The 63238-nt window shown below is 36.6% G+C and overlaps 2 protein-coding genes across 2 annotated transcripts; both read left to right on the forward strand.

Moving 5' to 3' along the window:
* The first annotated feature begins 8055 nt into the window (after positions 1 to 8055).
* On the forward strand, positions 8056 to 8991 carry LOC109675487 (olfactory receptor 1078-like). The gene has a single exon (XM_020152179.2). It carries the CDS (start codon positions 8056 to 8058, stop codon positions 8989 to 8991), a length of 936 nt encoding a protein of 311 aa, XP_020007768.2.
* A 24012-nt stretch (positions 8992 to 33003) lies between these two features.
* LOC141416115 (olfactory receptor 7A17-like) lies at positions 33004 to 33960 on the forward strand. The gene has a single exon (XM_074053253.1). The coding sequence runs from the start codon at positions 33004 to 33006 to the stop codon at positions 33958 to 33960; it is 957 nt and encodes a 318-aa protein (XP_073909354.1).
* The last annotated feature ends 29278 nt before the right edge of the window (positions 33961 to 63238 follow it).

Genomic DNA, 63238 nt, shown 5'->3' on the forward strand with positions numbered 1-63238 from the left:
GTTTTGGCTACTATAGCTCTGTAGCATAGTTTGAGCTCAGGTACTGTGATACCTCCAGCATTTCTCGCTCTTTTTGGTCAGGATTGGATAGGACATTCAAGGACTTTTATGCTCTGAAATGAATTATGTTTTTTCTTATTTCTGTGAAGAATGTCATTGGGATTTTGATTAGCATAGCATTGATTTTGCTGATATGGCTATTTTTATTGTGCTGGGTGGGGGTGCATTGTGGCATTTACAAAAATTCTTACAATATATCATTTCTTACAAAATATCATTTGAATTCACCCCTCCACCATTCTCCTTTATACCCCCTCCCTCATTCCTGGAATAGTTTCAAAGTTATTTTTTCCATTTACATACTTGTGTACACAGTATTTGCACTATATTAATCCTCTCATGCTTTTTTCCGATCTCTTCCCCTCTCCCACCCACTGGTACCAGTCCCCTCCAGGCAGGACCTGTTCCTCCCTCCTGTTCTCTGATTTTGTAGTGATCTGACTCTTTTTCCTAAGCAATAGAAGATCTATTCAGAATTTCCTTGCCTATGTCAATAATATCTTTAAGTATTTCTCCTGTGTTTTCTACTCATAGTTTCAAAGTCTCAGGTCTTCAATTAAGGTCTTTGATCCATTTGAATTGATTTTCATATAGGATGAGAGATAAGGATCTAGCTTTATTCTTTAGCATGTGGATTCACAGTTTTCCTGGAAACTCTAGTTAAAAAGGCTGTCTTTTTCTGCATTGTATGATTTGGGTGCCTTTGTCCAGAATCAGATAGCAACATCTGGTTGTTCTTATTTCTTGATCTTCTATTTTATTTCATTGTAGACTAAGATTTCTTAAAGCTCATATAATGTTTCAATTTGATTTTCTTTGTGCGCTGGTAAAATTAAGTGTTTTGTCATATTTATGTTTATGATTAATTCTGCTTCAATCTTGGCTCATGCTTTTGTTATTTATCTTAAGTATTTGCTATTATAATTGCTCAAAATATTCATTATTTTTAGGTTTTACTGTATAATAACTTGCACAATAAACAAACACATATAATATATATTCACATGGCTTTTACTTTAGTTGTGAAGTTTTAGACATACACATTTTATTTTTGTTTATTCTGATATTTTCAACAGTGTATATTAAATTTCATCAGCACAGTACCTGTACTTACTTATGCAGTAATGTGTGACATTGCAATATATGGACATTATGTTTGAGGATCAAATAAAGGTGGTTAGCATTTCAAACTCCATACACATCAAAACTTCTGATCAACATGTAGTATTTGTGCATATTTATGTGGCACAGTGTGAGATTGCATGCATCAACATGTACTTTTCAAATCAGATGAGTACACAATTATATCTCCTTATCATTGCTTTGAGTTTGGGAACTTTGAGCTCCTCTTGTGGAAGTTTGTTAACAAACAAGTTAGAGAAAACACAAAGCCACACACAACCTCAACTGTGCAGCATTTAAAAATCTCTTTCTGACCATAATTCTTCTGTCTTTTGCCTCCATATTTAGAACATCCTTATGAGTCCAGGCCACTCTTAGGAAGTAGATGTCTTTGGAGGCCCCTTTTCTTTTGTTTTGTTAAGAAGGGGTACATTGGGGGTACATTGTGGCATTTGCAAAATTCTTACAATATATCATACTTCAATTTACCTCCTCCCCCCAATTCTCCTTCATTCTCCTTCCTTTCATTTCTGGAATAGTTTCAACAGGTACCATTTTTCCATTTACATACATGTGTACTCAGTATTTGCACTATATGCACCCTCTCATGCCCTCTCTCCACATCTTCTCCCCTGCCACTGGTACCAATCCCCCTGTCCTATCCTCCTATCCCCTGATTTTGTAAAAGGAATAAAATGACATTTTTGTTGTTTAAGAGAGCTGCACGGGGAGTGTGTCCTTGTGACCATGCATATATGTGTTATAACCTGAATTGGCTCATCCCTCTATTTTTCTCCTTTCTACCTTAGTCCCTTTCTTATGGTGATTTCAACAGGTTTAAAAATTCTACATTCATTCTTGTATAGAAAGTACATCAACTAAATTCATCTCGATAAATTTCTTCTTTTACCCCCTTTTCTTGTATATGACCTCCCCTTAGTGTGATGTTTCTTACAATATTGCTGTATTTGTATTAGGACTATATTCCACATATGAGAGCATACATGCAACTTTTGACCTTCTAAACCTGGCTAATTTCACTTAAGATGATGTTCTCCATTTCCATCCATTTACCTGCACATGACAAAATTTCAGTCTTCTTTGTGGTTGAATAAAATTGTATTGTATACAAATACCATATTTTCTTAATCCATTCATCAGTAGTGGGCCCCTTTCTTCTTATACAAAGTCTTCTTAAGAATTATATTAAATTCTTAATATGATAGGTAAGACACCTGAAAAATTAGCTAGCATTTGTTGCCCTTAACGCAGAGAAACTAAAGCAGATACCTTAAAAGCAACTGAGGCCAATAGGAAAAGGGGACCAGGAACTACAGAAAAGGTGAGATCAAAAAGAATTAACCTAGAAGGTAACACACACGCACAGGAAATTAATGTGAGTCAACTCCCTGTATAGCTATCCTTATCTTAAACACTTGTTCCTTCCTATTATTTCTTATACTCTCTCTTCAACAAAATTAGAGATAAGGACAAAATAGTTTCTGCTGGGTATTGAGGGGGTGGGGGGAAGAGGGAGGGGGCAGTGTGGGTGGTAAGGGAGAGGGTGGGGGCAGGGGGGAGAAATGACCCAAGCCTTGTATGCACATATGAATAATAAAACAATAAAAAAAATTAAAAAAAAGAATTATATTAAATTCTTAATATGAGTTGGTGCCACTCAAGGGCCTTAAATCAAAAAGTTGAATGTAAAACTTATGCAGCATTGAGAGTGAATGAATACACCATTTGCTGAAAATTACATGCAAAGATGATTCTGGGTAGAGAAGAGTTTAACTATGCATGTTTTTTTGCAGTGCTGATGATGGAACACTGAGCCTGTGCATGGTAAGGATATGATTCTCTGCTGAGCTACATACTCAGTTCTTACACCTGATTCCAGCACAGAACTGCAGTCTTTTACTTGGTGTGTGATCTATTGACCTCAACTTGTAGTGTCAACAGTACCATGAATGCTGCTAAAATGCAGACTCTCTGGGGTCATAAGATCTGCTACATCAGAATTTGCATCTGAAGTTGAATCCCTGATTATTCTTATGCATAATGGAGGCATTCTAGAATTACTTTTTTCACATTCTTCCTGCTGACATTTGGGAACCAGAAAATTACTTGTGTTGGGAACTGTCATGTGCATTGAAGATATTTAGCAGCAACCCTTCACATTGATAAATATCCCAGGGGAAAATTCTCTAGTTGAGAATGACTGGTCCAGAGTGTGAGTAATGGAAGCCTCATGCCAGAATTCACACCAATACTCCATCCTTTACCTGACGTATGGCATTTGTTATCTCTATTTCTGCAAGGAGAATGGGTTCATAACAGTGCTATTACCTGATAGAACAGACTTTACCAAAAAATCAAATCACGCAATTCCTATAAGGTGCTAAGCTCAGATTGTGGTGCATAAAAAGATGTAAGTGCATCTCTTCTTATTAGTTTACATTTCAAAATGAAGGAATGGATGAGAGGTCTTAATTTGTGCTATAACTATAATTTTTAATAAATCATGAAGCCAAGAATTATAGTACCCAAGGTTTTATGTCAAAGGAAAACAATGCTTTTACAAAAGGATGAAACATTTCTGGAGGTATCAGGTCCTAAATACCCATTACAGACCATGGCTTTGAAGATCCGTGAGATCCAATCAAGGTAGGTTCATCTGAGTCAGACTTTAGGCAAAACTTTAACTCTAAGCAAGAATAAGATATTAGGAGGTCAGACCTCTGGAAGTCACATGAGTTCATGGAGAAGGAGGAATAAAATCTATATTACTCTCTAGTTTAAGCTGGTCTCTTGGGAACAGAAACTAAACAGGAAAAAGTTCTTTTGTTTCCATGCCAGTGTCCCACAAGGAATTCATGTGGTTAGAGGATGATGTAAGAAGAGAGCAACGTGTTTAATGAGCAGATATAGAAGCTAAAACGATTTCTTCTTAGGACCGTCAGGGTGTGCAAGCTTGGGTTGAACAGGACATGGTGGAGTACTTATGGTCTTAAGTTTGCCTAGGGGACCAGTATTTGAGTCATTCCTGTTGTCCTTCTCAGTACAGAGCTTCCATCTCCATCACCAACCATCCAGGGAGGAGATTTCATGTCCATACTGCAACCTTTGTTCTAGGTGGGTCTGAGAGCTCTGTAGACACTTTGGGAGAGGATCAAAGAGAATGCTTACCTGAGGTCACTTGAGAGCCAATCCCCTCTAGCGCAGAGCAGTATTGCTAGGGTGCTTGCTTTCCTGATTATTTATTCATAATACTACAATTGTTCTTAATGGTGCATTTATTTCTTTACCTATTTATTCCTAACACTAAGATGGGAAATGAATATTGATTGGGTCAATGCAGGGTTCATAGTTGACAATGAAATGATAACAACAAAAGCCCAAAGAAATCCAAAGGTGTTTTCAATGATGAGAGCAGATGAATGGGGCATTAGTTATAGAGATACAGGGAGGGTAATGAGGGCTTTTTATGTTTAAAGAATGTTTCTCTATGGATGAGTATCCAGAGAAAGAAATTTTTGCAAATTTCATCTTGCAGCAGAATCTCATGAGATGTATAGCTTTCAACTGTCATCCTTCACTGTACTTATTTGCATAAAATATTTAACAAATAAAAAGAATTATGTATAACAGTCTTACTTTGTAATTATTTTAATTCCCATGATGTTGGATATATTTCTGGGATTTTCAGTCACTTACTTTCTCTATTACAAAGTGACTGTGAAGTCTTTCCCTTATGTACTGAGGTGGTAACATTTTCATTCATGATATCCAGAATGTCAATAGTTAGAGACTGAGAAATCTTGAGTTTTGGAGAATCTCATACTTTCAATACTTATGGTGGTATCCGGATTGGTTTCCTGGTGCATGACACCAAATTATGTTTCTGCCAGCAAAATTTTCTATTTAAAAATTCCAATCATGAAAAAAAAATTCCAATCATGGTCAATATGACAGCTCTGTAAGTTGTTTTCTAAGGCTAGAGGGCGTGAAAAAAATCTTTCTTGCTATTTTCTTAACATATTACTGACTTTGAATAAATATTCATACTTTTCATACTATTTTGATTTCCCTATTACTCTTATCTTCCCATTTTCTAATGCTGTCAGCATTTCAACTGATTATTATGATTTCTTTTTGACATTTGCAATGATATTTTTGACCATAATCCATTTAAAATTTTATGTAGTTACATAGTTTTGCCCATTGTAGTTTTTATATATAATTTATAGCTTTTTGTCTACAATTATTTTGTACTTTCCTCTCTAACTCATGGTGAGATAAGTGAGATAGGAGAACAACATCATTTTCTTCCAGGAAGATAGGCATTTATGTTGACTTTCAATCCACAATTATATTGTCTCCAACTAAAGGGAAATGTAAGCTTGTACTGTATCACATGTCACCATCTACCAGGACTTAACTCCTGATTCAATCGGCAAAAGAAAACAAAGCACTTATTACAAGGTGAAATATTATAGGACTATTATATATTGAATTCTAAAAGAGACACAGTCTGTCAATTTAATTATTAATTCATGTTGATATCTTTCACTTAGTTTTATAGCTTGTTTCAACTAAGTTTTTTTTTGTGGTGCAAGGGATGGAATCTAGAGCCTTGCTATTGCTAGGGAAGTGCTGTGTCTCTGAGCTACATAACCTGCCCTTGTTTCATTTAGGTTTTGATGCTCCATTCAATTTTAAACAGAATTACTGCGAAAAAGCTTTACTGAACATGGTTTGATTATTTCTGCATTGTTTTTATTATGTAACTATTCCATTCTCTTAAATTTTCTTCCATGTAGTTGTATATATATTTATATAACTTTGTTAAAAATCCAAAGGTCAACAGAGCAGGTGAGGTCTCTGCTCATTTAGATCTTGTATCACTGTGTCCAATGAAATAAATGCATGTTGGGTACAGTACCCCTAAGCATATAAAATGAAGTAAAAAGATAGAGTTGTTAAGAATGTTGATGATTTTATAGAAAATCCTATGGGGAGGTCTTTGTATGCTTTGTAGGATTTGTTAATAAACAGATTTAAAATCAAAGCCTAAAAGAAAAGAGAAAAGATGCTACATGAGAAGAGTGACAAATGGGGCTGTCTCAGACACCACTGAGCACATCAAAACCAAAGGCACAGGCACAGTAAAAACAAATTCTATTTCATATAAACACAGGCTCAGCTTTTGTTGTACTTTGTATAAATCTTTTTGTGAATTGTTATTTATTCACCTTGGTCATTTTTGTCTAGGGGACATTTTCCTATAAGGTGTTGAAACCATAAAGATATCAGTACTATTCAGTTGAGATGCATCTATTTTTGCTCTTTTCTTATTTTGCAGAGATTCAGGAGCTAGAACTTTGGCTGGAATGCTGCAAGAATCAAGGGAGCTCTTCTTCCTCTTAGCCTCTCAGGAGCCACCTGAGTTTTTTACCTCATTTTCTCCTTGTCTCCATTTCATTCCTGGCTATTTCTCACTTTGTTTTTAGCTACTAAGTATGTGTGTGTTTCTTTCAATGAGGAGCAGAAGCTAGCAAAATTTAACCCCATCTATTTGTCCAGGGAAGGCTTATAAAATGGAAATTCTGAGGACCATTTCTTTGACAAGGTTAGGACACTGTTCTGGCTAGCTTGTACTGTATACAAAAGCAGTTTATTCTGTGTGACTAGATAGTAAGAAGGGCATGGTGGAAACAATACCTCTGATGGCCATGGTGGTAGTGAGGTATGTCCCATTAGGTATAAGAGCAGTCCTCAGAGCAAGGACACCTGGACTTTTCTATTCCAAGGTGACCCTTACAATATGTAGGGATAAATGAACCATTAGTCATAGTGAATAACACCCCCTTTTCAATTTATAGTATGCCTTTGTAACAACATTGGCAATGCCCAAGTAGTACATAATATGAATGAGGCTCTACTGGTGTCTTGCAGTTTCCCTGCCAACAGGGAGCCCACCTTATACCTCAGCATCCTCTGACCCCATCTCTCATTCCTTTTCCTTCTGTCTTTCTCATTGACTTCCTCACACTGACTCCATCATGGCCTTCAATTTAGCATCTACCCCTTGGACTTTGCACTGACTGTTCCCTCTACCAGATTACCAACTGGCTTCCCTGCTGTCTTTGGAAGTCTTTGTTCATATGTAACCTTCTCTGCTAAACTTGCTTGGACCCCCATAAAAACTAGCATCCTTTGCTGGCCATATAGGTTAGTGGTCGAGACAGTGTTTAGCATGCATAAGGCCCTAGGTTCAACCCTTAGCAACACACACAAACAAGCTTCTCCTTTCTACGTGCTCAATTACATGTGATTTCCTTTTCCTCATAGTATCTTGCCATGTTATGTATGGTTATTTCTTCTTAGAATAGCTTTACTGAAGAATAATTAATATTCAAAGAAAGTATTTAATGTGTACAATCTGGTAAGTTCACGCATTTGCAAATATATGATACTATCCCCAGCAAAAGGTAAGAGACATATGATTTCCTTATCTGCACATATTCTTTGTCTATCTCTGGGATGTGAGAACATTTAATTTTCACCAACCTGCAATCATTGGGTGGACATGGCTTGGAACATGGTTGGCACTCAACAAATATTACTTAACTCTAAGAAATATTTTCTTATTAAAATGTAGAATATATGACATTGTGGGAAAAGGTTTGGACTGGGGCAGAAATTCCTCATCAGTAACAGCACTAGGAAGACCAAATCTAAGAACAAAAGGTGAAAGTTCATTTATTTGCTGAAAAATATATATTAGAATATTGAAGCTCTGTTAAGAATGTCCATTTGTGTTAGTAGTATTCATATGCTTTTCTGTTTCCTGGTAGTGACATCCAACATATGGACTCAGGCAACAATACAAGAATTTCAGAATTTCTTCTTCTGGGATTTTCAGAGGACCCTGAATTGCAACCTGTTATATGTTGGCTTTTCCTCTCTATGTACCTGGTCACTGTGCTTGGGAACCTGCTCATCATCCTGGCCATCATCTCAGACTCCCACCTGCACACGCCCATGTACTTCTTTCTCTCCAACCTGTCTTTTGTGGACATCTGCTTCACCTCTACCACTGTCCCCAAGATGCTGGTGAATATCCAGACACACAGCAAGGCCATTAGCTACACAGGCTGCATCACCCAGATGTACTTTTTCTTGATATTTGTAGAGTTGGACAACTTCCTCCTGGCTGTGATGGCCTATGACCGATGTGTGGCCATCTGTCACCCTCTGCACTACATGGTTATTATGAACCCTCGGTTCTGTGGGTTGCTGGTTCTGGTGTCTTGGGTCATGAGTGTACTGCATGCATTGTTGCAAAGCTTATTGGTGCTGCGCCTGTCCTTCTGTTCACATGTAGAAATTCCTCACTTTTTCTGTGAACTTAATCAGATGGTTCAACTCACCTGCTCAGATAACCTTCTTAATGACTTTGTGATGTATTTTGCACTTGTGTTGTTGGCTACTGTGCCTCTTGCTGGCATCCTTTACTCTTACTCCAGGGTAGTTTCCTCCATACGCAAAATCTTATCAGTCCAAGGGAAATACAAAGTGTTTTCTACCTGTGCATCTCACCTTTCAGTTGTCTCATTATTTTATTGCACAGGCCTCGGTGTCTACCTTAGTTCTGCTGCAACCCACAGCTCCCACTCCACTGCAACAGCCTCGGTGATGTACACAGTGGCCACCCCAATGCTGAATCCCTTCATCTACAGTCTGAGGAATAAAGATGTCAAGAGAGCACTGAAAAAGACTCTTGGGATGGAAAGTATGAAATGAACCATTGCTCTGGGGTTGAAGAAGTGCCCATGAATACAAAGGGCAAAGCTTCAGAAGCAGAAATTGTGATCGTTTTATGAGATGATGAAAGTAGGACTTGTTCCTTTATTTATTTCTTGAAGTTTCCTTTGCTATGATTCTAGCCTCTCTATATAAGATGTCACTTTATTAAATTTTCTTCTCTCAGAAGAGGGCGGAACAAGTTCTGCTGGGAAGTGGAGGGTTGAGAGGGGTGGGGGATGGGGGTGGAGGGGAGATGGCACAATGTATACACATGTAAGTGAATGTAAAAACGATAAAATGAGAAAGAAAAAAATTTTTCTTCTCTCTGATCTCCAACAATTTTCCCATTGTTGTCCTGATCTTCCAAAGTTATTTCAAAGACTGGAGCAAAAATATTTATAAATTCTCATTTGGGACAGAAATACTTACTTTATAGTAATTCTTGTTACGTGACATATGTTGAGTAATATTTGTTTTGTTTCACTGAAAAATTAAGCATGCGTTTTATTATGCCTATGAGAAAAGTTCACAATTGGTAACTAAGTTCATTTATATAATTTTTAGTACAGGAAAATCTGATACCACAGTTTTTTCTTTGGGATGTATTGTTCTTTGTTTATCACCACCTTGACTACCCTTCATAATAATGAAAACTTTAGCACAGTAGTGTATTTTACAACTGATCAGAGTTTTTCAGAATTCATTAATTTAATTTTTTGATTTGACACATAATGTCTGTATCTGTTTATGGGCAACACCTTGGTGTTCTTTTAAAGATTTTTATTACTATATAATAGTTGCACAGGGGTTTTTGTTGTGACATTTCCACATATGCATACAATGTGTCCTGGTTAGCTTCATCCCTATCATTATTCTCCCTCATCCCCCTTTCCTCATGATGCTTTGATCATGGATGATCAGCTAAGAGTCGTTAATATATCTATCACCTTGAAGTTATATCATTTCTTTATAGTCAGTGCATTCAAAATCTTTTCTTCTAATCATTTTGGGATATATTATACATTATTTTAAAATATATTCACCTTACTGTACCTGAGAACCAAAGAGCCTATTCCACCTATCTCACTGAAATATCATTCTCATCTTTATTATCCTGCTCCTATATTGCCCATAGTGTCCACCACAGTCACATTACAAACAGGTCCCCAGGGGTAACTACTCCCCTGTTTTTCTCAGGGATATATTTTATACTCTATACAACATTTTGAAGTGATGACAATATATAAAATGTGAATGGGATACAGCTTCATAGTGGTCAGGAGCTGGGAGGATATGGAAGGAAACCCTGGAGATGTTGGATTGAAGGAACTGTTCTCTATTTTGGCTGTTATGAGTGTTAAAATCCTGGTTGTGATAGTCTACTGTGTTCTAATCTACAACTATCACTAAATAAAAATTGAATTAAAATTGTAGCATTTTTATTTAAAAATGCTACAAGAGCATGCAATTATTTTCTTTATGATTTGAAATCTGACACTTTTCCATTCTCTCCTCAAGTTTGTATTTCCTCCCTATTTTCCCCCACAAATTATATATTATCATACTATATTGTATGCTTAAAATCACCTGTACATACTCACTTACACTGAAAACATATACACAAAGGTGACCTATCATTCTTATAAAATGGTTCATTTTTATGTCATTCTAGACAATATGGGGCCAGTTAAATATACAAAATGCTGTGATGAAGCTTGTTTTTCATAGCAGTGAGAAAATACTGGGTAATGAAATAAACCAAGTTAGGACAACTGAGGAAATATTGACTTCTGGTGTTTTATTGTTATTACTGTGTCTGCTCACAAAAATTCCATGTAGAAATGTCACCTCTACAGTCAATGAACACCCACAATCTCTCCCTTCATCCTGTGACCCACACACTCACTCTTCATGTCTCAACTCAGATGATTCTTTTTTGGAAGTTATTTCCTCTTTTACCAATAGCACCTCATTTCCTCAGTTGTACTCTTTTATAGCACCAGAGACTTTTTTTTTCTGTGATGTTTACATAGCACTTTGTCCATTTATTTACTATTTCTCTACTCATTTAGGTAGAGACAGAGTCTCACTATGTAGCCCAGAGCAACTATGAACCCATGGTTCTTGTGCCTTAGACTCCTGAGTGTTGGAATTAAAAGCATGAACCACTATGCTCTACTTTTTCATTTATTTCTATTTTTGGTAGTACTGGGGTGTGAGCCCACAGCCTTGGGCTTGCTAGGCAGGTGCTATATCACTTGATCTATGCAATCAGCCCTTTTTGCTTCAGTTATTATTTAGTTTTGAATAGGGTCTCGCTTTCATGCCCTGGTCAGCCTGGACTGCAATAGTCCTTTTATGCTTCCCCTGGAGCTGGGATGATGGGTGCCTGCCAGTAACTGTCCTCTTGAGCTGGCTTCAAACCATGATCCTCCTGATTTATACCTCTTAGTAATTAGGATTACAGGCGTCAGCTACTGTGCCAGGCGTCATTTATTTTTAGTAACAGCAATCCATACAACCAGCAAATAATTTTTTCTTTGCATATTTAGCCAAGTAGTTTTCTGACACCAATTTGATATTTCAAACAATCATCTGCCTGACTCTTGGACTTCCTTAGGTCTAGTAACGCACAAAACATATCATTTAACTTGTATGTCTCTTTACAACCAGATGGGTTGATAATGTTCAGATCTTCCTTCTGGATGAAACTGAATGGGTGAGTGGGGGTGAGCTAACTCTGTACCTATGATTACCCTGTCCATATAAACACATCTAGAAGCGCACCAGGTTTAGAGAACACTCAGTTCAATGCAACCATTTACAAACTAGAGTGGAAAACTATTCTGTAATGTTGTTTTACTCTGAGGATTTGTATTGAGTGAAGATGTTGAAAACTTTGGCTTGAGTTAGGGATTTATGATTCTCATGAACATTGCACAAAAGGTGCAAGCCATCAGAGGTGGTGGGGAAGGGATGATCCTGTTGGGATACAAAACAGCAGAGAACATTGGTTCTCAAACTTGTGTGTGCAATAGGGTCCAGAGAGGACTTTTTAGAGCACAGAGTGCTGGCTCATTTCTCAGGGTATCTGATTCAGTAGGTTCATGTGGGCCAGGACTATGCACCAGGTGTTATTGGTGTTGCTCTTCCAGGGAGCATATTGGAGAACCACTGACGTACAGACAACTTTTCTAGATAGTGATGGTAACCACAACCTATCAGCAAAGAGATATTCATTGTACAGGGGGGATTCATTGTGACAATTTCAAATAGGCTTATATTGTACGTTGGTTAGATCACCCCCACTGTCTTTGTCCATATTTTGATTCCAGCATAGAACTGTACAAAGAACATTTATTTCCATATCCTTCCTTTCCTTATTCATTTTGAGATGAATAATATCTTATTATTTTATTGAACTCATTTGTAATAATTATGCTTCACTGATATATCTATTTAGAATTGTTTTCACAATGTTTTGAAAAACACAATTTTATGGCATTGTAATAAAGTTTGACCAATTCTGTTCTCTTTACCTGGTGTTACAAAATGTTATCTTTCACAATTGACTGCTATGAAAAATATGGCTAAATTATCTTCCTAACATTATTGGATTTTGCCTCAGTAGCAGAGCATACCACTGATTTTGTTTGGGTTGTCAGTACATCCAGACAAACACTTCAACTAAGGGGATAATGTGTAGTAATTTCCCATGGTGGCTGTAACCAAGTATCACTAATAATAGGCTTAAAGTAACATAAATTTATTATATTTTAGTTCTTAGATCTACAAATTAAATATATGTATCCATTGGGTTAAAAGTGAGATGTCCAAGAATAATGGAGGGAATAAGTCAAATTGGAGCACATTGTATGCATATATGGACATATCACAATGAGCCCCTTGTAAAACTATTATATGCTAATTAAAACATTTAAAAATGAGGTGTTCACAGGCTAATGTCTTTTAGGTGGTTTGATGGAAGTGCCAGTTTCTGGAGGCTGCCCACATGCCGTGGATTGTGGGTTCTTCTGTCATTTTCAAAGCCAACAATGGCAGATTGAGCCTCATGCTGACTTTTCTGCTTTTCTTATCCACATTCCAAGAATTTTGTGATTTCTCTGGCCCCACTCAACAAATCTAGGCCATCTAGGTTATCTAATTAGAAATCTTCATCCCAATTACTATTTTGTTGCTCTTTTGCCATATAGCCTCACATAGTCACTGGCTGTAGGATCAGGATGTAAATATCTTTGGGATGCCATTGTTCTGCTTACCATGACACAATTTTTGTAGAAGAAGTATAAGCTGTAAGCTATTGGGTGTGGTTTCTTGGAAACGTGTATTTTCTTGTTTGAAAAATCGACTCGAATATTGTTGAGTAAAATAAGATGCAAAAATAAATGTTGTACTATTCTAGTCATATAAAGTTGGAAAAGGCAAATGATTCTGTGCACCATGAGAATTCAAGATGGTGGTGATGATTGGAACTGGGCACCAAGGTAGCTTTTATGTAGCTTTACATGTTCTGTTTTTTAGTCTGGGTTCTGGTTACTTGGAGTTTGTGAAAATTCACTGAGTCTTTGAAAATGTACTTTCCTATGCATTTGTTACAGATCATTAAAAAGTTTTTTTTTGTGCACAGTCCCATCTAACATCTTCTCCCCAAGATACTTGAGGAAGAAGTCACAAATGCAGAACCCCTGGGCCCATCCTAGACCTACAAAATTAGCATCTGCACTTGGACAGATCCCCATGGGAATCCACACATTGAAAATGTAGAAGTCTTGGTTAGAACAGTATTTAACAATATCCCATTGTTGACATTTGTGATGGATAATCCTTTGTGGTAGAATTGTTTGGTGTACTGTCAGATGTTGAAAAACAATTTTGACTGTCACCCATTAGTTGCCAGTTGCATGTCCCTAAATATAAGAGTTAAAATTTCTCAAAGAAATTTCAAATTTTCATTGGAGGCAAAAATTGTATGTGCTTGAGGATCACAGGTTTACAGAATTAAGACTAGAAAAGTCTTGATGGCGTTCCAATCAAAGCCCAAAAGTTCATGACTTTGGGCATATCACTCAAAACTTCTGAACTCAATTGCTTCAAATTTAGAATCAGCTTCCTAATAGTCACTGACTGATAAAATGAACTTTTATTAAAGTTAAATAAGAGAAAGCTTATAATTTGGTAATCTCAGGGCAATATGCATGAAATATTTAACTATATGTCTTATAACTACAAAACATTTAATAAATGAAGGCATGAATGTTAGCTTTTATTCTGGAAAACAAGCATTAAGCTCCTGTTTTGATAAAAGCACCATGAAGCCAAGAACATAGTACCCATGTTTTCATATTAAAGGAACATGGATATCCCTATTGTTGAATAGGGGAATTGCCATTTTCTAAAGCTATCAGGGCCTGGTCTTCAACACCTATCAATGCTTTGGTGATCTAAGAGATAAAGTTAAGTCAAATTCCTTAGTTTTAGAGTTTGGAAAAAACTTTAACTCAAAGTTGGGAAAAGGTGTTTGGAGGTTAGGTGTCTGGACAGCAAGAGAGTTCAGGGAGAACGAATAACAGATAATTGGTTTCACCTGGATTTTTAAACCGGTCTCTTGAGAGCAGAGAATCTTCAAGAATAATTTTTTTTCTGTGTAAAGTAATGTCCCACAGGGAAATGACGTGCTCAGGTGTTGGAATAGTAAGAGAAACATGCCTAAAGCAGATGTCAGTGGGAGATGTGAATATCTCCTCTACTACTGTCCTTCAGAATGTGCAATCTTGAGCTTGGTAAAATGTTTCCTTTTCACAGTTTGGAGTCCTAAGTATGGTTGAGGACTAATGCTCACTTTCCTTTGCTCAGGCTGTCTTGTCTGGACAGAACCTTATTGTCCATCATCAAATATCCACGGGAGATTTGGGACTTCCACGCAGACAATTCCTTTTCAGAGATCCCAGCCAGGTAAGCCCAAGACCTCAGTTGGTAACTGTAGGAAGGGATCAGAGACTATGGAAGCTGAGAAAACTTACTTGGGAGCAAATTCAGCTTATCCTAGGGTGGAGACAATGCAATGGATGCGTGCTCACTTGATTCTTGAACACATTTATTTATGATGTTAAGTGAGAAGTAGCCATTGACTTCAGCAGTGCAGGGTCATATTGGCATTTAATTTAGATCAATGAAAGTCTAATTAGGAGAAGGGATGGTTGGCCTAAGGCAGTCCTGATAAAAGTAGAATACGTGTCCGAGGATCCTTTGCATTGTGGGAAGTATAGAGATGAGGAAGAATACATACTGAGCTAACAGACTATCGTTTTAATTTTTAAGATGGGGTAGATTTGAGTAAGCTTTCATATTGATAAGAAAGATCCAGGACAAGGCATTGCTTGCAAATCCTACCTTGCAATAGTATTTCATTTTGCAATTATTGTCCTTCATATGAGGTGGGCTGATGAGAAAAAAATAATAATACACAAAAAGTACAGTAGTGAGTTTTTGCAGTTATTTTGTTACTGCTGAGTGAAAATATTTGTGATTTTTGTTAGCCATCAGCTCTCTTTATTTCAAATTGTACATGTTCTTTGCATTTGTACAATGGGGATGGGTATGTTTTTATTCCTATTTTTATTAAATTGAATCATTTCAAATGGAATTGGAGTTTTCTCTCCCCTTCCAATTTGCCATTTAGTTCTTTTACATATATATATTATACATATATGGGAAATCATTAAATTATACATATTTATATATGTGTGTATATATGTATTCTGAGGAAGAATATATTAGTCATTTTGTGTTTCCTTCATTGCTTCCTAATTTTTTTGGTATTATTAAAATTAGCATAGTTTGTCTGCATCAGTTGAATAAACAAACAGCCTCTTATACATATTTTCCAGTTGTTTTCTTGGGTCTATTACTCCTTATTTTGTTCTTCATTGTATTTCTACAATTCACATATCTTTGGCAATCATTTGGAAAGGTATTATTGTCATTTTACTAAAGACTGCCTTTATCTTTCATATGCACATTTGATCTCTGTGTCTTTCTATGAGATGAAATTATAAACTGAGATGCTTCTAACTCAATTATATTCTATACTATCTATGCCGGTATTTTTTCAAATTTAATTGTTAATCCATTTTTAAATCATGAAATTATTGCCAATTTATATCCCATTTCAGATCATTATCAATGTTCCTATCATGTTTTAAACTAATGTTTTGTAACCACTCATTTTAACTTGATTTTTTCATCTACCATTCTTTTCACCTTATAACTTCTCATATTCTTTAAATTTGAGTCTGTGTAACACACACTTATTTACACAGTTTTGTGAAATAAAAATGTGAACATAGCAGGTATAACAAAATAGATGTATGCCTGGGGGCAATGTCTCCAGTGATTAATTATATGTAAAAAATTTCCAGTGCAAAGGGCTAGAATTGTCATGATACAGGTTTTTATAGGATAACATTGGGAAAAACCTTGGTATATTGACAATGACCAGAATGAGGACTTTATTATATCCATGTGATTTTTTAAAAAAAGCAGATTAAAACATCAAGATTAAGAATAACAAAGAAACCACAAGAGAATAGTAAGGCAGAGACTTTCCTGATCCACTACAAAATAATATAAAAACCAATTGTTCAAACAAATATGGAATAGGCACAGAAAAAACACTTTGTTCCCTATAAAATGTCCAAATTTAATAGCCTTTAAATATTTCCTTTAGTGAATTGTTGGTTTATTCCCTTTGCTAATTTCTATTGGGATATAAAGCATGTAGGTGTCTTAACAGCAAAAAGTTGTCATTATATTCATCTTTTGGATACATGTATGTTTGCCATTTATTGTTTTTGCTGGTTATCAATGGGATGTAATATGAGTTGGAATGTCCCATAAGTAAGGAAGCTAGTTCTTCTTCCTAGTCTCTTAGAAACCACCTGGGCTCCTGAGACCTTTTTTATCCCTGAGGTTCATTCTGTTCCCTGTGTTTATTGAGGAAATGTTTTATGATTTAAAAATCTGTCTTTAAACAGACAGCAGATCATAGCCTTACCAAAATGCAAGCATATTCTGAAAGCGATAGTTTACCTGGTCTCAATTCCTCTCTAATAGTGTGAACAGGTATGAGTCAGGAATGGTATTAACCAGCTCAAGGAACACCCACTGTGCTTTGTGTGTACCTATGTGTGGTGTGGTGGTGGTGGTAGTGGCAGTTGTTGTGTTGATAGCGGTGGTGGTGGTGGGGTGTGTGTGTGTGTATGTGTGTGTGTGTGTGTGCGTGTGTGATTTAGGGAGATACCAGGTTCCAAAGTAAGGAGTCTTGGGGCAATCTACTCCAAAATTTGAGAGCAATACAGGTGACAGAATGCAAAACAATATAAAGAAGCAATATTGGACACCTTTGGATCCAATTAGAGGGCAAATTTATTTGGACACAGAGACTCCTTGTGTCTTTAGTGTCAGCAGCAATGAGGCCACCTACACCTACTTTCGTCCCCATGGTGGGGCTATAGGGAAGTGGTGTAACTGTAAGAGGTGGGCCCTAAAGGTGTTTAGTTCATTGGGGGTGTGTCTTTAAAAGACATTGTTGGACTTGGACTCCTCTTTCTCTTTTACTCCATGGCCATGAGATGAGTGGCTTTGCGAATCCATGTGTTCCCAGTCACAATATGCTTCCTAGCCACATGCATAGAGATATGGGGCCAATCATTATGGACCAAACCTACAAAACTGACAGCCATAATAATTGTATACAAATGCAACATTTTCTTAATCCCGTTATCAGTAGGGGGCATCTTGTCTGTTTCCATAGCTATTATGAATAATGCTTCAATAAACATGGGCATGCAGGTGCCTTTATTGTAACCTGGCTTACATTCCTTTGGGTATATCCCTAGGAATGGATCATATGGCAGTTGTATCTTTAGTTTTTTGAGGCACCTCCATAGTGTTTTTCATAGTGGTTGTACTAATTTACATTCCCAACAGTGTATGAGGGTTCCTTTTTACACACATCTTTGCTGATATTTGTCGTTGTTTGTGTTCTTAATGATAGACATTCTAACAGGATTGAGTTGGCATCTTAATGTGGTTTTGATTTGTATTTCTTTATGACTAGGGATGTTGAGCATTTCTTCAATACTTTTTTTAGCCATTTGAATTTCTCCTTTTGGTTAAGCTCTGTTTACTTACCCAATTCTTCACTGGGTCATTCATTTTTTGGGGAGTTTAGTTTTTGAGCTCCCTGTATATGGTGGTTATGATTGCTTGTCAGATGTATAGCTGGCAAAGACTTTCTCCCATTCTGTGGATGGCCTCATCAATTTGATAACAATTTCTTTTGCTGTGCAGAAGGTTTTTAACTTCATGTAGTCACACGTTTCAATCCTTTCAATTAGTTTCTGAGCCATTTGAGTTCTTTTGAGAAAGTCATTGCCTATGCTAATTAATTCCGGGGTATTCCCTACCCTTACCGGTACTAGCTTCCTAGTTTTAGGTCTTATATTAAAGTTCTAAATCCACTTTGAGTTGATACTTGTATTCAGTGAAAGACATGGATCTAGTTTCAGTTTTCTGCATGCAGATATTCAGTTTTCCCAACAATATTTGTTGAATAGGCTGTCTTTTTTTTCCAGCACATGTTTTTGTGGCTTTTGTCAAAAAAACAGGTGGGCATACCTGTGTGGATTCATATCTGGGTCCTCTACTCTGTTCCACTGGTCTTCCTGTCTGTTTTTGTGCCAGTACCATGCTGTTTTTAGATGGCTCCCTAGCATAGTTTGAAGTTAGGTATTACGACACCTCCAGCATTGCTCGTTTTGCTCAGAATTGCCTTGGCTATTCACATCTTTTTTGCTTCCAAATGAATTTTAGCATTGATTTTTCAATCTCTAGAATGAACATCATTGGAATTTTGGTGGGGATTGCATTGAATATGTAGATTGCTTTTGGTAACATAGCCATTTTCACAATATTGATTCTGCCAGTCTATGAACATGGGAGATCTTTCCATCTTCTGTAGCCTTCTTTGATTTGTTTCCTTGTCGAGGCTGTTAAGTTTATTCCTAGGTATTTTATTATTTTCTGAGGCTACAGTGGCTGAAATTGTTTTCCTAAATTCTTTCACAGTTTGTTCAATGTTGGTGTGTAGAAAAACTACTGATTTTTGTAAATGGGTTTTGCATCTTCCTACTTTGCTGCAGCTGTTTATGATGTTTAGAAGTTTTTCTTAGAATTTTTTGTGTCTTTTAGGTATAAGAAAATGTCATCTACAAGTAGGGATATTTTGACTTCTTCCTTTCCTATTTATAGTCCTATTATTTCTTCTTCCTGTCATTTTGTTCTGGCGAGAAACTCCAAGCTTATGTAGAATAAGAGTGGAGAGAGTGGACACTGTCTCATTCTTTACTTTAGAGGAAATGTTTTCAGTTTTTCTCCATTTAATATGATGTTGGTTATAGGCTTGTCATATGTAGCCTTTATTATATTGAGGTGTATTTTTTCTATTCCTAGTTTCATCAGAGCTCTTATCATGAAAGGATGCTGAATAAGGTGAAGGCATCGTTTATTGAGATGATCGTGTAGTTTTAATCTTTGCTTCTGTTAATGTGTTGTATTACATTAAATGATTTGTGTATGCAGAACCATCCTTGCATCCTTGGAATGAAACCAACTTGACCATGGTGTATGATCTTTTTTTATATGCTGTTCAATTCAGTTTGCCAATATTTCAGTGAGGATTTTTGCATCTAAGTTCATTACAGAGAGTGGCTTGTGATTCTCTTTTTTGTTGTTGTTTTATCCTTGTCTGGTTTTGAGATGAGTGTAATACTGGCTTCATAGAATGAGTTTGGCAGTGTTCCTTTTCCATTCTGTTTTATGGAAAAGTTAGAGAGTGTTGGAATTAATGCTAAATAGGGTTGGTAGAATTCAGCAGTGAATCCGTCAGGTTCTGGACTTTTCTTTCTGGGAGACTCTTTATTGATGATTCAATTTCATGGCTTGTTACGGATCTATTTATGTGATTTATATCATATTGGTTGAATTTTGTATGGTCACATGTATCTAGAAATTTGTCCATTTCTTCTAGATTTTTCAATTCATTTAAGTATAAGTTTTCAAAGTAGTTCCTAAGAATTCCCTGGATTTTCTTGGTAGTTGTTGAGATCTCTCCTTTTTCATTTCTAATTTTATTAATTTTTCAAATTAATAAAATTTGACTTTTTCATCAAATTTTTCAGGGGTTTATCAATCTTATCTCTTCAAAGAACCACCTTTTTGTTTCACTGATGCTTTGTATGGATTTTTTGATCTCTATTTTGTTGATTTTAGTCTTTATTTTTTATTATTTCTCTCCTTTAGCTAGTTTTGCACTTAGCTTATTATTGTTTTACTAAGAGTTTGAGATGCAGCATTAGATTATTTATTAGACATCTTTCTGTGTTTTTAACATATGCATTCATGGCTATAAACTTCTCCCTTACCACTGCCATTCCTGTGTACCATAGGTTCTAATAGGTTGTGCTTTTATTCTTATTAAATTCCAGGAACTTTTTTGACTTCTTCCCTATTTCTTCAATGACCCACTCATCATGGAGTAATGTGTTGTCCAGACTGCAGGTGTTTGGGTATTTTCTGCTGTTTCTTTTGTTGTTTATTTCTAGTTTTATTGAGTTTTGGTCAGACAGTATATAGGGAGCTATTTCAATTTTCTTATATTTGTTAAGACATGATTTATGACCTAAATTGTGGTAAGTTTTGGAGAAAGTTCCATGCGCTGTTGAGAAGAATGCATTTTGTGCTGTTACAGGATGGTACACTCTGTAGATGTCTGTCAGGTCCATTTGATATATGAATGTCATTCAAATCTAGAATTTCTTTGCTGATTTTCTGTCTGGATGACCTTTCTATTGGTGATAGAGGAGTATTAAAGTCTCCCACCACCACTGTGTTGGGGTCTATCTGTGTTTTTAAGTTCAGCAATAGATGTTTAATAAAGTTGGGTGCACTGACATTGGGCACATATAAAGTTAACAATTGCTATTTCCTCTTGATGTCTTTTTCCTTTGATTAGTATGAAGTGCCCTTCTTTGTCTCGTCTGATTAATTTGGGTTTGAAGTCTACTTTATCTGATATAAGTATTGGTACACCTGCATGTTTTCTGGGACCATCAGTGGGGTAAATCTTCTACTCTTTTACCCTAAGGCAATGCTTATTTCTGTCTGTAGGGTGGGTTTCTTGTAGATAACAGATTGCCGGGTCTCTCTTTTTAATTCAATTTGACAATGGATGCCTTTGATGGGAGAGTTGAGGCCATTAACATTTGTGTTAATATTGAGAGGCATGTGGAGATTCCTGATATTTAGTTCTTTTTGTTGTGTAAGGGTTCATGTGTGTGCAATTAATTTTATGTTACTCTCTAATTACTTGTTTGCTCTCCTCTTGAGGTTTAATAATTCTCATCCTTTCATGGCTACGTTTGTTTTAATCTTCTTTGTGTAGAATTCTTTTCAGAATCTTCTGTAATGGTGGTCGTGTATTGTTTTAGTTTCTGTTTATCATGGGGGATTTTTTATTCCTTCTTCAATTTTGAATGATAGCTTTACTGGGTAGAGTATATCCTATCACAGAAATTATTTTCTTTTAGTGCTTGAAATACCTAACTTCATGCCCTTCTTGCTCTTTTGGCTTCTGCTGAGAAATCTGTTGTAACTTTGATGGGTTTACCTTTAAATGTTATTTGGTTTTTCTCTCTTACTGCCTTCAAAATTCTTTCCTTGTTTTCTGTGGTAATTGTTTTAACTATAATCTGCCATGGAGTGGTTCTATTTTGGTAATGTCTGTTTGATGTACTGAAGGCTTTCTGTACCTGAATGGGCATCCCTTTTCTGAGATTTGGGAAGTTTTCTGCTATTATTTTGTTGACTATCATTCCTATCGTTGCTATACCTTTGGCTTGCATCGTTCTCCTTCTTCTATGCCCATGATTGCAGAGGTCTTGCAGCTCTTCAGTATTTTGGCTAAGATTTTTTCTGTTATTTTTAGTATTTATTTTGTCTTTGTGCCTTGAAATTCTGTCTTCCACTTGTTCCAGTCTGCTGGCATGGCTTTCAACTGCATTTTAAAATTTGATTTAAGGAAATTTTCATTCTCAGGTTTTCTGTTTGATTCTTTTTTTCTGAGACTTTCTATATCTTTGCTAAATTCCTCATTCATATCTTGCTGTCTTCTTTATTTCATTTATCTCTCTCTTTTTAAAAAATAATCTCCTTAGTTTCATTTTGGAGTTTGTTGAAATCCTCTGAGTTCATTTAGTTGTTTCTGTGTTTTTGAGTTTTTAAAAAAATCCCTGTTCTCTTTAAGATGTTTTTGTATGTCTTCTTTAAGTTCCTCTTTAACCTCACTGAACATTCTTATCATCATTCTTATGACATCAGCAACTCTGGATTCATCCCCTTCACTTTCTACCAAATCCTCTATTGTGTTATTGTTAGGGGTTGTATTCCCATCTTCTTTTTTCCCCCTGTTTCTATGTTGTGCCTTGCTCATGTGTTGTTGATTAGTAATTTGGGGGTTTTAATCATCTGTTATCTTTCCCTTAACCTAATTCTACATTCTGACTAGCTTACTTGTTAGGTTGTTACACTATTTCTATCCACTGAACTGGAGGTATAACAGCAATAACACAGTCACAGATTTAATGCCAAGCCAGTTATTTACATAATACATAAAACCTGTGGTGATATTATCTGTAAACAGTGGGTATTGGGGAAATAACAGTTATTTGCATAGAAATTGATACTTAGGTAACTAAAATCATGGTGCTAGAAGAGGAGGCAAGGAGGGGGGATGGGGCAAGGGATATAAGAGGTATGAGGTGTGGGGGGCTATGGGTTAATAAGAACCTGATGTAAAGGTGTAGTTTAGTCATTGTGGGGGAGGGTGCTATTGTCAGGGATTGAGAATGGATTGGAAGGATGAGGGTAATGTGTAAAGTTGACATAATAGACTATTCAGTGAGTGTTTAGTGTGGAGGAGGTAGGGACAGTGGGGGGAAATGACAGGTAGGTGTTGAAGGCAAGGAGAAGAAAGGAAGGGTAAAAAAGAAGAAAAAATACTGAGGAAAGAAAGGAAAGTGAAATAAGAGAGGGCCAAGCAAATTAAAATTTCAAAAGAAATGAAGGAGATAGATAACAAAAGAAAGGAAAAATATATTTATTGTCCAAATTTCTTTCTTATTATGGAGAGGAGTGGGTTTCCTCTCAGTTCAATGAGCGTCCTGGGTGCTTCCCTTAGATTTCTAGTCCAGGCACTGGAAAGCTGTTAGTTTCAGCTTACTACCAGCTTCTCCATAGTGATTGAATGTATTGTTATTTTCCCCAACCCACGCCCACACAGGCTGGATCAGCTTAGCACTCCATCCCACCTACACCAGTTGGAAGTGAAAATTTCCCTCTATATATTAGGACACCAGTTTTGCCCAGGAGGTGTGCAATCTGCCCACAAGGTGCATTGGATTCTGTGTTTTTTTTCTAGAGTAGATGGCACAGCATGCTCACCTGGAGGCGTTGTAGTTGCACTTGGTGATACCAGTGTTCAGTCTGAGTCAGCACAGGCAGGCTGCAGCAGAGGTTCCACGTCACAAATCTTGGTGGGTTCAGGACATTGCAGGTGCTTGCAGAACACATTCTGTAGTTCTCTATGTTGAGCTTTTGCTCTTCATAGAGAGAAAAAAAAGAAGAAAAAAAAGGAGAAACAGCTCTAGTAGTCTGTGTAGCTGCCAACCCACAGTGCCTGGGCATCTGGGGCTGTTACAGTCTATGAAAAGCTAATTTCAAGGCTGGCCATTATTTGTACCCTACATATTGGTGATATCTTACTTGGTGAAAAAGTCATATTACCCAGTCCTTGCTCTAATGAATCTGAAGTATTCTTTCAGTCTTGTGAGAGCTCAGGGTTCCAGGTTCTATTGACAATCTGCCATCCTGGTCCTTTAGCCAATTGCTCATCTCAATCTTATCCTCCATCTCTGGTAATCTTTCTTCTGTTTGATCTTGTCTGCTGAAAATACTATCCATTGTGGTTTGTATTTGATTTACTGCAGATTTTCTTTCTTTTTATGTGGTATTGGGGTTTGAACTCAGGGCCCATACCTTGAGCCACTCCACCAGCCCTTTTTTCTGATGGGTTTTTTTTTGTGAAAGGATCTCACCAACTATTTCCCTGGGCTGGTATTGAACTGTGATTCTCCATATCTCTGCCTCCTCAGTAGCTAGCACTACAGGCGTGCGCCACTGACATCCAGCTAAAATTTCAACTTGATTTTTTTCCCATAATTTCCATTTCCTTGCTGAATTTCTCTTCCATGGGTTGACTTTCTTGTCTAGGTCTTGGATTGATTTACTAACTTCACTTATCTGTTTATTTAAGTTCTCTTTAAGGTCTCTGGTCATTTTAAATGATAGGCTTCTGAATTCTCTCTTTGACATTTTGGTGAATTCGTTACCTTTGGATTCAAATGTTGAGTTGTTGTGGTGGGATTTTGGAGGTGAAACATTGCCTTGGATTTTCACTTGTGAATTTCTATGCTGTTTTGTGTATCTGTTGATCTACTATTCCTTTTACTTTCTTGGGTACATGGAGAACCCACTGCTGAAACAAGGCAAACAATTCAGCAATATTTCAAGCATTTGATATCTTGAATGTGTAAGGAACAATTGATGCCTGAAACTATCTCTCCAATAAGATTGCATGGGAGCAAAATTCTTATTTCTGAGAGGATGAACTGGAAGCTTAACACTGGCTGAAATGTATAAGGATTGGAAATTGAGTATTGTGGGGATTGAGTGTGGGGAAGGGAGAGGGGATGATGCAAAGAAGGGGAGGAAGGTGTAGGAGACAGCAGTATGAGAGGGCTCTAGGTATTAGTGATGGGAAGTGGAGAATGAAAGAAAAAGGAAACAGTCCAATGAGAAATAATTGACAGAGAGGAAATAAAGAACCAAAACAAAAGAAGATCCACAACAGAATAACAAACAGAACAAACAGATTAAAAAAAAAAGCCAAAAGAAAAACAAAACAGAAAACAACAACAAAAACAAGAAAAAAATCTTATATTTCTTGTGTGTGAGAAGTGTGTATCTCTGCCCTTCTTGCCCTGGTTGTAATGGAAACAGCTTCAGAAAGACAGAATTGAGTTTCTAGCTGGGTCCTCAAGAAGGTCCAGCTGAGACAGTCAATTCCCTTTAAGAGATTTGCCTGCTGAGATATTTTGGGTCCATGAGGCCTCAATAGATGAGGTTGAGACTTCCTATTGAAATGTAGAGAGCTCAGAGCTGGTGGGAGCACTGCTGCTGTGAGGTGGGTGCCACTGGCTTGAGAGGGCAGGTCCACTTGTTCCCTTTCTCAGTTGGACCCAGTCCAAACCTCCCCCTCAATATCTGTCTCTGGTGGTAGATTTCTAAGCAGACACAGTGAATTTGGAGACCTGAAGTGTCCTAGGGTATGGCCTTTTAAATTCAAGTCTTGCTCATGTAGATGGTTGGTGCTTGTTGGTTGCTTCCAAACAGTTGCAAAAACTAGGATTCTCGGTCAGTGGGGCTGGGTGTTTTTTTGAATTGACTTCATTCAATGGGGCTTTTGTGGGAAGTTTGAGTGGCATCACAGACCTCTGAGTGTTTCCTGCTCCAGGTGCTCTTGGTGGAAGATTTGTACACAGACAATGTGACTGGGAGTCCAAGAAATCCATGGTTTGTGATTTTCTGTATCATTCCAATGGTCAGTCTCCAAACTGGTCTGCCTGAAATGAGCTTCAGTTATCTGCTCTCTCTGCCAGGGAAGGGTAGTTGTTTTGCTTTGGTTAATTCTTTTAGGAAGTTAGGTGGAGTCCCTAGTTCCCTACTCCAGCACCTTTTAACTTCTCAGCAAGCTACAAATTCAAGTCAGGTGTTTTGAGAATCCATACATGGTCCATTAACTCTCTCAAGATGTCTCCTTGCCATACACCTCTGAGGTATGAGAAGTGCAGGGCTGTCCTGTTTTGCCACTCCCTGCCACTCAGGAGGGAAATTATTGTCTCCTGATAGCTCTGCTCTGTGGTTAGGATTTGTGGGTGGCATAAATATTGTTCCAGAGCTCATTTGCTATTCTGTTGCAGCCATTGCTTGGCTTAACTTCAGTTAGTCTTTCCCTCCCCACAGTGGAAGCAGGTATAGGCAGGTGCTGCAGACTGTTTGTGTTATCTTTTTGATTTGATGTAATATTCAGATATCCATTTACTCTTTTATATTTCTCCCTTGCTTTCCTCTTTGCCTCTTCTGTATGTAGTCTTTTCTTTGATATCCAACTTCTTATTCATGCAGCCTGATGTAGAAAGCATCTACTCATCTGCCACCTTCCTTCCTCATCATTTTTCTCTAATGATTTTATTTTCCTTCACCATTTAATCATTATATAGACAGTGCCTAGAACATGGGCAATATTTAATTTATATTCCTCAAATGCATGAAAGAATTACAGTATTTGAATATATGACCTTTGGGCAAAGGCTGAGCATGAGACAGGAATTCCTAATTAGAGATAACACAAGGAATACCCTAAAGGGGGCAAAATTCCCACACGAAACTTAGAAAATAATTTCTTTTTTTTTGGCACCATTTTACTCCTCTGTGCCTTTAAAAATTTTTTTTATTGTTTTATTATTCATATGTGCATACAACGCTTGGGTCATTTCTCCCCCCACTCCCAACCCCCTCCCTTACCACCCACTCAGCCCCCTCCCTCTCTCCCCCCACCCCCTCAATACCTGGCAGAAACTATTTTGCCCTTATCTCTAATTTTGTTGAAGAGAGAGTATAAGCAATAATAGGAAGGAACAAGAGTTTTTGCTAGTTGAGATAAGGATAGCTATATAGGGAGTTGACTCACACTGATTTTCTGTGCATGTGTGTTACCTCCTAGGTTAATTCTTTTTTTTCCTTTTATTATTCATATGTGCATACAAGGCTTGGGTCATTTCTCCCCCCTGCCCCCACCCCCTCCCTTACCACCCACTCCACCCCCTCTCTCTCTCCCCACCCCCTCAATACCCAGCAGAAACTATTTTGCCCTTATTTCTAATTTTGTTATACAGAGAGTATAAGCTATAATAGGAAGGAACAAGGGTTTTTGCTGGTTGAGATAAGGATAGCTATACAGGGCATTGACTCACATTGATTTCCTGTGCATGGGTGTTACCTTCTAGGTTAATTCTTTTTGATCTAACCTTTTCTCTAGTTCCTGGTCCCCTTTTCCTATTGGCCTCAGTTGCTTTAAGGTATCTGCTTTAGTTTCTCTGCGTTAAGGGCAACAAATGCTAGCTAGTTTTTTAGGTGTCTTAGCTATCCTCACCCCTCCCTTGTGTGCTCTCGCTTCATCATGTGCTCAAAGTCCAATCCCCTTGTTGTGTTTGCCCTTGATCTAATGTCCACATATGAGGGAGAACATACGATTTTTGGTCTTTTGGGCCAGGCTAACCTCACTCAGAATGATGTTCTCCAATTCCATCCATTTATGAGCAAATGATAACATTTCGTTCTTCTTCATGGCTGCATAGAATTCCATTGTGTATAAATACCACATTTTCTTAATCCATTCGTCAGTGGTGGGGCATCTTGGCTGTTTCCATAACTTGTCTATTGTGAATAGTGCCACAATAAACATGGGTGTGCAGGTGCCTCTGGAGTAACAGGGTATATCCCCAAGAGTGGTATTGCTGGATCAAATGGTAGATCGATGTCCAGCTTTTTAAGTAGCCTCCAAATTTTTTTCATATCCTGCTACCTTGCTATAGCTATTGATGATTTCTAGAAGCTTCTGAGTAGAGTTTTTTGGGTCTTTAAGGTATAGGTTCATGTTATCTGCAAATACGGATATTTTGACAGTTTCTTTACCTATTTGTATTCCTTTTATTCCTCTTCTTGCCTAATTGCTCTGGCTAGGAATTCCAGTACTATGTTGTATAGGAGTGGAGATAGTGGGAATCCTTGTCTGGTTCCTGATTTTAGAGGGAATGGTTTCAGTTTTTGTCCGTTAAGTATAATGTTGGCTGTAGGTTTGTCATATATGCTTTTATAATGTTGAGGTACTTTCCTTCTATTCCTAGTTTTCTTAGAGCTTTTATCATGAAATGGTGTTGGATCTTATGAAAGGCTTTTTCTGCATCTATTGAGATGATCAAGTGGTTTTTGTCTTTGCTTCTGTTAATGTGGTTTATTAAGTTTATTGATTTTTGTATGTTGAACCACCCCTGCATCCCTGGGATGAAGCCTACTTGGTTGTGGTGAATAATCTTTTTGATGTGTTGTTGAATTCGGTTTGCCATTATTTTGTTGAGGATATTTGCATCAATGTTCATTAAGGAGATTGGCCTATAGTTCTCTTTTTTGGAGGTGTCTTTGCCTGATTTTGGGATAAGTGTAATACTGGCTTCATAAAATGTGTTAGGCAGTTTTCCTTCCCTTTTTGTTTTGTGGAACAGTTTAAGGAGGTTTGGTGTCAGTTCTTCTTTAAAGGTCTGATAGAATTCAGCAGAGAATCCATCAGGTCCTGGACTATTCTTTTAGGGAGACTCTTGATTGCTGCTTCAATTTCATTTTGTATCATAGATCTTTCAGGTGATTAATTTCCTCTTGGTTCAGTTTTGGATGATCAATGTATCTAGAAATCTGTCCATTTCTTTAAGATTTTTAAATTTACTTGAATATAGGTTCTCTAAGTAGTCTCTGGTGATTTCCTGGGCTTACAAGGTGTTTGTTGTTATCTCCCCTTTTGCATTCCTGATTCTACTAATTTGGGTTTTTCTCTCTTCATTTTAGTCAGGTTTGCCAGGGGTCTATCGATCTTTTTTATTTTTTCAAAGAACCAACTTTTTGTTTCATTAATTCTTTGTATGGTTTTTTTTGGTTTCTATTTCATTGATTTCAGCTCTTATTTTTATTATTTCTCTCCTATTTGTTTTGGGATTTGCTTGTTCTTGTTTTCCTAGGAGTTTGAGATGTATCATTAGGTCATTGATTTGGGATCTTTCAATCTTTTTAATATATGCACTCATGGCTATAAACTTTCCTCTCAGGACTGCCTTTGCTGTATTTTCATTTTCATTGACTTTCAGGAACTTTTAAATTTCCTTATTTATTTCATCAATGACCCATTTGTCATTAAATAATGAGTTATTTAGTTTCCAGCTGTTTGCAAGTTTTTCGTCTTTACTTTTGTTGTTGAGTTCTACTTTTACTGCATTGTGATCAGATAGTATGCATGGTATAATTTCTATTTTCTTGTATTTGCAGAGGCTTGCTTTGTGCCCTAGGATATGATCTATTTTGGAGAAGGTTCCATGGGCTGCTGAGAAGAATGTATATTGTGTAGAAGTTGGATGAAATGTTCTGTAGACATCAAGTAGGTCCATTTGATCAAGTGTATATTTTAGATCTTGGATTTCTTTATTGATTTTTTGTTTGGATGACCTATCTATTAATGATAATGGGCTGTTAAAGTCTCCCACAACCACTGTGTTGGAGTTAATATATGCTTTTAGGTCTTTCAGGGTATGTTTGATGAATTGGGTGCGTTGACATTGGGTACATACTGGTTGATAATTATTATTTCCTTTTGGTCTATTTCCCCTTTTATTAGTATGGAATGTCTTTCTTTATCTTGTTTGATCAATATAGGTTTGAAGTCTACTTTGTCAGAGATATGTATTGCTACTCCTGCTTGTTTTGGGGGCTATTGGCTTGGTAAATCTTCTTTCATCCTTTCATCCTAAGCCTATGCTTATTTCTGTTGGTGAGATGGGTCTCCTGTAAGCAACAAATTGTTGGATCTTCCTTTTTAATTCATTTCTCAAGTGGTGCCTTTTGATGGGTGAATTAAGTCCATTAAGTGTTAGTACTGATAGTTATGTGGTGATTCCTGTCATTTAGTTGTCTTAGTTGTTTGAAGGTTTGATTGTGTGTACCTAAGTTGAGGTTGCTCTCTACTTTCTTGCCTTTTCTTTTCCTGTGGTTTGGTGCTGCCTGCCTTTTCATGGTTAAGTTGGTTCCACTTTCTGTGTGCAGAATCCCTTGCAGAATCTTTTGTAGTGGTGGCTTTGTGGTAACATATTGTTTTAGTTTCTGCTTATCATGGAAGACTTTTATTGCTCCATCTATTTTGAATGATAGTTTTGCTGGGTAGAGTATCTTGGGGTTGAAGTTATTTTCATTCAGTGCCTGGAAGATCTCACCCCACACTCTTCTTGCTTTTAATGTTTCTGTTGAGAAGTCTGCTGTGATTTTGATGGGTTTACTTTTGTATGTTATTTGTTTTTTCTCTCTTACAGTCTTCAATATTCTTTCCCTAGTTTCTGACCTTGTTGTTTTAATGATGATATATCATGGGGTAGTTCATTTTGATCTGGTCTGTTTGGTGTCCTGGAGGCCTCTTGCATCTGTATGGGAATATCTTTCTCTAGATTTTGGAAATTTTCTGGTATTATTTTGTTGAATATATTATGCATTCCCTTTGTTTGCACCTCTTCTCCTTCTTTGATACCCATGTTTCTCAAGTTTGGTCTTTTGATGGAGTCGGTGAGTTCTTGCATTTTCTTTTCACAGGTCTTGAGTTGTGTAATTAATAGTTCTTCGGTTTTTCCTTTAATTACTATTTCATCTTCAAGTTCTGAGATTCTGTCTTCTGTTTGTTCTATCCTGCTGGATTGGCCTTCCGTTTTGTTTTGCAGTTCTGTTTCATTCTTTTTTCTGAGGTTTCCATATCCTGGGTGGTTTCCTCTTTAATGTTGTCTATTTTTGTTCTGAGTTCATTTATCTGTTTATTAATCATGTTCTCTGTTTCACTTGGTGTTTATACAGTGCTTCTATGGTTTCCTTTATTTCTTCTTTTGCTTTTTCCCATTCTCTATTTTTGTTGTCTTGGAATTTCTTGAGTGTCTTCTGTACATTTTGGTTGATCATATCCAGTAACATCTCTATAAAATTCTCATTGAGTACCTGTAATATGTCTTCTTTGAAATTATTCTTGTGGGCTTCATTGGGTTCTTTGGCATAGTTCATGTTCATTTTGTTGGAGTCTGGATCTGAGTATTTGTTTTTTTCATTTCCCTCTGGTTCCTATACTAACTTTTTGCTGTGGGGAAACTGGTTTCCCTGTTTTTTCTGTCTTCCTTTCATTGCTCTTGGTGTTGTTACTGTCCCTGTACTGTGTGCAATTAAGTATTTTCTAGCTTGTAATAATAACAATGGTGATATTTAGAATGGAATGGTGAGAAGAGATGGAAAGCAAAGAAGTTAAAGAAAAAGGGAAAAACAAATAAACAGACAAGTAGGAAAAAACAAAACAAAGAATCAAGTAAAGAAGTTTCAAAGATATAAACAGGGAGCATTATTATACTAATCGATAGTAAGCTGAACATGCATTAGAGAGACAGAGAGAGGATTGAAAATAAAAAATAAAAAGTATAAAGATAAGAATAAAAATAAAAAGTAAGTAAATGAAAGAAAAAATATAAAAATAGAATAAAATAGAACAAAATAAAAAATAGAAAATAAAAAAACACTCCTAGTTCAAATGCAATTAAGTTTCAGTCTTAATAATTTGGTGTCTGTCTCAGTCTCCAGTCCTGGAGATGGTGCCTCAGATGTTGTTCTGTAGTTGTCTCATAAAGGGACGCATAAAGTAGAACAAAACTTCACAAAAAAACCCCCACAAAGTGTCCCCAGTTCAAATGCAATAGAGTTTCAGTAAGTTTTTTAGCATGCAGGTGTAGTTCGGTTGTTGTCTCATCAAAGGTAGGGAGAGAGAAAAAAATTAGTCTGGAGACAGGTCTTTGAATGGCTGTCTATGGCTGTGGTTTGCCTGCCCACTGCTGTCAGCCTGCTGTTGTTGGACGCTTTATTTATGCAGATCTCTGGGGTGAGCTTAGCACTCACCTGGCCCCCAGGCTTTGTTTACTTAGAGTTCTCCTGTGCACGAGCCGCTGCTATAAGCTTTCCCCTTTCCAAGCACACTTGGGGAGGTGACACTGCACCGGCTTTCTCTGGCTTGCATGTTTGTTTACAGCTCACGTGGGAAGTGGGTCTTCCCCCCTCCCCTCTGGAGTTTTCCTCCCACTGCTGCTTTTACAAGCTTTCCCACTCCTGTTTGCTGGGCATGTGCTGCTGCTCATGCTGGCCGGTGTGTTTGTTTACAGTTCACGTGGGAGGTGGGTCTTCCCCCCTCTCCTGTAGGGTTTTCCTCCCTCAGCCACTCTCACAGCCTTTCACGCTGCTGTTTGCTGGGTGCATACCCCCACTTCCGCCTTATCCTCTCTGGCCAGGCCTGGCTTGTTTATTTACAGTTCCAGGAAGGATTCCCCTCCCCCCCTGTTTGGCGCACAGTGCACCCCACCCTCTTTGCAATGTGTCTTTATTGTTCTTATTTCTTATTACTCAGTTTCTCTTTTTTCCCTGGGTAGGGGTTGGTCTGTCCAGGGGGCTATGCTGATCTGGCCCAGTGTTGTTGTGGACATACCTCAAACCGCTTAGCTCACCTTGTCTGCGTCTTCCCAAGCCGTCTAAGTGTGGGTGACTGGTGGCCCAGGGGCCCCCTGGTTTCTCCATTTAATGTGAAGTGGAGATTCTCTGTGCTGGCTGGAGGTGTGGAGGGGTCAAAGTTTTGCCTCTTATTGGTGGTTTTGCCTACAACGTGTGTCTCCAGCTTCTCTCCAAGATTTCACTATAGGAGGCACGCTTTCTGCTTCCTCCCTCTAGCCACCATCTTAGAATTCCCCAGAAAATAATTTCTTGACTGTAGAAGATTGGGGCTAGTTGTGTAGCTCAGTAGTACAGCATTGTGAAAGAGTTCCTGAATTTGATTACAAGCACCATGGAAAAATAGCATTTATGACAGGTGATTAATGCATGCTGTGTCATAGTCTTTATCTCTCTCTTTTTGGCAGTCATATCAAACACATGGATCCAGGAAATAATATGCAAATTTCAGAATTTCTTCTTCTGGGATTTTCAGATCAACAACCACAAATATATCTTCTCATATTTGGGCTTTTCCTTTCCATGTACTTGATCACAGTACTTGGGAACCTGCTCATCATCTTGGCCATCATCACAGACCCCCACCCACACACACCCATGTACTTTTTCCTCTCTAACTTGTCGTTTGTGGATATCTGTTTCACCTCCGCCACTGTCCCCAAGGTGCTGGTGAATCTCCAGACAAAGAGCAAGGGCACCACCTATGAAGGCTGCATCACACAGATGTACTTATTGCTCTTTTCAGGTTTGGACATCTTTCTGTTGATTGTGATGGCATATGACAGATATGTGGCCATATGTCACCCTCTGCATTATATGGTCATCATGAGCCAACAGCTCTGTGGATTGCTGGTTCTGGCATGTTGGATCATAGGTGTCATGAATTCCTTGCTACATACCTTCTTTGTATTATGGCTGTCCTTCTGCACAGACATGGAAATACCACACTTTTTCTGTGAACTTAACCAGGTGGTCCACCGTGCCTGTTCTGACACTTTTGTTAATGACATGGTGATATACATTACAGCTCTACTCCTGGCTTTGTGTCCCCTTACTGGTATCCTTTATTCTTACTCAAAGATTGTTTCCTCCATCCATGCAATCTCCTCGGCTCAGGGAAAGTACAAAGCATTTTCCACCTGTGCGTCTCACCTCTCAGTTGTCTCTTTATTTTATTGTACACTACTGGGTGTCTACCTAAGTTCTGCTGTGACCCAAAACTCACACTCCACTGCAACAGCTTCTCTGATGTACACTGTGGTCACACCCATGCTGAATCCCTTCATCTACAGTATGAGCAATAAAGACATCAAGAAGGCTCTGAAAACACTCATTTGGAAGGCAACTGGAAAAGAAGCAATAGATCTACTTCAGTAGAAATGTCCACAATTGTTGGGCTCAAAGCTTTAGAGTGAAAAAGTATGATGGTTTCACACACACACACACACATCTACAAACACACACACACACACAGACACACACACACACATAGACACACACACAACTGCAGCATCTGTGTACTATTTGCTTCTATTTACTCCATTATACTACCATCTTTCTTTCTTACTTTCTTTCTTTCTTTCTTTCTTTCTTTCTTTCTTTCTTTCTTTCTTTCTTTCTTTCTTTCTTTCTTTCTTTCTTTCCTTTCTTTCTTTCTTTCTTCCTTCCTCTCTCTCTCTCTCTCTCTCTCTTTAAAATTTCTTTTAGTCATATGTGCATACAATGTTTGGGTCATTTCTCCCCCTACCTTCTTTTTCTTCAATGCATCTTCACTTCTAGCATGTTACATGGTCATTTCTTTTTTAAACAGTTTTACTGAGGTATAATTAATATTCAAAGAAGCTGATGTGTTTAATGTGTATGATATGGTGGGTTTGTGCAGGTGCAAATATGTACTTGCACAAATATGATAGACAATGATACTAGACATATGATTTCTTTATGTACACATACTTTGACCATATTAGGGATATAGGAATTTTTGTTTTTTAGCACCCTCTGATCAATGCTTAGGTAGTGCCTGGTGCATGGTCAGTACTCAATGTATGTTGCACATCTATGAGAAATCATTTGTCATTTAAATGTAGGATATATGAGCTCTTGGAAAAAGGCTCAGAGTGATCCAAGATAGTCTAATCAGGAATGACACTAGGGATGCCATAAGTGGATCAGATCCATTAACAAAATGCAGATACTGATTTACTTGCTGGAAAATGTAAATATAGCATTTCATCTGTGTTAGTAATGTCCATTTGTGTGAATAGTAGTCATGTTATTTTTCTTTCCTGTAGTAATCCAGCTCATGGACTCAAGGAGTGAGACAAGAATTTTAGTTTCCTTTCTGGACCAGAACATTTGGAAATTCCCATACATCTATTAGGACAACAGCCCTTTGTTCATATTCTTCCAACATGACATATATTTTACTAATATTTGATTTGTTTTATGAATAAAATCCAGTGTTTTATTATGCCAATAGAAAAATCTGATCATTGACAACAGGTAATTTTTGTAATTTTGTAATAGAGGAAAATTTGAGCCTACAGTTTTTTCTTCTGCATCTATTATTCTTTGTGTATTACTTCTTTAACTGCTCTTCCTTGTACCATGGCTTTAATATACTATTGCACTTTACTATTGATGATGGGTAATTTTATAAATTCATTAATTTAATGTTTTGACTTATACATAAATTTGTACATGTTTATTTGTTACAATGTGGTTTTTTTTATCATGTAGTGGTCAACTAAGTGTAATTAGCATATCCATCACCATCACTTTTTTATGGTGAGTACATAGTCTTCTCACCATAGGTCCTTTCTTATAATAATTCTGAGATATGTAATACATCCAGCAGGATCTATTCTACCAATTTTAATATCCTAGACAAGATTTCTAAGTAATATCAATATATAAATCAGGAATAGATTAGGAGTTTTTAGTGGTTGGAAGTGGGAAGAAGTGGTGCATGTGGTCACATAAGGGAGATACTAGGGATTCTAGGTTGATGGAACTGTTCTGTATTTTGATTATTGTTCATGTTAAATCCTTAGAATGATATTGTACTGTAGTTTCATAAGATGTTGCCCTTGGGAAATCTAAGTAAAGAGTGCATGGATTACTCTGCTAAATCATACATCTATGTGCTAATCTACAATAAAAATTGACTTAAAAATGTAAATAAAAATACAATACTTGAAGAAAAAGCTTTTCTTCAGGAGATGAAATTCTTATACCTTGTCCTTCTATTCTTGAACTCATATTTATTCTCACAATTGTAGGCCTTCATAATATATTGAATGCTTAAAATGACCTTAGCAGAAATGCAATTCAAAACTACATTAAGATTCCATTTCCTGCCAGTCAGATTGGCAATCATGAAGAGAACAAACAATGACAAATGACAGTGAGTTTGCAAGGGAAAAGGGAACCCTCAAACACTGTTAGTAGAAATGAAAACTATTGCAAATACTATGGCAATCAGTATGGAGCTTACTCAAAAAACTAAAAATAGACTTACCTTATGACCCCCCCATACTACTCTTGTACCACTGTTGAATTTGTGTCTGAAAGAGTGTAAGTCAACAGAAAGCTACCTGCATGCCCAGGTTTATTGCAACTGTCTTCACAATAACCAACCAGTGGAAATAGCCAAGGCGTTCAACAACTGATGAATGAATAAAGAAAATAAATAATTATAATTATATAATTTTATAATGCATATATATATATATTTACTCAGCCATAAAGAAAAATGAAATTATGTCATTTTCAGTAAAATGGATGGAAATAAAGAACATAATGGTGAATGAGAAAAGCCAAGCGCAAAATAGCAAATATGTCATGTTCTCACTCATTTGGAATGCAGACCTAAAATGAAGATGATGATGATATTGATGATGATTATGATGATAATAGGGCATGAATGTATATGCGGGACTGTCTAGGGGGGATTATGGGAGGGAGGAGGGGGAAGGAAAGGGTAATGAGGGACGAAGAAGATAAAGTATGCTGCCTATATACATATAAATACAGCATAATTAATCTCACCACACACTGTTTTAAAGAGTGGATAAGAAGAAGGGGATGGGACTATAATGGAGTGGGTGAACTTGTCCTAGGTAAACTGTACACATGTATGGAATTATCACAATGAAATTCCTTCATATTATCAATGTATTATAAATAAAAAAAATGAAATAAATATAAAGAAAAGAAAAGTCAGCTTAGCATACTTTTTAAAAGTGAAAACTTATAAGTAAAAAATGACTTGTCATTCTTATATTATGCTATGTCCTTATGTTACTCTAGACAATGTGGTAACAGATTGGTATGCAGCAACCTGGAATAGAGCTTGCTTTTTATGTTAGTGTGAAAATATTAAACAGTGAACTAAACAGTGTTAAGACAACTCAGACAAGTTTGACTTTTGGTATTCCATTGTTATTTCCATGTATGCTTTGGAGAGGTGAAAGAAGAACATGTGCACATGAAATTTCTGTGTAGAAATGAGGCTTCTACAACCAGTGAGCATCTTCAATCACTCCTTTCATCTTGTGAACAACACTCACTTTGTGTCTTAGCTCATGATTCTGTTTTCTTTTTTATGTTAATTGTTTATACATTTATGCATATGTGCATACATTGTTTGGGCCATCTCTCTCCTTTCATACCTACCTCCTTCCCCCACCCCTCTCGCTTCCAGGCAGAACCTGTTCTGCCCTCATCTCCAATTTCGTTGAAGAGAAAACATAAGAGATAATAAGAAAGACATAGCATTTTGCTAGCTTGAGATAAAGCTAGCTATACAGAGAGATTCCTGGCATTGCCTCCATGCACATGTGTATTACAACCCAAATTGATTCATCTCTACCAGACCTCACCTACCCATAGTGGCTTCTGCCAGTTTAAGATTACTTTATTTGCTCCTCTACAGGGGGCATATCAAACACTTTCAAGTTTTAGGTTTCTTTCCCTTTCCCTATTCCTCCTGTACATGTTCTCCCCTTTGTGTGTGACCCATGATCAATAATATTACTGCATTTGTTTTAGGTCTATAATCTGCATATGAGGGAGAACATATGATTTTTGGCCTTCTGAGCCTGGCTAATTTAGCTTAAGATGATGTTCTCCAGTTCCATCCATTTACTTGTAAATGACAAAATTTCATCCTTCTTTGTCAACTCACATGATTCTTGTTCAAAATTTTCTCCTTTTCCTTTTTGCCAACAATACCTCACTTCCAGACCTGTATTTGGGTATCTACCCAAATAGAACTGAATGCTTTCCTTTCAATATAATGTTCAGCATGTATGTATGTATGTTTCTGGACTGGGTCTCATTCTATAGACTAGGCTGGTCTCAAACTCATGATCCTCCTACCTCTGCCTCCTGATTGCTGAGACTACAGGCATGCCACCACACTCTGCTCTATCATTTATTTTACTACTGTTATTACAATGGTGTATATTCATTGCACATAGTAAAGGGTTTCATAATGACAATTCCATACATGCATAGGAAGGACTTTGTTCACTTTCATCCTCCATTACTCCACCTAATACTCTTCCATCTCCCTCTTTTTATTTTTCCTTCTACCTTCCTAGTGGTCTATCCTCTGCTTTTATGACCTTGTTTTTGTTTCATCTCTCCCCACCCCAGGACTTCCATAAATGAGAGAAAACAGGTGATATTGTGTTTTGGGGATTAGCTTATTAATTTAACTTGATAATCATCAATTCCATCCATTTTACAGCAAGTGATATAATTCCATTCTTTTTTATGATTGTACCAGTATCATGTGTTTTGGTTACTATGTATTTGTGGCATAGTTTGAGGTCAGGTATTGTGATACCTCCAGCATTGATCTTTTTTGTTCAGGTTTGCTTAGGCTATTCAAGGACTTTTGTGTTTCCAAATGAATTTTATGATTTTTTTCTATCTATGTGAAAAATGTCATTGGAATTTTATTGTCATTGCATTGAATTTGTTGTGTTTTAAATTTCATTTGCTTCTAGCAATTTTTTGGTCTCCCCTTATTTCTGAGATGACCCACTGGACTTTCAAAAATTAATTTCCCAGTCTTCATATTTTTGTATATTTTTATAATTTCTTTTGCTGTTAGCTTACAATTTTCATTGTTTGATAAAATACAAGTTACTTCAATATTGTTGTATTTGCTGACTTCCTCTATGTCCTAAGAATATGATGTAGTTTGCAGAAAGTTCTGTGATTTGCTGAGAAGAAAGTGCATTCTGTGGTTCCCACATGAATTATTATACAACCATCTTTTAAGTTCATTTGACTGATGGTATCATTTAATTCTGAAGCTCTTTGTTATTATTTTGTCTTGATAACCTATGTATTGGTGAATGTGTGTTATTGAAGTCACCCACTATTATTGTGCTAGGCTCTACCTGTGTTTTCTGTCACTTTGTTGTTTTTGTAATGTTTTTTTATTTCCTAAACCTCATTTACTTATCTGTTCTATTGAGATTTATTCGTTCTTTCTCATGATCTTATGGTTGTGTTTATCTTCCTATTCTTTGTGTACAAAGGGTGTTTCTTATGATATTTCCATACATGTATATTATGCACTTTGATAATATTCATTGCCTATGTTACTTTTTCTCATTTCCCCCTGTAAAAAATTGTATCCTCCTCTTCTGTGTGTAGGATTCCTTTAAAAATCCTCTGAAGTGCCGGTATATGGGTCATGATGAATTTTTGTTTACCATGGAAGATTTTATTTCTCCTTAAATTTTGAAGGATAACTTTATTTGTTGTAGAAATCTAGATTGGCAGTTATTTTATTTCAGGGCTTGAAGTACCTCATTCCCAAACCTCCTGACTTTTAGAGTTTCTGATGAGAAATCTACCGTTATTCTGGTGGGTTTGCCTTTATATGTGATGTCATGTATAGGACATCCTATACAGGAAAAAAATAGGAATATTCATTCCTATTTCTGTGTGTTTAAACCTACCCTTTTCCCTTTGCTTTCCTGTCCATATTAGTCCCTTTTTAACTATTATGTCCTTGATTTTTTTTATTTTGTTTATTTTGTTTTGTTTTCCTATACCTTCCACAAATGAGAGAAAATATAAGGTACATGTGTATGTGAGATTGACTTATTTCACCAAACATCATGGTCTCAAGTTCCATTCACTTCCCACCAAACAACATAATTAATTCCTGTTAGTGTCTCATATGATGTGGGAGATTTTCCCTTTTCTTATCTGTTTGTTCTTCTTAAAGTTTGCCTGTACCTTAATGACCATCAATTCCCCCAGATTTGGGAAATATTCTTCTATTATTTTGTTGAATATGTTTCCTATACCTTTAGCGTTTATCTCTTCTCCTTCTTTGCCCATGTTTCATTGGTTTGGTCTCTAATGATGTCTGGTATGTTCTGTTCACACTTTTAAATTTTTAAAAATTAAACTATGCAATGTAAGAACAATATCATTATGGTATTTCTCTCTTTCTAAATATATTTATATATACATATCCAGATATATAAATTTATATATATAAATATTTATATATAATATATAATTTATATAATATAAATATATATTTAAATTATATAAATTATATATAATTTATATAAATATTTATATATAAAAATTATATATATTATATATGGATATATATATATATATATATATATATATATATATATATATATATATATATATAATATTTCTGTCCTCCCTATTCTGTCCCCCCTTTCTCTTCCCCTCCCAGTTTCCTAGTAATCCCATTACTATCATGTACTTGAATATGTTTTGTTTTGATTTCCCCCATCTTCCACAAATGACTGGAAACTGGATACTTGTCTTTTGAGACTGGCTTATTTCACTTAACATGATGATATCCGGTTTCATGCACTTCCCAACAAATACATAAGTAATTCCCTTTACTGACTAAGTAAAACTCCACTGAGTAGATATACCACATTTTGATTATGCCTTCATTCTATTGATGGGCATCTAGGCTGATTTCATAGTCTGAATAGTGAACAGTGCCACAATAAACCTGGAGGTTCAGGTATCAAAGCCGACTTTGATTCCTTTGGGTATATATACAGAAGTGATATGGGTGGATCATACGGGAGTTTTATATTTAATTTTTTAAGGAACCTTCACACTGATTTCCATAGTTCTTGTACTAATTTACATTACCTCCAGTAGAGAATAAGGGTTCCTTTTCCACTACATCATCACTGTTTGTTTTTATTGTTTTATTGATGATAACCATTCTGACAGGGACAAGGCAGACTTTCAATGTAGTATTAATTTGCATTTCCCAGATGTCAAAGGAGTTGAACATGTTTTTGTGTACTTATTGGTAATTTGTACTTTTCATTTGAAAAGTCATCATTCAATATCATTGCCCATTTACTATTTTATTTACTGTTGATTTTTTTGAGTTCCTTATATATTCTAGATATTAATCTCCTGATAGGTGAATATGTGACAAAGACTTTCCTCCAGTCTGTAGCCCCTATTTTTGCTCTGTTGATTATTGCTTTTGCTATGAAGAAGACTTTTAACTTGATACAATCCCATTTGTCAATTTGTTGGGCAGCACTTTGGTTTGAAGTGCTTCTTAACAAGAAGCACTTGTTAAGAAGACTCTCTTACCACTTGAGACACTCTGCCTGCTGTGGTTTTTGATGGGTTTTTTTTGAGCTAGGGTCTTGCAAACTATTTTCCTGGGTCCCTCTTTCAACTGTGATCCTCCTGATCTATGCCTCCTCAGTAGCCAGGCATAAACCACTGGCAGCTGGCTCCATTTGTCAATTATTGCTCTTATATCCTGAGCAACTGGAGCTCTATCCAGAAATTCTTTGCTATTGCCCTGTGTTTTCTTCTAGTAGTTTCAAAGATTCCATTCTTAAATTAAGGTCTTTTTTTCCAGTTTGAACTGATAATTGTACAAGGTGATAGACAGGGGTCTAGTTTATCTTCTGCATGTGGATATGCAGTTTTCCCAGCAATATTTGTTAAAAAGTCCATCTTTCCCTACAAGAATCAGATTCCTGTAATTCTTGATCATCTGTATATTTTTAAATTCATTTATTCATATGTGCATACATTGTTGGGCCCCTTCCCTCTCCCAATCATCTATACATTCTATTCCATTGTAGACTAAAAATTTTTAAGGTTCCCATAATGCTTTAATTTCATTTTCTTTGAGTGTTAGTTAAATTAAGTGTTTTGTCATGTTTATGTTTAGGAATTAATTACATTTATTTTGCTTCATCTTTGGCTCAAATGTTTTTACTATTTATCAAAAGTATTTGTTATTTTAATTGGTTCAAAATATGTATTATGATTTTATATATATAACCATTCATATAAATATACTCACATAGTTTTCATATTGTTTTATTTTAGTTACAAAGTTTTTGACATACACTTTTTATTTTAGTTTATTCTGTAAATATCAGGTTATTTTTTATTGTTGTGCTGGATGGGGGTACATTGTATCATTCACAAAAGTTCTTAAAATATATCAAATGTATCATACTTAAATTCATCCCCTCCGCCATTCTCCTTTATCTCCGTGTCCCCCATTATTGGAATAGTTTCAGCAGATATCATTTTTCCATTTATATACATGCGTGCACAGTATTTGTACTATATTCACCTTCCTTCAGTATTTTCCCACCTCCTCTCCCCCTCCTACTGTTTTCTGCCCCTCACCCCAGGCAGGATCTTTTCCACCCTTCTGTTCTCTGATTTTTAAAAAAATTATTCATTTATTCACATATGCATACATTGTTTGGGTCATCTCTCCACCCTGCCTCCCTCCCCCCTCACTTCCATGCAAAACCTGTTCTGCTCTTATCTCTAATTTTATTGAAGAAAAGACATAAGCATATTAAGGAAGACAAAGCATTTTTGCTAGTTGAGTTAAGGATAGCTATACAGAGAGATTCCTAGCATTGCTTTTGTGTACACATGTGTTTCAACCCATGTTGATTCATCTCTAATTGATCTTTACACTGGTTACTGAACCCCTTCTCATGTTAACCTCTGTTGTTTTAGGGTTTCTGTATTAGTTCCTCTGGAGTGGGGATATCAAACACTTTCATGTTTGGGTTTTCTACCTATTCCTATATCTTCCATATGTGCTCTCCCTGTGTCTTGTGATCCAAGTCCAACCACGTTGCTGCATTTGCCCAAGATCTGAAGTCCACATATGAGGGAGAACATATGATTTTTGGTCTTCTGAGATTGGCTGATCTTGCTCAGAATGATGTTCTCCAGTTCCATCCATTTACCTGCAAATGATAAGATTTTGTTCTTCTTTTTTTTATTTTTAATTTTTATTGTTTTATTATTCATATGCGCATACAAGGCTAGGGTCATTTCTCTCTCCTGCCCTCACCCCCTCCCTTACCACCCACACCACCCCCTCCCTTTCCTCCCCACCCCCTCAATACGCAGCAGAAACTATTTTGCCTTTATCTCTAATTTTGTTGAAGAGAGAATATAAGCAATAATAGGAAGGAACAAGTGTTTTTGCTGGTTGAGATAAGGATAGCCAAACAGGGAGTTGACTCACATTAATTTCCTGTGCCTGTGTGTTACCTTCTAGGTTAACTCTTTTTGATCTAACCTTTTCTCTAGTTCCTGGTCCCCTTTTCCTATTGGCCTCAGTTGCTTTTAAGGTATCTGCTTTAGTTTCTCTGCATTAAGGGCAACAAATGCTAGCTAATTTTTTAGGTGTCTTACCTATCCTCACCCCTCCCTTGTGTGCTCTTGCTTTTATCATGTGCTCAAAGTCCAGTCCCCTTGTTGTGTTTGCCCTTGATCTAATGTCTGCATATGAGGGAGAACATATGATTTTTGGTATTTTGGGCCATGCTAACCTCACTTAGAATGATGTTCTCCAATTCCATCCATTTACCAGTGAATGATAATATTTCGTTCTTCTTCATGGCTGCATAAAATTCCATTGTGTATAGATACCACATTTTCTTAATCCATTCGTCAGTGGTGGGGCATCTTGGCTGTTTCCATAACTTGGCTACTGTGAATAGTGGTGCAATAAACATGGGTGTGCAGGTGCCTCTGGAGTAACCTGTTTTGCATTCCTTTGGGTATATCCCCGGAGTGGGATTGCTGGCTCATATGGCAGATCCATGTTTAGATTTTTAGGAAGCTTCCAAATTTTTTTCCAGAGTGGTTGCACCAGATTGCATTCCCACCAGCAGTGTACGAGTGTTCCTTTTTCCCACATCTTTGCCAAGACATGTTGTTGTTGGTGTTTTTGATGATTGTTATTCTAACAGGGCTGAGGTGGAATCTTAGTGTGGTTTTGATTTGCATTTCCTTTATGGCTAGAGATGACGAGCATTTTTTCATATGTTTTTTGGCCATTTGAATTTCTTCTTTTGAAAAAGTTCTGTTTAGTTCAGTTGTCCATCTCTTAATCGGTTCATTGATTTTAGGAGAGTTTAGTTTCTTAAGTTCCCTGTATATTCTGCTTATCAGTCCTTTGTCTGATGTATAGCTGGAAAATATTTTCTCCCACTCTGTGGGTGGTCTCTTCAGTTTAGAGACTATTTCTTTTGTTGTGCAGAAGATTTTTAATTTTATGAAGTCCCATTTGTCCATCCTGTCTCTTAATTGCTGGGCTACTGGGGTTCTATTGAGGAAGTCCTTGCCTATACCAATTAGTTCCATAGTGTTTCCTGCTCCTTCCTGTACTAACTTCAGAGTTTCAGGTCTGATATTTATGTCCTTGATCCATTTTGAGTTGATACTAGTGCAGGTTGATAGACAAGGGTCTAGTTTCAGTTTCTTATAGACAGGTAACCACTTTTCCCAGTAACATTTGTTGAAGATGTTGTCTTTTCTCCATCACATATTTTTGGCATCTTAGTCATAAATGAGGTGGGCATAGTTGTTTGGATTCATATTTGGGTCTTCTATTCTGTTCCACTTGTCTTCGTGTCTGTTTTTGTGCCAGTACTATGCTATTTTTATTGCTATTGCTGTGTAACATAGTTTGAAATCAGGTATTATGATACCTCCAGCATTGCTGTTTTTGCTGAGTATTGCCTTGGCTATTTGTGGTCTCTTCTGTTTCCAAATGAACTCTAGGGTAGATTTTTCAATCTCTGTGATGAAAGTCATTGGGATTTTGATGGGAATTGCATTAAACATGTAGATTGCTTTTGGTTGTATAGCCATTTTTACTATGTTGATTCTACCAATCCATGAGCATGGGAGATCTTTCCATCTTCTGTAGTCTTCCTCAATCTCTTTCTTTAGGAGTTTGTAATTCTCCTTGTAGAGGTCGTTCACATCCTTTGTTAAATTTACTCCTAGGTATTTGATTTGTTTTTGAGGCTATTGTGAGTGGAGTTGTCTCCATATATTCCTTCTCAGTTTGTTCATTGTTGGTGTATAGAAAAGCTAATGATTTTTCTAAGTTGATTTTGTATCCTGCCATGTTGCTGTAGCTGTTTATGGTGTCTAGGAGTTTTTGGGTAGAGTTTTTTGGGTCTTTAAGGTATAGGATCATATCGTCTGCAAATAAGGATATTCTCACAGTATCTTTACTTATTTGTATTCCTTTTATTTCTTCTTCTTGCCTTATTGCTCTGGCTAGGAATTCCCATACTATGTTGAATAGGAGTGGGGATAGTGGGCACCCTTGTCTTTTTCCTGATTTTAGAGGGAATGGTTTCAGTTTCTCTCCATGAAGTATGATGTTGTCTGTAAGTTAGTCATATATAGCCTGTTCAATGTTGAGGTACTTTCCTTGTGTCCTCGTTTTCTTAGCGCTTTTATCATGAAGTGTTGTTGGATCTTGTCAAAGGCTTTTTCTGCATCTCTTGAGATGATCAAGTAGTTTTTGTCTTTACTTCTATTCATGTGCTGTATTACATTTATAGATTTACATATGTTGAATCACTCCTGCATCCCTGGGATGAATCCAACTTCTTCATGGTGTATGATCTTTCTGATGTGTTGTTGGATTCAATTTGTCATTATTTTATTAAGAATTTTTGCATCGATACTCATTAAGGAAATTGGCCTGTAGTTCTCCTTTTTGGCCAACTTTGTCTGGTTTTGGGGTGAGAGTAATATTGGCTCCATAAAATGAGTTACACAGTGTTCCTTCCCTTTCTATTTCATGAACAGTTTAAGGAGAATTAGTATTAGTTCTTCTTTAAACATCTGATAGAATTCAGCAGTGAATCCATCAGGTCCTGGACTTTTCTTTTTTAGGAGACTCTTGATTGCTGCTTCAATTTCTTTTTGTGTTATAGATCTATGCAGGTGACTAATATCCTTTTGGTTCAGTTTTGGATGGTTGTAAGTTTCTAGAAATCTGTCCATTTCTTCAAAAATTTCAAATTTATTAAAGAATAGGCCCTCAAAGTAGTCCATGATGATTTCCTGTTCTCTGATTTTTTTAAAAGAGAAAAAAATGACACTTTTACTTGTTTCAGAGAGCTACCAAGGGAGTTTCCTTGCATCACTTTCATGTATATCTGTATTGTAGTGTGACTTGTTTCAATTCCTCAATTTTTCTTCCTTCTACTTTAGTTCTTTTCTTTTAGTGGTTTCAACAGGTTGAAAAAATTCTATATTCATTTTTGCATAAAGAGTACCTCAACTGTATTCATCTTAATATCAGGATCTATATATCCACCACAAACAAATGCTTTGAAGATGTGTTAAGATTCAATGAAGATAGTTACATTTGAGTCAGACTTTAGAAATAAAAGTTAACTTGGTTTGGATAAGGTGCTAAGAGGTCAGAAGTCTAGAAGTCAGGCGAATTTGTGGAGAAGGCATACAAACTACATTACTACATTGTAAACTTGTCTCTTGGGAGCAGCAAATAAACAGGAAAAAATTCTTTCCAGAGTCACATTCCACAGGGAATTCAGGTGGATAGACGGTGATGTAAGAATAGGGCAATGTGCCTAGTGACCAAATGTAAGTGTTGAAACTATCTCCTCTGAGGACTGTCAGGGTGTGCAGACTTGGTTTGGAAAGGAGATGGTGGACTATTTGTGGTCTTAAGTCTGCCTGTGGGACTAACACTTGAGTTCTTCCTTCTGTTCTTCACAGTAGAGAGCCTTCATCTCCATCATCAACCATCCAGGGAGAAACTTTCACTTTTACATTGCATCCTTCTTTCTAGATACAGAAGCCAAGTGAGTCTGAGAGCTCAGTAGACACTTTGGGAGAGGATTGAAGAGAATCAAACCTAAGAATACTTACCTGAGGTCACCTGACAGCCAAGGTCAACTATCCCAGAGTGGATTGCTGGGGTGCTTGCTTTCCTGATTATTTTTTCATAATACTGAATTTGTTCATTATGCTGCATCTTCTTACCTTCCTTCCTTCTTTCCTTTTTTCTTCCTGCATTCCTTCTTTCTTCCTTTCTTCTTCCTTCCCTCCCTACCTCCTTCTCTACATCTCTTTCTTTCTTTCTCCATAATATTAAAATGAGAAATGAACACTGAATGGATCAATACAAGGCTCATTGGTAACAATGAAATGATAACAATAGAAGCCCAAATAAGTTCAAGGGTGTTTTTGATGAAGAGAGTAGATGAATGGGGTATGAGTTATGGAGATACATGGTGGGTAATGCGGGCCTTTTATGTTTAGGATGAGACATATTCAATTATGTTTCTCTATGGGTGAGTAAGATCCAGAGAAATGAAGTTTTGCAATTTTCATCTTGCAACAGACTCTCATGGGATGTATAGCTTTCAAAGTATCATCTCTCACTCTGTGCATTCACATAAAATATTTATTATATAAAAAGAATTATGGGTAATTGTCTTACTTATAATTATTTTAATTCCATGAGATTGAATGCATTTCTGGGATTTTGTGTTATTCTTTATTAGGTTTTTTTGATTTTTGTGAAGATAAATTTCTACAAAAAAGGCATCACCTTCAGTCACCACCTGGATGGCATTCATTCCTCTTACTCTTTTATTAAGACTCATTTTATCTTTATTAAGCATATATGAATACTCATATCCTCACGAAGGACAAATTAAGTTTTATTAAAGTTATCTCTATGCATTTTAGAAGAACTTCTCACATATCCTATCATTTTAAGTTATTTCATAGTTCAATCTAGAGCTAATAACGCATTCTGAAATCATTAAATTGCAATTTCAATCATATTGAAAGCAATCGATATGCCCTGTCTCTTAGATATTTTAGATTGATATTCATCATTTTTTAAAATCAGTGCATGTTGTGTACATGTATTGAAATACTATGATACAATATTAATATATGCAATTAAATAATGAAAAATTAAAAAATAGAAGTACATTATATATGTATGAAAATCACACAATGAAACCCCTTTGCATTTTTTCTTTGTGTTTGTATAGTGGGGTTAGTTAGGTTTTTATTCCTTTTTTTAAATTTTTTTATTTTTTATTTTTTTAATTTTATTTTTGAATTAGCATACATTAATAATACAAGGGGATTTCATTTTGATTATTCCATACATGTGTACAGTGTACTTGGAACAAGTTCATTCCCTTATTTTATTACCATATATACTCTCCTCCTCCCTTTCTCAAAATGTTTAGTGGGTTTCATTATGCTGTCTATTTTATATATATATAAAATAGACATATATATATATATGTGTATATATATATATATATATACACATAGTGTGTGTGTGTGTGTGTGTGCGTGTGTGTGTGTGTGTGTGTGTGGTATACTTCAGTCCTCTTCACCCCTTAGTATCTTTTTCAATTACAGCTATTTTGAGACAAGCATTCCAGCCTCCAACCAGGATATTAATTTACAGAAGAACAATCCTGTCAGGTCAGGTGATTATTCAACAGAGAATTCATCTCCATTCTCTGTCATTTACTCCTTTGGCTTCAGTCACTGTCTTTATGCTAATGACACTAAAGTCTGCCACTTGGAGTGAAAAGTTCTCCACAGGCTGGACACCTCAAATTTTCCCTATATCCATAGCTATCAGCAACCTCCCACCCCTGTCCCCATTGTCCCCCAACGGTCCCTCTATCTCTCGTAGTCCCAGTCATGGTGATTGGCACCATCCCTGACTGCATACTTGAACTAGAAGTTCAGACCACTACTGAAATATCTGTGTACTTTGCATATACTTGGCACTAGATAGAAAGGTTGAATATTGAGTAAATATCTTTTTTCCAAACCAATTTATAAATAAGAATTCTAAGTCCAAAACAGATTAGAGGAAATAAAACAAAACCATGCAACACAGAATGCAGCTCAGAGGAGAAAAGCAGCATATTTGGAAAAATATCCCATATTCCAAAAAGAACCAAGAAGCCTCAAGACATGGCTTAAACAGTAGAAAAGGCACTAAGATAACAAAAAACACTAAACAGCTGGGAGGCTGACTCGGAAAAATGATTATAATTTAAAAATCAAGCTTTACAGACAGGGGTATCTCAAAGCATGCAAAAGAAAGAAAAACATATGAAGAGGAAACAACAGGGTACAGCAGGATGCCGAGCAAAAATTACTAACGACAAGTACTTAACACTTGCCTAAAGCTGAAGTTTGCAGCAGTCACATGTGTTATTTCATTTTTTGAAAACTCAGGCAAGCAGGTCTTACAATTACTGGGCAATGATACTTGGAGCTCCCACTGACAAGGTATCGAAGGGTTTTGGTTTTTTTTTTTCTTCATAGCAATTTAGCAATAGCTATGGATCATTCTGAATGGTAAGTAGCTGAAGGCACTGAAACCACCCTGACACAGTCAATGTTAAAGTGGCTCTCGTCACCCCGCAGACTTCCACTAATGCAGCCATCAGCAGCAATTCACAATGTGATCACCCCAGGAACTGCTATTTCAGAAGTTGAACGGGGGTCACTTCAAGAGCCATTTCTATTCATTTTACCTCTCTGATAATGGAATGTGACTGACTGCTGACATCCTTCCATACTCTCCAAAACTACAGACAATATATTCATTGTCATAAGTGAGTAACTATACCTGTTTTAGAGACAAGAATCCAGATGGTTTAAAACAAGTATAAAGACATCTAAGCAATTCAGAGGAATCCAAATTTAAACTTTAACCAAAAATTCCCCCCTATATCTATCATTAGCTCCCCTGTAACACATGTTTGGCGAACAGATGATTCTGTTTGGAATCATGTATGGAAATCAGCCTGACTCATTTTCACAGTGTTGGAAATTTAACACAAGCACTCATTTTGTGTGATATAACAACTTGAGTCTAGGCAGTAAGGTTGAACAAACCAGTATTTGTGAACTATTATCTGATGTGCTTCTCATTCTCACTAATCTTATTATCCTATCCAGTAAAGCCAAGGCAAGCAGACACAGCCAAGAAAACAGATGCTATTGTTCAGCTTTAACTTTCCAAATAGAAATGTTTAAATGAGATCAGAAATAATTGTCTTGAAATCCACATTCTCTATTGCAAGAGCTTGAGAGAGAACTGGTTGTGTTTGATGGTCCTAAATCACTTGGCTTAGAACATGTAGAACTGCAAGTTTATAGAGAGAGCATGGCAATAGCATGGTATACCAGAGCAGTTTCCCTGACTCAAGGAAGAGATAGAAATTTGATTGACTGGTAGAAAGAGCGAAGGATCAAGTACCTGACTATAGTTTAAACATTGCCTGGTCCTTGAAGGTTCATGAGGGGAGAGGGGCAGTGTAGGTAGTATATGGGGGGGGGGTGGATAGAGGAATGGTGGTAAGAGAGTAGGAAAGTCAGGTAGGTAGGTCGAGGGGGTATCAGCAAATGCTAAAGGCTTGTGCTCACCTTCTAGAATTATTGAGAGAAGCATTTTGATGGTTCCTCTAAACCAGTGTGTAGTAGAAGCATACAGCAGCCATGAAGAAGTATGCCAGGGCAGATGGGGCACAGAACTCCACACTTCCCTATCTTCCCTGACCAATGAAAGGCTAATTAGATCCAAATACATTCTTCTGTCCCACTTTTCAAGGGAGGCCTGCTGGGCTTTGGTTGCAGCAATGGGGCAAGAAGGTGGGGTTACCAAGCACGGAAAGCAGTGAGGACAGTCAAAAGAACAGGGACTAACCATGGTTTTATCTTACCAAGAGCTCAACTGTTCACATAGCAACAGGGGATAGAATGAAGACAAAGGCAAAAGCCAAGCAGGATGAGACACAGGAAGAGGCCAGGCAGAACCAGGGAATTGTGGATTAGACAGACATCTCCCTTCTCAACCAATGCTTCTCTTATACTGAGAAAGTCACATTTCAATACATCTAAAACTCTGTTTTATTCTGCTTACGAGTTCTCACAACAATTTTCACAGTTATGAGAATCATACAGTACCATAACATCAAATTATCCCGAAGCATGATTCTCACGTTTCTCTTAAAATGTTTTTCTTTCTTTTGTTATCAACCAGATATTCCTTTTTTTTAAAAAAAATGAATTCTTTCAAACAGGATTGGAGTTTTTCTCTACCTTACCAATTTTCCATTTTGTTCTTTTAATATGTATGTATTGGAGAAATTACCAAATTATATATGTATATTGTATATATATATATATTGTGATGACAATTATCAGTCATCAGTCATATATTTTCTTTTCCTTTTAAATACTTCTTTAATTTCATTGATTGTACGTTGGGTGAGTGAAGTGAATATCATAGTCAAAACAGAATTTTATTAAAATTAAATGCCTGTTGACACTGTATGATAGTGAATGCCTCTCATTACTTTTTAAATATACAATGTTTGTCTGCATCAGTTGAATAAACCAATAGCCTTTTATATATATTTCTAACTATATTTTCTAACATATTACTTATTTTGTCTTTCATCTTATTTCTATAATTCACATGCTTTGGGCCATTATGTGGAAGGTATTATTGTTATCATGTGGAAAGATAAGGATTGCCTTTATCTTTCATATACATGTTTGATCTGTGTCTTTATATGAGATGAATTTATAAATGTTGAAACTTCTTACTATATGCTATAGTTTCTTATACCCATCTTTGCAGATTGTTAATCCATTTAGAAATCAATAAATTATTGGCCTTTTAATTCTGTTTCATGTCATTATCAAAACTTCTTGCAATTTTGAAACTATTGTCTTGAAACTGCTAATTTTAAATTGGTTTTATTCACCTGCCATTCTTTTTGTCTTATAATTTCTCATTTTCTGCCACACAGCTTTGTGAAAATACAAAGGTGAGCACAGCAGGTATGACTGTGTGTTGCTGACAGGTCCCTGGGAATTAATTACATGCAGGATATTTCCAGGACTAGAATTGTCATGGTATCATGGCATAGGGTTTTGTAGGGTAATTTTGTGGTAAAGATGTATATTGCCAATGACCAGAATGAGGACCTGAGTACACCCATGGGATTTGTTTAAAAAAAAAAACAACAGTTCAAAACCTCAAGATTAAGAAAAACAAAGAAGTCACATGAGAATAGCAAGGAAGAGGCTTTCCTGACACATGACAAAATATTAAAAAACCAAATAGGGAAACAAATAAGGAACAGGCAGAGAAAAGCAACACTTTGTTTGCTATAAAGATATCCAAACATAGCCAGGTGCCAGTGGCTCATGCTGGCAATTCTAGTTACTCAGGAGGCAGCAGTCAGGAGAATAAGTTCACAGCCTGCCCAGGCAAATAGTTTGCAAGATCCTATCTCCAAAATACTGAATACAATAAAGGACTGGTGAAGTGGTTCACATTGTAGAGTACCTGCCTAGCAACCTAGCAAGAACAAGGCCCCAGCTTCAAATTCCAGTACTGTCCAAAACTGAAATTTCCAAATTTAGTCATTTTAATCTTTCCATTATTGAATTGTTGGTTTTTTTCTCTTTGCTTGTTTCTATTGAATTGTTCAATCTGTAGATGTCTTCACACCACAAAGATGTCACCACATTCATCTTTTGGATGCATGTATATTTGCCATTTATTGTTTTTGCTGGGTACTAAGGGGATATAATACAAGTTGGAATGTCCCTATAATTAAGGTAGTTAGTTCTTCCTCCTGATCTCTTAGGGACCACATGTGCTCATGAGACCTTTTTTTTTAATCCTTCAGGTCCATTTAATTCTGTAATATGTGTTTATTGATCAGATGTCTTATGATTTAAAGATGTTTCTTTAAATGGAGGGCACATCATGGTCTTACTAAAATAATCTGACACTGACAATATGCTTGTATTTCATTCTCTCTAATTATGTGAATGGGTGTGAGAAGAGAATGCTATTATCATGTTTCCAGGAACATTCACTGTGCTTTGTATGTATCAGTGTGTGGTGTGGTATGCTGTGGTGTGTGTGTGTGTGTGTGTGTGTGTGTGTGTGTGTGTGTGTGTGATTTAGGGGTGAGATTAGGTTCCAGTATAAGGAGACTTGGGATAGTCTATTTCAAAAGTTGAGAATAATACAGGTGACAGAATGCAAGGTAATAAGTGGAGATGATATTGAACACCCAAGGAGCCAATTAAGTAGAGGGCAAATATACTTGGACACAGGGACTCCTTTTGTCCTGTAGTGTTAGCATCAATGAGATGATAGGCATGAATCTCCACACCAAACTATCGGTTAAATGGGGTCTTGCAAACATTTTTGCACAGGTTGACCTCAAGCCACAATTCTATCCATATCAGCCTCCCAAGTAGTTAGAGTTGCAGGTGTGAAGCACTGGCACCTGGCTATCATATTCTTTTTATAAGTTGATTGCCTCAAGTATTTGTCAGAGTGACAGAAAGTTGACTCAAATTGCACTTGTTATCATCTGATACAGTGTATGAGTATTTTATTTCCTTGTATTTTTTCTCCATTATTTTGCTCTAATGATTTTGTTTTCCTTAACTGTTCAATCAATGACAAGATAGTGCCTAGAACATGAGCTAAATTAAATTTATATTCCTCAAGTGCATGAAAGAATTTCTCATTAAAATACTTGAATACATAACCTTTATGCAAAAGTTGAGTATGAGACAGGAATTCCAAATCAAAGATAACAACACAAAGAATACCCTAAAGTGGACAATATTCCTATATAATTAATTTCTTTGCTATAGAAGATTGCGGCTAGGTATGTAACTCAGTGGTATAACACTTGCCTATGGTGCAAGAGGTCTTGGGTTTGATTAAAAACACTACAAAAAGATAGAATTTATAACAGGTGATTAATGCATGCTGTGTCATGCTTTTTCTCTCTCTTTCGCAGTCATATCAAACACATCAAACCAGGAAATGATACAAAACTTTCAGAATTTCTTCTTCCGGGATTTTGGATCAACACCACAAATATACCTTTTTATAGCTGGACATTTTCTCTCCAAGTACCTGGTGACATGGACCCTGGCTTGGGAATCTGCTCATCAGCCTGGTCAGCATTACAAACACCCACCTGCACATGCTCATGTACTTCTTCCTTTCCAACGTTTCTTTTGTGGACATCTTTTTTTTTTTTTTACCTCCAACATCATCCCAAAGATGTTGGTGAACATCAGTCACAAAGCAAGGGCGTCACCTATGCAGGATTCATAACCAAAATGCTTTTTTTCATATTATTTATAACACTGGATGTCTTTTTGCTGACTGTGATGGTGTGGGGAAACTGGTTTCCCTGTTTTTTATCTGTCTTCCCGTCATTGTCTTTGGTGTTGTTACTGTCCCTGTACTGTGTGCAATTAAGTATTTTCTAGCTTGTAATAATAACAATGGTGATATTTAGAATGGAAGGGTGAGGGAGATGGAAAGCAAGAAGTTAAAGAAAAGGGAAAAACAAATACACAGATGAGAAGGAGAAAGCAGAACAAGGTATCAGACAAGAGAGTTTCAAAGGTATAAACAGGGAGCGTTAGTGTAATAATCGACAGTAAGCTTGTCCACGTCTTCCCAAGCTGTCTGGGCACGGGCGACTGGCGGCCCGGGGGCCCTCCTAGTTTCTCCATTTAACCTGAAGTGGAGATTCTCTGTGCCGGCTGGAGGTGTGGAGGGGTCAAAGTTTTGCCTCTTCTCGGTGATTTTGGCTGCAAAGTGTGTCTCCAGTGTCTCTCCAAGATTTCACTATAGGAGGCTGGCTTTCTGCTTCCTCCCTCTAGCCGCCATCTTGGAATCCCCCTGCTGACTGTGATGGTATATGACAGATATGTGGCCATCTGTCACCCTCTGCATAATATAGTCATCATGAACTGCCAGCTCTGTGGACTGCTTGTTCTGGTATGGTGGATCATGTGCATCATGAATTCATTGCTAGATACCTTCTTGATATTGCAGTTGTCCTTCTCTACAGACTTGGAAATGCTACACTTTTTCTGTGAACTTAACCATGTGTTCCACCATGCCCGTTCTGATACTTTTGTTAATGACATGGTGATATACATTAGAGCTCTGCTCCTTGATGTGAGTCCCCTCACTTCCATCCTTTACCCTTACTCAAAGATCATTTTCTTCATTTGTGCAATCTCATCAGCTCAGGAGAATTTCTCTCTGTGCATCTCATCTTTCAGTTGCCTCCTTGTTTTATTGTACACTTATAGGTGTTTACTTCAGTTCTGCTGTGACCCAAGACCCACATTCAACTGCAACTGCATGTATTCTGTGATCACTCCCATGCCAAACCCCTTCAGGTACAGTCTGAGGAACACTGTTTTGGAAGGCAACTGGAAAAGAGCCAGTTGATCCTCTTCAGTAGCAGTGTCCATGATTGCACTCTTCAAAATTTTAGAATGAAAAGTGTGATCCTTTTATCAGATTGCAGAAAAAATGCTTCATGTTTTTATTTCCTGTAATTCCTATTTCTTTGACACCAACTTCTCTATACACATCAAGGAACTCTACTTAGTAGGGTTTGTATTCTTCCTGGTATCTAAAATTTGCTGCGTTCTACTTTTCCAAATTTATTCTCATTCTTGGATCAGAAGCATTTTTAAATTCACACTCACATTATGGAACAACATGGACTTCCTAGGAACAATTTCTTCTCAAATAACATATGTTGAGTTACTTGTCTTTTACTCAAGGAATAGTTTTGGTTTTTAGTCTTCCTATAGAAAAACTAAATTTGGCAACTAAGTCTGTTATATAATTTTATAGTATATAAAACTTGAGGCCACTGTTTTTCATGTGTGATTCTGTCATTCTTTCTTTGTTCTTTTTTTTAACCTTGTTTTTGTCTTGTTAATAGGGTCTCACTCTGAAGTGCAGGTTGGCCTTGAAGTTGTGATTTTCCTTCCCCAGCTTCTGATACTCTTTTTCTTTCTGATAGTCTCTTTTTTTCTGATAGTCTTTTTCTTTCTGATAGTCTCTCTTTCTTTCTTTTTCTTTCTCTCTCTTGCCTTCCTTCCTTCTTTCTTCTTCTCCATCCCCTTCCCCTTCCTCCTCCTCCTCCTCTTCCCCTCCTCCTCTTCCTCCTCCTCTTCTTCTTCTTCTCTCTCTCTCTCTTTCATATTGAACCCAGGGCCTTGTGCATGCTAAGCACATGCTGTATCACTGAGCTTAACCCTGATTCTCCTCATCCTTACTTTCTATATCACTGCTTTATTTGGTCTTTCTGTTAATATAGACTTTAACATACAGTGTGTTTTGTAACTGGTCCTTGGGTTTTATTCTTCCATTAGGGTCTTGTTCTTTTATTCAACTCTGACCTCTCAATGTGTACCATGGCTACTCACAAAAGCTATCTAATAGATGACTGAAAGTAGTCTACACGGCAGGCGTATATTTTAATAAGCAGACTGACTTAATGTGGCCTTAGAATCAAGGATGACCTTAAGTATGGCACAAAACTTTGCACTAAGAAATTATATTGTTATTGAAACTATTTCCTGAGCATTGAAGAGATGAAAGTTATCATCCATATATAATAGGGCTTGTATAGTTGGCTTTCATTGTTAGTTGATGTAATTCATGTTGATTTGGTGAATTATCTTCCTTTTGCTATATGGAAATATCTAATGCTTTCCACAAATACAACTTCTCTAATTTCTCTAAATGAAATGTTTCCTCATTTTCTAAATTTTACCATAACCACTGAAAGGGGTTGTGAATGGACAGTATCATTCCACTTATACCTTCTTTATCCTCAGGAATCACTCCAATCTTTATGATTATTTATTGGGTGAGAAGAGAGCTTGGATTCCTGCAAAGCCTTGTGATTCAGAGTCAGCATTTTCCCTGCACAAATATGCATGTCCTTCCAATATCTTAGTTAGCTGCAAATTATTGCATGGTCACTGCTTTTTCTTACAGTTATATGCAATAAAGTTGAACAACAGAGTAATTATGAATCCCATAATCAAATGTCAGGTTAAACATCAAAAATATCAAGTAGCAGATTATTATTATTCCACTCAGTTCTTCTTCTTTTTAGTTATTAGGTTAGTTATCTATTGCAGTGTAGTACCTTAAGCTGTCCAAAAATCAAATGTTTTAAGAAAATATATATAATGGTATTTTAAATATAAAAATCTCTATAAATTTTAATGCAAATTTAAATATTTATAACATAATTTTAATATAAATTTAAACATAAAATTTTCTACAAAATATAAAATTTTCTATAAAGGATATTACTCTTTTTGCTCAGTATTGCCTTGGCAATGCATGGTCTTTGTGTTTCCAAATAAACTTCAGAGTAGATTTTTCAATCCTGTGATGAATGTCATTGGGATTTTGATAGGAATTGCATTGAACATGTAGACTGATTTTGGTAGTATAGCCATTTTTACTGTGTTGATTCTGCCAATCCATGAACATGGGAGATCTTTCCACTTTCTATAGTCTTCCTTGATCTGTTTCTTCAGTAGTTTGTAGTTCTCTTTAAAGATGTCATTTACATCATTTTTAAAGTTTATTCCTAGGTATTTGGTTTTTTTGACGCTACTATAAATGGAAATTTTCCCCTATATTCTTTCTCAATTTGTTCAGTGTTGGTGTATAGAAAGGCTACTGATTTTTCTAAGTTCATTTTGTATCCTGCTATATTGCCAAAACTGTTTATAATTTCTAGGAGTTTTTGGGTGGAGATTTTTGGGACTCTGAGGCATAGGATCATGTCATCTGTAAATAGAAATAATTTGACTATTTCTTTACCTATTTGTATTCTTTTTATTTTTTTCTTCTTGCCTTATTGCTCTGGCTATGAATTCCAGTACTATGTTAATAGGAGTGAGGAGAGTGGGCATCCTTGTCTCATTCCTGACTTCAGGGGAAATGGTTTTAGTTTTTTCCCATTAAGTATGATGTTGGCTATATGTTTATCATAAATAGCCTTTATAATGTTGAGGTAAATTCCTTCTATTCCTAGTTTTCTTATAGCTTTTATCATGAAGTGGTGTTGAATCTTATCAAAGGCTTTTTCTGCATCTCTTGAGATGATCAAGTGGCTTTTGTCTTTGCTTCTATTAATATGCTGTATTATATTTATTGATTTGTGTATGTTGAACCATCCATGCATCCTTGGGATGAAGTTGACTTGGTCATGGTTTCCTCTGATATGCTGTTGGATTTTGTTGCCATTATTTTATTGAAGATTTTTGCATTGATTTTCATTAAGGAGATTAGCCTATGGTTCTCCTTTTAGAAGGTGTCCTTATCCTGTTTTTGGATGAGTGTAATATTGGCTTCATAGAATGAGTTGGGCAGTGTTCCTCCACTTTCTATTTTGTGGAAAAATTTATTGAGTGTTGATACTAGTTTTTCTTTGAAGGCCTGGTAGAATTCAGCTCAGAATCTGTCAGGTCCTTCGTGCACTTTTCTTTTTTGGCAGACTTTTTATGGCTGCTTCAATTTCATTATGTGTTATAGATCTGTTTAGGTGGTTAATATTCTCTTGGTTCTGTTTTTCATGGTCATAAGTCTCTTGAAATTTGTCCATTTCTTCAAGATTTTCCAATTTATTGGAATATAGATTCCCAAATTAGTCTCTGATAATTACCTGGATTTCCTTGGTGTTTGTTGTTATCTCTCCTTTTTGTTTCTGATTTTACTTATCTGTTTTTTTTCTCTCCTCATTTTAGTCAGATTTGCCAGGGTGTTGTAAATCTTTTTCATTTTTTCAAAGAACTAGATTTTTGTTTCATTGATTCTTTGCATTTTCTTGATTTCTATTTTATTAATTCTCTCCTGTTTGTTTTGGGTTTTGCTTGTTTATGTTTTTCTAGGACTTTGAGATGTAGCATTAGGTCATTTATTTGAGAGCTTTCTGTCCTTTAAATATGTGCACTCATGGCTATAATCCTTCCTCTTTGGATGGCCTTTGATGTGTCCCATAGATGTGGTTGGTGGTGTTTTCATTTTCATTGGCTTCTATGAACCTTTGAGTTCCTCTCTTATTTCTTCTATGGCCCACTGATCAGTGAGCAATGTGTTATTCGGCCTCCAGTTATTCACATATTATCTGCTGCTGTTTTTGTTGTTGAGTTCTAGTTTGAATTAATTGTGATCAGGTAGAATGCAGGGGGTTATTTCTATTTTCTTATGTTTGCTGAGGCTTTGTTTGTGACCTAATATATGATTTATTTTGGAGAAAGTTCCATGGACTGCTGAGAAGAATGTATACTGCACTATTGTAGGATGAAATACTCTGTAGATATCAGTTAGGTCCATTTGATATAGGGTGTCATTTTGTTTTAGGATTTCTTTGTTGATGTTTTGTTTGGATGACCTATCTAGTGGTGGTAGAGGAGTATTAAAGTCTCCCACTACTACTGTGTTGGAGTCTATATGTGCTTTTAATTCCTTTTGTGTTTGTTTGATGAAATTGGGTGCACTGACTTTGGGTGTATATAGATTGATAATTATTATTTCCTTTTGGTGTATTGCTCCTTTTATTAGTATGAAGTGTCCTTCTTTATGTCATTTGAACAATGTAGGTTTGAAGTACTTTGTCCAATATAAGTACTGCTACTCCTGCCTACTTTCAGGGGCCATTGGGTTAGTAAATCTTCTTTCAGCCTTTCACCCTATGCTGATGTTTATTTCTGTCAGTACAATCAGTCTGTTGTAAACAACAGTTTGTCAGGTCTTTTTATTCAGTTTGCTAAATGGTGTCTTTTGATGGGGGAGCTGAGTCCATTGACATTCAGTGTTAATATTGATAGGTATGTGGTGATTCCTGCCATTTAGTTGTTTAAGGATTTGATTTTGTGTAGTCAAATCAGTGGTACTCTCTGATTACCTGTCTTTCCTTCTCCTGTGGTTTGATACTTCCCAGTCCTCTCCTGGTTTTGTTTGCTTTCATCTTCTCTGTGCAGTATTCCTTGTAGGGTCTTCTGTAGTGGTGTCTTGGTGGTGATGTATTGTTTTAGGTTCTGCTTATTGTGGAAGATTTTTATTGCTCTGCCAATTTTGAATGATAGTTTTGCTGGGTAGACTATTCTAGGGTTGAATGCCTGAAAATCCTCACTCCATGCCCTTCTTGATTATAAAGTTTCCTTTGAGAAATTTTTTTTGTGTGTTTACCTTTATACCATATTTGTTTTTTATGTCTTACACCTTTTAATATTCTTTCTCTGTTTTATGTACTTGTTGTTTTAATGACAATATGCCATGGGGAGGTTCTGTTTGGTGTCCTGGAGGCTTCCTGTACCTGAATGGTGAAAACTTTCTTGAGATTTGTTATTATTTTATTGAATATATTATGCATCCCTTTGGCTTGCACCTCTTCTCCTTCCTCAATGCCCATGATTCTCAGTTTTGGTCTTTTGATAGATTCTCTGAGTTCTTGCATATTTCTTGCACTGATTGAGTAAGATTTCTTCTGTTTTTTCTTTAATTTCTTTTTTATTTTTAAGCTCTAAGATTCTGTCCACCACTTGTTCTAGTCTGCTGGGGTGGCTTTCCACTGTGGTTTTTGTTGGCCTAAAAGGACTTTTTATTTCCGGGATTTCTGTTTGATTCTTTTTTTCAAATTGTTGCTTAACTCCTCTTCTATATTTTGTGTTCTCATCTTTAATTCATATATCTCTGTTTTTATGGTGTCCTTTATTTCACTGTGGTATTTGTTGAAGTCCTCTTTGAGTTCTTTTACTTATTTCTGTGTCTTCTCATGTTCTTTTTTTTCTTTTGTTTCTTGTTTCTTTTGTTTTCTTGAAATGTGTTGTGTGCATCTTGTACATTCTGGTTAACCGTGTCTAATATTTCTCCATGAATTTCTCAGTGTTATCTTCCAAGATTTCTTCTTTGCGGGTTTTTAATGTGGGTACAATTCAGCTCCTTAGTGACATTTATCATTGTTTCGTTGAGGTCAGGAGCAGGTTATCCATCTTCATTTCTCACTTAATCCTGAATTGAATTATTATTATTTTTTTGGAGGAGAGTGGTTTCCATCCCTTCCTCTTCTTTCCATTGCTCCACTTGGTGCTGTGCAAGTATGTTTTTGATAGGCTAGTTGGTGGTTTTGATTGCCTGATTTCTTTCCCTGATTTAATTTTTGTGTTGTGACTGACTTTGTTGTTAGGTAGATTGATGTGCTTTTTCTGTCTCAGGCCTGGAGATATAATTTAGTAATAACAAATTCACAGTTCATTGCCAGACCAGTTGTTTACACATTATATAGAAAACCCTTTAATGATAATATCTATAAACAGTGGGAATTGTGGCAGGTAATGGTTCTTAGGCTAGTTACAGATTTTGGGGAATTGGTAAAGGTGGCACTAAAAAGCGGTGTGGTGGGAAAAGGGGTTTGTCTGTTGGGGAAGAGATATGGGGGCTTCTGTGTTTTGTGACCTTTGAATGTGTTTGGGTGTATTTCTGTTGTTGGAGTTCAGGGTGCTTCTGTCAGGGATTGCAAGGGGCTGTGGTTTTATATAGTTGGTACAGTAGTCTTGTCAGTGGGTGGTGAGTGTGGGGGTGAGTGGGGGTAATGTGGTGACAGGTTGGGGTAGAATAGGAGGAGGAGGTGAAGATGGAGGAAAGAGTGGATGAGAAGAGGCAGAAAGAATAATTGGGAGGGAGAACAATGTATTGTAGCACATGAGAAGGAGGGAAAGTGAAGAGGGTAAGAATAGGTATAAGAGAATAGTGATGGTGCAGTTAAAAATACAGGAAAAAAAGAAACACATAAGAAACACCATGTTCAGGAACCACAAAAAGTTCAGTCTTTTGGTAAAAGTTCTGGAGTTATTCCTTAGGTGTCCAATCCTGGTATTGGTATACAAGTGGAAGTTGATGTGTTCTCACCAGGTGAGTGGCTTACGAGTAGCATTTCATCCTTCTTTCCACAAGATTAGTTGGAATTGTGAAGTGAGGTAAGACTGCAAGCTCATATAGGGTGGTCAGAGTTTTTGTTTTCACCAGAAAGCAGCTGCATTGCTCTTCAGCTGTGGCTCTGTTTGGTCAGCTCCTCTCCCAGTAATGTGGGGTAATTCAATTTTGAGACTCTGGAGTTGTAAAATGTACTTTTATTTCTAAATAACATACAGAGATGATTGGGGAAAGGCTCACCCAAAAGTACACGCACCTGACTCTCACAGAGGTCACAGCTTTGCTATTCAAAGAATGGTTCACAGACCACACCACCATAGAGCTCACTAGAATGCAGTTTATAAGGTGGGATCACAGGAGACTTATGGCTTCCAAATTAGCATTTGGACTAGAATCTCTGAGGGTGCATGTGTATCTTGAAGTTGGAGAAATGATCATTGAAAGTAGATTTTCTCACATTGTCACTGACATTTGTAGCAGGATGTTTATTTGTGTTGGGAGCTGTCTTTGCATCCCTTCAGACATTGCCAAGTAATTTGAAAATAATCTCTGGTGCAAACTACAGGCCCAGACTTTGAGAACTGAAAGAATTCTGGGAGATTTCCACTAAATCCTTATTCTTTCCTCAGTTTACCCATTTGGGACAAGTCAACCCACACAAACCTCATTTCTGCAATGATGGATGGAGTTCACAATAGTACTACCAAATAAAATTGGTTCTTGTAAAAATTAAAGCCCTATAATATGCTAAGCTTATGGTGCTTAAAGGGATCTTTATATATCTGCTCATACTCATAAACATCCCAATTTAAGAGCTATCATTTGGTCCTTCATAGAGAGCAGGTGAAAATGTAAGGTGGAAAGCCACTGAGCCTGGACAAGGAGCAAAGGACCCTAGAAAGACACTGCTGTTCTTCCACAAATTGATACAAGTTATGACAGATGATCATGGTACAAGGGGAATTTGGGAGCAGTGTTACAGAGCAACAGAAGAGTAATCTGAACAGTAATAATGGAAAAGAATCTAAGGCTGTAATTTCAACATGTTTCAATTTGATTAATTTGGACAGTATATTTTCAAAAATGTAGGATTTATAGATTTTCATGGAGAATAAATTTCTATCATACCTATAAATTTTTGTTTATTAATTATGAGTAGGAAATTCCTGGTAGTCTTGGCAAAGTGTAATGAAAGTGTAGTGCTCATGGTCTATATTTTAAAAACATAACTCTCTATTGAGGGAAATGGAAAAATTTTGGAGATATCACAGGGTGTGTTCTCAACATGAGTAGAATGTTTGATTTACAATATGCAAGAAACCTAATCAGTGAAGCTTCCTCAATTATAGACACTGGAGAAAACTGACTCAGAGGAGGGACTTGGTGGCAGGCCATGTAGACTTCTGGAAGGCAGGGCAGTTTATAGATTAGGGGTAATAA

The sequence above is a fragment of the Castor canadensis genome, chromosome 14 (assembly GCF_047511655.1).
Source record: "Castor canadensis chromosome 14, mCasCan1.hap1v2, whole genome shotgun sequence".
In the NCBI taxonomy this organism is placed as follows: domain Eukaryota; kingdom Metazoa; phylum Chordata; class Mammalia; order Rodentia; family Castoridae; genus Castor; species Castor canadensis.

What these genes read in the sequence shown, in the direction of transcription:
- LOC109675487 (XM_020152179.2), top strand. Translation starts at nt 8,056, where the DNA reads ATGGACTCAGGCAACAATACAAGAATTTCAGAATTTCTTCTTCTGGGA.
- LOC141416115 (XM_074053253.1), top strand. Translation starts at nt 33,004, where the DNA reads ATGGATCCAGGAAATAATATGCAAATTTCAGAATTTCTTCTTCTGGGA.